Source organism: Galeopterus variegatus, unplaced genomic scaffold, assembly GCF_000696425.1.
Source record: "Galeopterus variegatus unplaced genomic scaffold, G_variegatus-3.0.2 Scaffold1756, whole genome shotgun sequence".
In the NCBI taxonomy this organism is placed as follows: domain Eukaryota; kingdom Metazoa; phylum Chordata; class Mammalia; order Dermoptera; family Cynocephalidae; genus Galeopterus; species Galeopterus variegatus.
Window position 1 is genome coordinate 1 of NW_007727867.1, and position 56,487 is coordinate 56,487.

Here is a 56,487-nt window from a genome sequence, read left to right on the forward strand (position 1 = left end):
AGTTTAAAATGGCTGAGGTACTTTCCCAAAATGGCTGGCGGCCTGGGCGTAGCCCAACATGTCTTGGTTTCTTTTTCTGCATGTTCACTTTTGGAATATAGAAATGCTACTGATTTTTGTGTGTTGATTTTGTATCCTGCAACTTTGCTGAAATCATTTATCAACTCTAAGAGGTTTTTTGTAGAGGCTTTAGGCTGTTCAGTATATAGGATCATATCATATGTAAACAAGGACAGTTTGACTTCGTCTTTTCCAATCTGGATGCCCTTTATTTCCTTCTCTTCTCTGATTGCTCTGGCTAGTACTTCCAACAGTATGTTGAATAGGAGTTGTGAGAGTGGGCATCCTTGTCTAGTTCCTGTTCTTAAAGGAACCCTGTTTAGGATGATATTGGCAGTGGGCTTATCATATATGGCTTTTATTGTGTTGAGATACTTTCCATCTATACCTAACTTGTAGAGTCTTTATCATGAATGAATGTCGAATTTTGTCAAATGCATTTTCAGCATGCATAGAGATGATCATATGGTTTTTGTCTTTGATTTTATTAATGTGGTGTATCACATTTATTGATTTGTGTATGTTGAACCAACCTTGCAGCCCTGGGATGAATCCCACTTGATCATGGTGTATAATTTTGTGTATGTGTTGCTGTATTCTGTTAGCTAGTATTTTACTGAGGATTTTTGCATCTATATTCATCAAGGATATTGGCCCGTAGTTTTCTTTTTGTGTTGTATCTTTGTCTGGTTTGGGTATCAGAGTGATGTTTGCCTCATAGAATGAGTTTGGGAGAATGGCCTCTGTTTCAGTCTTTTAGAATAGTATGTAGGGAATTGGTATCAATTCCTCTTTGGAGGTTTGATAGAACTCTGCAGTGAACCCATCTGGTCCTGCTTTTCTTTGTTGGGAGACTTCTGATAACAGCTTCAATCTCTTTTATTGTTATTGGTCTGTTCAGATTTTCTATATCTTCTTGGATTGGTTTTGGTAGTTTGTATGTGTCCAGAAATTTATCCATTTCCTTCAGATTTTCAAATTTGTTGGCATATAGTTGTTTATAGTAATCTCTAATGAATCCTTGTATTTCTGAGGTATCAGTTGTAATATCACCTTTTCATTTCTAATTTTTGTTGTTTGGGTCTTCTCTCTTCTTTTCTTAATTAGCCTTGCTAAAGATTTGTCAATTTTATGTATCTTTTCAAAAAACCAACTTTTTGTTTCATTGATCTTTTATATCGTTTTTTGGATTTCTATTTCATTTAGTTCTGGCCTGATCTTAATTATTTCTTTCCATCTACTAACTTTGGTTTTGGATTATTCTTGTTTTTCTAGTTCTTTAAGGTGAAGTGTGAGATTGATTGCTTGCCATCTTTCAGTACTTCTGAAGTAAGCATTTAATCTGATAAATTTCCCCCTTAGTACTGCTTTTGCAGTATCCCACAGGTTTTGGTATGATGTGTCATTATTTTCATTAGTTTCAAGAAATTTTTTGATTTCTTGTTTAATTTCTTCTTGGACCCAAATGTCATTTAGTAGAATGTTGTTTAATTTCCATGTGTTTGTATAGTTTCCAGAATTTCATTTGTTATTGATTTCTAATTTTAATCCATTCTGATCTGAAAAAAATGTATGTAATAATTCCAATTTTTTTTTAATTTGTTGAGACTTGACTTGTGACCTAACGTTGTCTATCCTGGAGAATATTGCCTGTGCTGATGAGAAGAATGAATATTCTGAGGTTGTTGGATGGAATGTTTTGTAGATACCTGCCAAGTCCAGTTGGTCCAAAGTGTTGTTTAGGTCTTGTGTTTCTGTATTGATTTTTTGCCTAGATGATCTGTCCAGTGTTGAGAGTTGGGTGTTCTGGTCCACCACTATTATGGTATTAGTGTCTTAATCTTGTTCTTTAGGTCTAATCACGTTTGCTTAATAAATCTCGCTGCTCTGATGTTGGGTGCGTATATATTTACGATTGTTACGTCTTCTTGATGTATAGATCCTTTTATCATTATATAGTGCCCTTCTTTATGTCTTTTTATGGTTTTTAAAGTCTATTTTATCTGATATAAGAACAGCTACTCCAGCTCGTTTTTCATTTCTATTTGCGTGGTATATCTTTTTCCATTCTTTCACTCTTAGTCTGTGTGTCTTTACAGGTAAGGTGAGTCTCTTGAAGGCAGCATATTGTTGTCAGTCTTTTTTTTTTAAGAAGATGACTGGTAAGAGGATCTCAACCCTTGGCTTGGGGTTGTCAGTACCATGCTCAACCAGTGAGCTAACCGGCCATCCCTATATAGGATCTGAACCTGGGGCCTTGGTGTTCTCAGCACTACACTCTCCCAAGTGAGCCACGGGCCAGCCCGCATATTGTTGGGTCCATCTTTTTAATCCAGTCAATCTGTGTCTTTTGAGTGGAGAATTTAATCCTTTTACATTTAGGGTTATTATTGAAAGGTGTTGATTTACTCCTAGCATTTTACTGATTTTTGTTTAGCTGTCTTAAGTATCTTTTGTTCCTTTCTTTCTGATTTTCTGTTTGTCTTCTGTGTTTGTTGGTTTCTTGGAATGGTAGATAAACTATTTTTTTTCTTTATTGTTAGCATTTTTGTTTTACTGGTACATTTTGTTCTTTCTTGAGTATTCATGACAGTGATGGTTGTTTTTCAGGTACCAAACCCAGTACTCCCTTGAGAATTTCTTGTAAGGCTGGTCATGTGGTAGTGAACTCCTGCAGTTTTTGTTTATCTGAGAAATTTACTATTTGTCCTTCATTTCAAAAGGATAGCCTTGCTGGGTAAAGTATTCTTGGCTGGCAATTTTTGTCCTTTAGTATTTTGAATATATCATCCCATTCTTTTCTAGCTTTTAGGGTTTCTGATAAAAAGTCTGATTTTAGTCTGATTGGGGCTTCCTTATTGGTGACTTCACACTTCTCTCTTGCAGCTTTTAAGATTCTTTCTTTGTCTTTGAGTTTTGCCAGTTTGACTATAACATGTCCTTTTTGGGTTGAATATGTTTGGAGATCTTTGGGCCTCCTGATTCTGAAGATCTGTGACTTTCCCTATACCTGGGAAGTTTTCTGCTGTTATTTCGTTGAATATGTTTTCAATGTCATTTCCTTTTTCCTCCCCTTCTGGAATACCCATGATTCAGATATTTGAGTGCTTATGATTGTCTGTTATCTCTCTTAGATATTCTTCAATTTTTAAAAATTCTTTTGTCTTTTTTTTTTTTGGTCAGCCTGTGTTAATTCAAACAGCCCATCTTCAAGATCAGAAATTCTCTCTTCTGCTTGTTCTAGCCTGCTGGTTAGACTCTCTGTTGTGTTTTTTATTTCATTGAATGAATCCTTCAGCTCCACAAGCTCTGCTACATTCTTTTTCAGGGCATTGATTTCTTTGTATGTTCTTATTTCAGGTCCTGTATATTTTCTCATTTCATTGTGTTGTCTAACTGAGTTTTCTTGTATCTCATTTAGTTTCCTTAGAACTGTTGCTCAAAATTCCTTGTCATTATTTCGAGGACTTCCTGTTCTATGGGATCTAGAGCTTGCCAGTTATTATTTTCCTTTGGTGGTGTCATACTTTCTTGATTTTTCATATTTCTGGTATCTTTCCTTTGGTGTTTAGTCATTGTGGCAGGGGGATCATGGTCCACTTGTTCCATCCTGATGTCTGGCCTGGATCCTGAAGGGACTGCCAATTCTGGGTAGCAGGGACTGGCCTGGGCTGGAGGTCCCGCAGCTCCTGCTTGTTCTCACATGGCTGACTCAAGGCATTTGGGCCTGGCGGCTCTCAGGCTTCTCTGGGCAGTGACAACTGGCCTAGACTGGGGTTCCATGGCACCTGCTTGTTCTGGCATGGCTGATTTGGGGTATGTGGGCCCGGCAGCTCTCAGGCCTCCCTGGGCCATGGGGACTGGCTTGAGCTGGGGGTCCTATGGCATGCGGTGCCTTCTTGTTCCAGTATGGCTCTCTCGGGGCATGTGAGCCCAGTAACTCTCAGGCCTCTCTGGGTGGTGAAGACTGGCCTGGGCTGGGGGTCCCGTGGTGTCTGCCTGTTCTGGCATGGCTGACTCAGGGCGTGTGGGCCCAGCGGCTCTCGGACCTCTCTGGGTGGCAGGGACTGGCCTGGGCTGGGGGTCCCGCAGCGCGCAGCTCCTGCCTGTTCTGGCGTGGCTCTCTGTCCTCCTGTTTTTGCTTTTTAAGAGTTGTAAATTGGTTGATTTGTGGGAGAGAGTGACCCTAGGAACCATGTATTCCACAATCTTGACTGGAAGCCCCCTTTCATTGAATTTTAAAGTCTAATGTGGATGGGAAAAAGCAGGTTGATATGATAGAAAGTAACAAATAGGTGGGGCAGTGAGATCTAAGTGGACAGGGTGGTCAGAAAAGGCCTTTTTGAGGAAACGAGATTTAAGCTGAAACTTGAAGAATGGGAAGGACAAACTTTGCAAAGAAGTCCTAAGCAGAGGGACTATCAAGGCAGAAGACCCTAAGGTGAGAAATTTACTGAGAAGTGGCTTAATATGGCTCAAATACAGTGAATGAGGGAAAGTATTCTTGAGATGAGACAGGTTAGGTGAGGTAGGAAAAGACTAAATTTTTCATCATAAGAGTATGAATTTTATTTTAAAATTCTTTGCCTCTAATAGATAAACCCTCCTTTAAATGAGCATTAAATGGGCCAGCCAGTTAGGTCAGCTGGTTAGAGCATGGTGTTATAACACCAAGGTCAAGGGTTTGGATCTCTTTACTGGCCATCTGCCAAAATAAACAAATAAATAAAATAAAAATTAAATGAGCATTGAAAATAGAAGATAGAATGGTGATTACTAGTGGCTCAAGGGCATGGGCGTGGATGGAGGAGATGTTGGTCAATGGATATAAAATTTCAGTTAGGAGGAATAAGTTCAAGAGATCTATTGTATAACGTGGTGACTATAGTTGATAATAATATTGTATACTTGAAATTGCTAAGAGTAGATGTTGTGTTCTCACCACAGAAAAATGATAATTATGTGAGGTAATATATATATTAATAGGTTGAGGTAGCCATCCCAGAATATATACATATTTCAAAACACATGTTGTACACCATAAATATATACAATCTTTATTTGTCAATTTAAAAATAAATAAAATTTTTAAATGAGCATTAAAAAAAGAAAAAAAGCACTGAAATGAAGTGTTTTCAGAAGGTAAAAGAAGTTAACTTCCATATGTACTCAATTACTTACAAACTCATATACATTCTCTCACATGCAAAAACACACATATTCTGAACATAACATTTTTTAAACTTTTTATTTGAAAGTAATTTCAAGCTTACAAAAAGGTGCAAGATAAAAATAATACAAGGAACACTATATACCCTTTACATATAGTGATTTAACTATTGTTAATATTTTACCCCATTTGCTTTATTTTTTTGCTTTTAGGTTGACTCTCTTTCTGTACATATATGTATACACATAAGCAAACACATATATACATAATTTGAATTTAACATTTTAATGAAAACATTTTAAAATATAAAACTAGAAATAGGCATTCACAGCACTGGAGCAACTAGAATTTGCCCTTCTAAAATTTGGGAACATTTTTACATGGGTATTCTATAGGTTCAAATGCCTATATCCAAACCAAACTCTTGTCGTCCTCCTTCCATTTCCTTACTTGCTCCTGCTGTTATGTTCTCTGTCATCTGTCTTATTAAATGTCAAACTCAGAAACCAAGGAATGATGTGGTTCTGCTCTTTATTCCCCTCTTTCCAAACTTCTAGTCCTATCAAGTATACTCCTGATGTATGGAATCTGTCACCTCTTCTTTATTCCCACTGCTACTATCACATTTTCCCTATTTCTAATCTTGGTGTGCTCTACCTCTGCTCTTACTTACTTTTTTTGAAATATGAATATGATTTTTAACACTTTTCTTTTTGAAATTCTTCTGTAGTTTCCCATCACTTTAATGTTTAATTATTCATCTAGCCTCCATGCTCCACTCTTTTGCTTCAGTCTTATAAATCTCCTTGGATTTCCCAAACCCAGCATATTCTTGTTTTACATGAATTGGTCCATCTTCTTGAAGGCAGTTCCCCACTCCTGGAACTAATTTTGTTCAGCTTCTACTTTCTACTTCATCCAGTCTTTCAAAGTCCACGTAATTTGTCAGATTGAACTTCCCGCGGCAGTTTTCCCTAGCCCTCATTCTCCTATCTTTATTTCTGCTTAGATGTCTTTCCTCTGTGTTCTCATAATTTACTATAAATAGTTTTATGAAAGTACTTATAAAACTATACTATAGCTACTTACTTTTTTTGTTTCCCCAATAAGACTGACTGACTTGAATTTAGAAGTGTTTGCCTTTCATATCACAATAGCTTGACATATAGTTGAATGGAATAAAGATTTCTTTATTTAATGTAAAATGATTAGTAAAGTAAGAATAGAAAAATACATCTGATACCATATGTATTTTGTTCTTAAACCACCAACCAACATCATACTTAGTAGTGTAACGCTAGAGTAATTGCCCCTTAAGTCAGAGTAATGTCAAGGATGTCTCCCCTCATCATGATTATTTGACATTTGTCTGGACATTTATAAAAAACATATTCAACATCTGGAATGGCTGAGTGAGCAGGCTAGCAAATTGTCTTCGCAAAAGGCACCAATAAAACTGGACAAAATTATTAAAAGCAATCATTTAAAGATGCTGGAAATTGACCAGAGGAACATAACAAATTGAGAAGTATTTAGGTAAGGGCAATGGGAGTCTGTGATACTTCAGCCTGAGGCAGTTCCCACCCCTTAGGCCCCAGCTTCATGTTACAGAAGTTCCACAAAGGCAAGGCAGGCTGAGAGGACTAGCAATTCTGCTGCTTCTGGGGGCTCACTTCATTTGGAGCAGAGCATAGAAAATTTCATGCATTGGGATGTTGCTGAAAACAATTGCAAACAATCAAGTAATGATAACATCACACAGTTAACCTGAGGTTTTGATACTGTTTGGGGCAAGCAATAGACTAGCAGACCGGGCAGAATTTTAACAGGGATATCCAGGGAATTGAACAAAGAAGGCCTTAGTAAGATCTTACTTAACCCTGGTTCTCTGCAAGATTGTGTACATGTGTAAGGATCCACACATACTCAGGAGAGATTGGTGAGGGCCCTAGGAAGCTACTTGTCTTTGATTGAATGTGAGTCCTTGTGAACACAAAAAGTAAAATCCAGAAAAGATTTGTAAACTGCTTGAACTTTAAATGCATTCCCCAAGCCACAAGCAGATGCATTGGCAAAGGGTAGAAGCCTAACTGGCTTAAAATGTTTTAGCACAACCTTTGATGAATCATTGGCTGAGTACTAAGCTCTGGTGCAACACCTAGGAAACCAGACATAAAAATAAAAACTGAGAACAGATATCAGGGATTGCACTCAGCAGAAAAAGAGACTCCACAAAATTACTTCAGTCAAGTCATTACATAAGCAAAGAATCACAGACGTACCCCTGGGAAAGGGGATGTTCCAACTGCAGATGTTCCAACAAGCAGGTGCCAGTTTTCAACAACAACAAAATCACAAAACATTGAAAAATTAGGGGGAAAAAGCGATGGGAATTGTCTCCGATAGGACCTATCTCTGTTGGAGATAGCCGACAAAAAACTTCAAACCATGTTTAAATAATTACTTAAAAGTATGATGACAATGACTCATCAAATAGAGAAGATTGATGGAGATGGAAATTATAAAAATAATCATGTAAATTCTGGAGTTGATAAGTATAATAATGGGAATTAAAAATTCACTGGAGAGGAGAAACTCAAGAGCAGATTTGAGATAGCAGAAGAAAGAATCAGTGAACTCGAAGATAGATCAATATGCATTATCTCTTCCAAAGGACAGAATTTTGAAAGTGAAGAGAAATAAATATAGCCTGAGAGATCTATGGGACACCATACCAACATATATGTGATGGGAATGCCAGATGGAGAGGAGAAAGGAAGCAAAAAAAGTATTTGAAGAAATAATAGCCACAGACTTCTCAAATTTGATGAAAAACATTAATCGGCACATTAATGAAGAAGCTCAACAGACTCCAAGAAGAATAAACACAAAGAGATTCACAACTAGATATATCATAGTTAAACTGTTGAATATTGAAGGGAAAATCTTGAAAGCAGCAAGAAAAAAACACAATTCCTTGTATATAGAGAATACTCAATAAGATTAACAGCTGGCTTTTCATCAGAAACAGAGGAAACCAGAAATGGAATGCCATTTAAAATGCTGAAAGGAGGGCCGGCCCGGTGGCGCACTGCGCTAGTGCGCCGCTTGGGAAGCGCGATGGCGCTCCCGTCGAGGGTTCGGATCCCACATACAGACCGGTTCCCGCTCACTGGCTGAGCGAGGCGTGGGGGCAACACCGAGGGTTGCGATCCCGTTGCCGGTCCCGGTCCGGTACGGGGGCAACACTGAGGGTTGCGAACCGTTGCCGGACACGGAAAAAGACAAAAAATAAATAAATAAATAAATAAATAAATAAAATAAAATGCTGAAAGGAATATGCTGTCAACCAAGAATTCTGTTTGGAGCAAACTGTTCTTCAGAAGTGAAGGCAAAATAAACATATTGCTAGGTAAACAAAGACAGAGAATTCCTTGCTTGCAGACCTGCCTTACAAAAATGCTAAAGGAAGTTCTTCAGGCTAAAAAAGATGTGATACAAGATGCTAACTTGAATCTGTACGAAGAGTTAAAGAGAACTAATAAACAGCAGTTATGTAAGTAATTATTAAAGGCTATGTAAAATATGTTTCTCTTAACTGATCTAAAAGACAGATAAAACAGTAATAAAAGTGAAGTATTGGGCATATAGCATTTAATAATATATTTGACAATAATATCACAAAAGAGAGGGAAGGAGTGGAGGTATATTGAAGCAAGGAAATGACAAACACCAAATAGTAACTTGAATCCACAGGAAGAAATGAAAAGTACCAGAAATGGTAAATATGTAGGTTATTATGAAAGACTATAAAATAACCTACTTTTTCTCCTTTCTTGTCTTTTTCTCCTTTCTTTCTTTTAAAAAATACATAGGGTTATATAAAACAATAATTATAACATTTATTGGATTTTAACATATATACATCAAATATATGATGGTAATAACAAAGGTTGGAAAGGAGTGGAGCTATATTGGAACAGAGTTTCCACCTTTATTGGAATTAAATAAATTGTGATAAGATACATATTGTAATCCCTAAAGCAATTAATATGAAAATAACTTTTAAAACAAATATTCAAATGGCAAGTCTAAATCCAACCACATCAGTAATAACAACATTAAATATGAGGGCATTAAACACTATTGGTGGTTTTTTTCTCTCAACACTTTTTGCTTGCTCTCTTTTTGCTTGTGTGGTATCTGAGTTAGAAGACTGATGCAATTCTTATCTTTGCTCCTCTATGGGTAAGGTATTCCCCCCCCACCACCATCTTTTTTCACAATTTTTTTTTTAATCTTTAATTTTCTGAAGTTTGAAAATGATATGCCTAAGTATAATTTGGGGGGCATTTATCTTGCTTGGTGTTTTCCGAGCTCCCTGAATTTGTGGTTTGTCATTTTACTTTAGGAAATTCTCAATCATTGTTTCAAATATTTCTTCTGTTCCTTTCTGTCTTTATTCTCCTTGTTTTCCAATTGCACTTATGTTACACCTTTTGTAGTTGTCCCACAGTTCTTGGATATTCTGTTCTCTTTTTTATTTGTTTGGGGGGTTGTTTTTTCCCCCATCTTTTTTCTTTGTTTTTGTGCTTTGGAAACTTCTATTGACATGTCTTCAAGCTCAGAGATTCTTTCCTCAGCAGTGTTCAGTCTGTTAATAAGCCCACCAAAGGCATTCTTCATTTCTGTTAACAGTGTGTTTGGTCTCTAGCATTTCTTCTTTGTTCTTTCTTAGAATTTCCTTCTCTCTGCTTATGTTGCCCATTGGCTTTTTGCATGTTGTCGGCTTTTATCCATTAGAGCCTTTAGAATATTAGTCATAGTTGTTTAAAATTCTCTGTCTTATAATTCCAACATCCCTGCCATGTCTGAGTCTGGTTCTAATGCTTGCTCTGTCTCTCAAACTGTGTTTTGCCTTTAAGTATGTCTTTCAATTTTTCTCTTGATAGCTGGATATGATGTACTGGGTAAAAGGAACTGCAGTAAATAGGTCTTTGGTAATGTGGCGGTTAAGATGTGGGAGAGGGAAAGCATTCTATGGTCTTGTGATTAGGCCTCAGTCTTTTTAGTGAGCCTGTGCCTCTGAACTGTTAACTTCACAATTGCTTTTCTGTTTTTTCCTTCCCTTAGGTGGGATAGGATGGCTAGAGTGGGCTGGAGTTGGGTAATTCCCTTCTCCCACATGCACAGCTAAAGCTTGTTGGCATTGGCTATACCCAGGTCAGTTAGTCTCTGATGCAAACCCCAATAGATTAGGCTTATAAAATTGTTTATCTTGAGGACAAGCTTTATTGAGAAAGACAGAGTGCTCTGGCAGATTTCAAAATGTTTAGTTTTCCCCTCCCCCTGCCAGAAGCCTGAGGTGATTATTCTCAGATCTTCACTGTGAGAACTTGATAGAGCTACTGAAGTAAAACTCACTGAAATGTGGTGGCCCTGTATGACTGATGCCCTAGAAATTTTATCTGTTAGACTTTTCTGCACTGAGCTCCCAGCAATTCTGCACTTATAGTCAGGTTTTCCTATCCCAGTACTGGTTCCCATGGAGGTTTCTACACAGGGGTTTCTGCTCCAGTAAATTGTCATTCTCTATTTTCATCTGTTTCCAATTTTGAGGGTAACAGTTTATTTACCCTGTGACCTCACTTCTCTGATGGATTTAAGAATTGTTGATTTTCAATTTGTTCAGCTTTTTACTTGTTGTTAGGATGGAGTGATGAATTCTAAGTTTTTTATGTGCCAAACCAGAAACTAGAAGTCCCCCTTTTCTTTTTGCCCCACATCTTGACAAGCTTATAAGAAAGTCTAGGTGCTGTCTTTATTGCACCAGCAGGAGGTTTAAACCATGCATGTTCTGGCCTGCATGAGGGATCCTCATTCTAATCCCACCTTCTAGCCATCATAAAACGTCAACCCTAGTCACCCTTCCAGCTTTCTCAAGCCATTTTTGGACATCCTTGAGATCTTGCTCTCCCCAGAAAGCTTCCTTATGTCTGTAATAAACCTTTTCATATTCTCTCAGTGCAAGTTTGGCATCTCGATATCTGATTCAGATTGTGGGTGGGGGGTTTATTCTGTCTTTGTGAGGTGACCACAACATCCTGTATGTAGAAAATCCTAATGAATCAAGAAAACCATTGAAGCTAATAAATAAGTTCAACAGGGTCTTACAATATACAAAGTTAACTGTATTTCTGTATATTAGCAAAGAACAATCTGGAGATGGCATTAAGAAAATTCTATACCCAATAGCATAAAAGAGAATAAAGTTACTAGGAATAGATTCAACAAAAGAAATGCAGGATTTGTATACTGAAAGTCACAAAACTGTTGAAATGAGAAAGAAATTAAAGAAGATCAAAATAAATGGAAAGTCAGTCCGTGTTCATGGATATGAAGATTCAAAATTAAAACGCAATTTTCCCAAATTGATCTATAGACCAATCCCTATAAAATCCCAGCAGGCTTTTATTTATTTATTTATTTTTGCGGAAATTAACAAGCTGATTCTATAATTTATTTGGAGAGGCAAAGGACACAGCATAGCCAAAACAATTTTGAAAAATAAAGTTGCAGGACTTATGTGAGTCTTCAAAAAGTTCATGGAAGGATTTGTCTTATTTTTCAATTCTGTTTTTCCTTGAATTTTTTGAAGTCGTTCCCAATTTCAAAACTTACAGTAAAACTATAATAATTAAGGCACAGTGGTATTGGCCTAAGGAAAGACATATATATGAGTGAAACAGAATGGAGAATTGAAAAATCTGCCTTTATATTTATGTTCAGTTGGTTTTCCACAAAGTTGCCAAGGCAATTCAATGAGGGGTCAGGGAGAAGATAGTCTTCTTATTGAATGATGCCAGGACAATTGGATATCCACTTGCAAAAGAGGGGAATTTTGACCATTACTTCATAGCATACACAAAAATTAACTAAAAGTGGATCAAAGACCTCAATTTAAGAGCTAAAACTATAAAACCAGAAAAAAAATACAGAAGTAAATCTGTCTGACTTTTGGTTAGGTAAAGATTTATTAAATATGACAACTGGAACACGGTTCTTTAAGAAAAGGTCATTAGATTGGACTACATCAAAATTTTTTAATTTTACATTTCAAAAGAAATGCATTATTAAGAAAATAGAAGGGCTGGCTGGTTAGCTTAGCTGGTTAGGGATCAGTGTTATAACATCGGGGTCAGGGTCGGATCCCTGTACCGGCCAGCCACCAAAAAGAAAAAGAAAAATAGACAAGCCAAAGGCTGCGATAAAGTATTTGTGCATCATATATCTGATTAAGGGCTTGTATCCAAAATATAGAAAGAGGGCCGGCCCCGTGGCGCACTCAGGAGATTGCGGCGCTGGGAGCGCAGCGACGCTCCCGCCACGGGTTCGGATCCTATATAGGACTGGCCAGTGCGCTCACTGGCTGAGTGTGGTGTGGGCGACACCACACCAAGGGTTGTGATCCCCTTACCAGTCACGAAAAAAAAAAAAAAAAAAAAAAAAAAAAATAGAAAGAACTTCAACCCAGTAACAGGAAGATAACCCAATTAAAGATTGGCGAAAGATTTCAATAGACATTTCACCAAAGAAGATGTACAAATAGCTATTAAGTAAATAAAAAGATGTTTCGGCATTATTAGCCATTAGGGAAATTAAATTAGAACCTCATTGAGATACCATTTCATACTAGAATGGCTGTACTAAAAAAAACAATAAGTGTTGACAAAAATGTTTCAAAATCAAATCCCTCCTACATTGTTGGTGGGAATGTAATTGGTACAACCACCCTGGAATAGTTTAGTAGTTTCTTTAAAACTTAAATATAATTTACCATGCAACTCAGCAATTCCACCCTTAAAATCTGCCCAAAAGAAACGGAAAACATGTCCACACAAAGATTTATATATGAATTTTTATAGCAGCATTATTCCTAACAGCCCCAAACTGGAAACAACCCATATGTTCATCAGCTAGTGAATGGGTAAACAAAATATGGTATGTCAATTCAGTGGAATATTTTCAGCCATAAAAAAAGAACAAAGTACTGTTATGTGCTACAGCATGAATAACCCTCAAAAACATTGTAGAAAGAATCCAGACGCAAAAGATTTCATATTGTATGATTCCATTCATGTGAAGTGTCCAAAGTAGGTAAATCTGTACAGCTAGAAAATAAATTAGTGATTGCTGAGATGTGGTTAGGAATAGGGAGTAATTGATAATGGGCATGAGAGATCTTTTTGTGATGATGAAAATGTTCTAGATGGTGGAAATGGTTGCACTACTAAATGACAACTAAATTTTTTTACTAAAAATAATTGTATATTTAGGTGAATTTCATGGTATTGTAAATTATACTTCAATAAAATGTTAAAAATACATTAACACAGAAGGGGATAAAGCAGTGCTTTTAGATAGGAGGAAACAAAAGTGTCTGTCTTTGCAGATAATATTTAAAAGGATTGCTTGAAAATATTAATCAGTAAAATATAAATATATAAATAGCCATTTTATATCCAAATAATAATTTGAAAAATAAAATTTTTTCTTTTATAATAGTGACAAGAATATAATAATAAGGGGCCGGCCCGGTGGCGCACTGGATAGTGCGCCGCTTGGGAAGCGCGGCGGTGCTCCCGCCCGAGGGTTCGGATCCCACATACAGACCGGTTCCCGCTCACTGGCTGAGCGAGGCGCGGGAGCAACGCCGAGGGTTGCGATCCCGTTGCCGGTCCCCGGTCCGGTACGGGGGCAACACTGAGGGTTGTGATCCATTGCCGGACACGGAAAAAGACAAAAAGACAAAAAAAAAAAAAAATATAATAATAAGGAATAATTTTAATAAGTGTACAACGTTGTGAAGAAAATTACAAATTGTAGAAGAGTAATAGAAATCAGGAAACAGTTTACATTTAACCCAGTGTTGTTCTACTTAATATATAAACTCATAGCAATTCAAATAAAAAATCACAGATTTAAAAGAAAAAAGATACATTATCTAAAGCACAGCTAAAATGCTAATTCTATGAGCGTAGCAAAAACATTTTCAAGAAAGAATAATGAGGGAATCTTGTAACTGTCAGAAATTAAAATGTGTATAAAATTACAATAAATGGAACAGTGGGGTATTGACAGATCTATGGAACAGAATTCACGGATCAGGAATAAAGCCAAGCACACACAAATATCTAAAGTAGAATATAGGTGATATTTCAGATTCATGAGGAAAAAATAGGCAATTCATGGGCTGGAACAGTTATTAACTATTTAGAAAGAAATTAAATTGTAGCTTTATTTATTACAACAAGATAAATTAAGATTCATTGATGCAGTGTATGTTTAAAAAATGCACAAGAGATTAAGATATATAAATAAATATATATCCGATTTCTGGGTGGGAAGATATATAAATGTGTGTGTGTGTGTATATATTTTATATATTTTTTTAAGCATAAAAATTAAGCTATATAGGAAATGATTTAATAGGCTTGACTGCATAAAATTTTTAAACTTACTTGTATCATAAATACTAAGAAGACATTAGATGTAAACAGCCCAAAAACAATGTGTGCAGGTAATACATAAAAGCCCTGATACATCAAAAAGAAAGTATACCAGAATAAATTTCTAATTCACAGAGGTGACACACATAATTTGTCAACCTGAGGAAAAACAACCACCTTTCTCTACTAACCAGAGAAATGCAACTTAAAATTAGATACCGTTTTTGGCCTATCGAATTGGAAGAGGAACTAAAAGAATGCAGAAGCACAGTGCACTTGCATACTCTTAATGGGAAGTAAATTTGTGCAAGGCTTTAAAATAGCAGTTTAGTAGTTTAAGTCAAAACCCTTAAAAATGTTCATACCCTTGGACCCAGAAATTTCATTTCTGTGAGTTCATCCTTAAGGAAACAGTCAAATGTATAGCAAGATTATTCATGCAAGGATTATCATCACACCTTTATTCAAAATATACATAAATAGAAAACCTCAGTGTTGAACAAAAATTTGTGCTACATCGTGGAATGGGATTATGTGGGAGAAAACTTAGTGATACAGAATTTGCTATGTTCAGTAAAAATAAAAAATTCAGTATGTATATAGCATGGCCCCAATTTGTTTTTTAAAAATATTTTGTTTGGAAGACTAGAAAAAAAGACCCACTCATTACTGTCTCTGGATAATGGGATTAAATTTTTTAAGTGAATATATAGCACTTAAATAAAAATATAAAATCTCAAATGTTATTCTTTTATTTTTTGTCCTTTTTGAGACCGGCCATACCGTGCTCAGCTGGTGAGCGCACCGGCTATCCCTATATAGGATCCGAACCCGCGGTGGGAGCGCTAGTGCGCTCCCAGCGCCGCACTCTCCCGAGTGCGCCACGGGCTCGGTCCCTAAATGTTATTCTTTTAAAAATGCCACCACCTTAGATGGCATTGGTTGCATTGTGCATAGTGAAAGAGGAAATTGAATGAGCACCATAGATGTACAATCCCAGTGGGAAGGAAAGGCCTCCATGCAGTGGCCACCAGGTGGCATTGTAGGCCAAATAGTGCCTGCTTGCAGCCCTGTCTGAGAGGTGCCGTGTGGCAGTACAGAAAGGGTCAGGCTAGGGGAAGGCATAAGCTGCAGGGACTAGTGAAGGCTTTTTTATTATTATTATTATTATTTTGGGAAAGCTTGAAGAAGGAAGAAATGAAAAAGGTAGAAGGGAAGAATGTTTTAGGGAAGACTAGTAAAAATGAAGTAGAATAAGAGATTGGATCCATAGAACAGACTGGGGATTTATCTTTGTAAAAGGGAACCATTTCTTCCTCTGAATCTGCTGAATAGATAGGAAGTTACCTGTATTGGCATTTTAGATTCAGGAAATCTAGGTTATAGTGGTATATTAATGTAAGGTTCACAAAGCTTACTTTTGTGTTTATATTCTTTTCATAGAAGGGAGATTTAAAAGTGGAATTCTAATATTTAAGGATGATTTTATTAATATTGCCTTTTTTGTTTTTAAACAGCTGTCACAGGAAGTCTTTTCAGAATAAACTTAGGCCTGCGTGGCCTGGTGGCTGGTGGTATAATTGGAGCCTTGCTGGGGTAAGCATTAACATGGTTTGATTCTAAATTGGCAGAACTTTCATTAATGCCTTACATATTAAAATCTCATTCATTTCTAAAGAACAAATTTATTCCTTAGAGCCTGTAAAAGATCTCTAGTGTTGTGTTGGCACTAACTTTGTCTAATTCTAATTCTATCCCAATTGATTATTTTACTTACAGTGTTTACTTATAGCTTATTTTACTTATAGTTACCACATAAATAATTTGACATTAACTTAATACAATAGGCATACCTGGTTTTATTGCACTTCTTGTTATTGTGCTTATTTACAAGTACTGTGTTTTTTACAAATTGAAGGTTGGTGGCAGCCCTGTGTCAAATCAGTCAGCACCATTTTTCCGACAGCATGTGCTTACTTCGTGTCTTTGTGTCGTGTTTTGGTAATTCTCACAATATTCCAAACTTTTTCATTATTATTTTATCTGTTATGGTGATCTGTAATCAGTGATCTTTGAAGAAACTATTGTAATTGTTTGGGGGGACCACAAATATAAGAAGGCAAACTTAGTCAATAAATGTGTTCTTATTGCTCCACCGACTGGCCATTCCACCGTCTCTCTTCCTCTCCTCAGGCCTCCCTATTCCTTGAGATACAACAATATTGAAATTAGGCTAATAACTCTACAATGACCTTTAAGTGTTCAAGTGAAAGGAAGAGTAGCACATTTCTCACTTTAAATCAAAAGCTAGAAATGATTAGGCTTAGCAAGGTAGGCATGTCAAAAGCTGACACAGGCTGAAAGCTAGGACTCTTTCGCAAAACAGTTTAGCCAAGTTGTGAATGCAAAGGAGAGGTTCTTGAAGAAAATTAAAAGTGCTGTGAAACAGCCTTATTGCTGATATGGAGAAAGTTTTAGTGGTCTAAATAGAAGATCAATCCAGCCATAACATTCCCTTAAGCCAAAGTCTTATCTAGAGCAAGGCTCTCTCTTCAATTCTCTGAAGGCTGAGAGAGGTGAGGAAGCTGCAGAAGTAAACTTGAAGGTAGTGGGGGTTGGTTCATGAGGTTTAAGGAAAGAGGCTATCTGCATAACATAAAAGCGTAAGGGGAGGCAGCAAGTGCTGGTAAAAGCTGCAGCAAGTTATCCCGAAGATCTAGCTAAGATCATCAATGAAGGTGGCTACACTTAACAGATTTTTAATGTAGATGAAACAGGCTTACACTGGAAGAAGGTACCATCTAGGCTTTTCATACCTAGAGAGAAGTCAGTGCTTGGCTTCATAGCTTCAAAGGACAGATTGACTCTTGTTAGGGGCTAATATAGCTGGTGACTTTAAGTTGAGGCCGGTGTTCGTTTACTATTCCAAAAATCCTAGGGCCCTTAAGAATTATGCTAGATCTACTGTATCTGTGCTCTGTAAATGGCACAAAGCCTGGTTGACAGCTCATCCGTTTACTGCATGGTTGTCTGAGTATTTTAAGCCCACTGTTGAGACCCACTGTTCAGAAAAAAAGATTTCTTTCAACATATTACTGCACATTGACAATGCACCTGGTCACCCAAGAGTGCTGATGAAGATGTTCAAGGAGATTAATGTTGTTTTCATGCCTGCTAACACAACACCCATTCTGCAGCCTGTGGATCAAGGAGCAATTTCAACTTTCAAGTCTTATTTTTTAAGCAATACATTTTATAAGGCTATAGGTGCCATAGATAGTGATTCCTCTGATGCATCTGGGTAAAGTAAATTGAAGACCTTCCAGGAAAGATTCACCATTCTAGATACCATTAAGAACATTCGTGATTCATGGGAGGAGGTCAAAATATCAACATTACCAGGAGTTTGGAAGAAGTTGATTCCAACCTTTATGAGTGACTTTGAAAGGTTCAAGACTTCAGTGGAGGAAGGAACTACAGATGTGGCAAAAACAGCAAGAGAACTAGAATTTGAAGTGGAGCCTGAAGATGTGATTGAATTGCTGCAATCTCATTATAATACCTTAACAGATGAGGAGTTACTTCTTATGGATGAGCAAAGAAAGTGGTTTCTTTAGATGGAATCTGTTCCTGTTCTTTAGATGGAATCTGTTGCTATAATGACAACAAAGGAATTAGAGTATTCCATAAACTTAGTTGATAAAGCAGCAGCAGGGTTTGAGTAGATTTGACTCCAGTTTTGAAAGAAGTTCTACTGTGGGTAAAATACTATCTAATAGCATCACATGCTACAAAGAAATCTTTGATAAAAGGAAGAGTCAGTAGATGCAGCAAACTTTATTGTCTTATTTTAGAAAATTGCCACATCCTCCCTAGCCTTCAGCAACCACCACCCTGATCAGTCAGCAGCAATTAACATCAAGGCAAGACCCTCTACCAGCAAAAAGATTACAATTCACTGAAGGCTCAGATGATTGTTAGCAATTTTTAGCAATAAAAGTATTTTTTTTTTTTGTCTTTTTCCGTGTCCGGCAACAGATCGCAACCCTCAGTGTCACCCCTGTACCGGACCGGCAACGGGATCGCAACCCTCGGTGTTGCCCCCGCGCCTCGCTCAGCCAGTGAGCGGGAACCGGTCTGTATGCGGGATCCGAACCCTCGGCGGGAGCGCAGCCGCGCTTCCCAAGAGGCGCACTAGCGCAGTGCGCCACCGGGCCGGCCCAAAAGTATTTTTTAATTAAGGTACATACATTGTTTTTTTTTAGACATTTTGCTGTTGCGCACTTGAGAGACTTCAGTATAGTGTAAATATAACTTTTATGTGTCCCAGGAAACCAAATAATTTGTGTCACTCACTTTAATATTCATTTTATTATGGTGGTCTGGAACCAAACCTGCAATATCCATAAGGTATGCCTGTATCTAAGATAGGGTCCCTACTCAAAATCTTTTATCACTGGGTAAAAACTGTTTAAGTATCACTAACACCTGAAACTATTTGTAGTTTGATATTTATAAACAGCAAGAAAAAAAATTAGAAACAGTTAACCAGCACATTCTATAGAAATTTTCAGTGAGGTTTCATTTGTTTAGCTTAATAAATTTTTAAAAATTGTTCTTCCCCAACTTTTTACTTAGAACAATATCAAACCTACAGAAAAGTTGAATGAAGTAGTACATTGAAACCCCATGTGCCCTTCACCACGATTCAACAATTGTTAACATTTTGCCGTATTTGTTTTCTATATCTCTATATATGTGGGGTATTTTTTTTTTCCTTTCCTTCCTTTTTTTTTTCTTTTTGTCTAAATCATGTGAGACCTCATGACACTTAACCCCTAAATACAGCAGCATAATTCTCCCAGGATGAAGAACATTCTCCAATGAAATCGTAATACAATTATCACAATAAACATTGTTTCAGTACAACTGTTTAAGATAGGGGTCATGTTCAAAATTCCTCAGTTATCACAATTATACCTAGAATATTTCTCAATTTTGTTTGATTATCCTCATGATTAGATTTAGGTTAAATGTTTTTGTCAGAAATAAAATGCAGTTGAAGTTGTATTGTCAGTATATCACATCAGTAGACGTATGTCACCCAATTATAAGTAATACTAACTTTAATTACTTCATGTTTTGGTTTTCTTTTGCTGTATAAGAAATTACCACAAACTTAGCAGCTTAAAACAACCATTTATTGTCTTACAGCTCTGCAGATCAGAAGTCTGGATGGGCTTGGATGGATTCTCTGCTCAGGGTTTCACAAGGCCAAAATCAAGGTGTTGGCCAGGCTGGGTTCTTATCTGGAGGTTCTTAGGAAGAATCTGCTTGCAGCATCATTCCAGTTTTTGACCAATCTAGTTCCTTATGGCTTGAGGTCTGAGTTCCCTGTTTTCCTTGCTATCTGTCAGCCAGACCCTGCCCTCTGTTCCAAGAGGCCACCCACATTCCTTTTCACAGGCCCGCTGTGTGTTCAAACTAGCAACGGCACATTGAACCCTTTTCATACGTATCTTCAACTTCCACCGTGCCACCAGCCAGAGAAATCTCTGCTTTTAAGGATTCATTCAGATAATCCTTTTTTTTTTATTAATTCAAATCCAACCGATTAGTGACCTTACATTGATTTTACATCTATAAAACCCATTTTGCCAAGTAACATAATTTAGTCATGGGCATAATATCTCATCATATTCACAGCTGAGGGCAGGAAATTTGGAGGGGACCATTTTAGAATTCTGCCTACCACACTTGGTTAAGGAGGCATCTGCTAAATTTCTCTGTTCAAAGGTGTCTTTTTCCTATTGTGATTAATAAGTAATCTATTGGGTGAGACTGTGAATGTCCTACTATCCAGCTTTTTTTCATCTAGTGGTTTTAATGATCCATTGATGATCCATACTGTTATCAGTTATTAGAAAGGGTTGCAAGATGCTGATATGCTCATTTTGTCAGCCCTTCTGTTTATTAGTTGGCATTCATCTGAATAGAAGAGTTCTCTCTTCCCCTTTACCTATCCAATCCCTTTTCCACCTCCTTTTTGGGAGGGGGTAACACTGTAGATCTCATGATGCTTTTTTTTATTTTGAATTTTTTTGTTGTTGTTTTTTGTGACCGGTAAGGGGATGCAACCCTTGGCTTGGTGTCGCCCGCACCACGCTCAGCCAGTGAGCGCACCGGCCATCCTTATATAGGATCCAAACCCGCGGTGGGAACGCCTCTGCGCTCCCAAGCGCTGCACTCTCCCGAGTGCACCACGGGGCCATCCCTTTATTTTGAATTTTTTTGTTGTTGTTTTTTGTGACCGGTAAGGGGATGCAACCCTTGGCTTGGTGTCGCCCGCACCACGCTCAGCCAGTGAGCGCACCGGCCATCCTTATATAGGATCCAAACCCGCGGTGGGAACGCCTCTGCGCTCCCAAGCGCTGCACTCTCCCGAGTGCACCACGGGGCCAGCCCTTTATTTTGAATTTTTAAAAAAATTCATCATGTCATAATACATTTGCTGACATTATTTTTGTTGTAGTGTTAGTATTAATATGCCAGCTTGGTTTGAAGGGAAAAGTTGAAGTTAGCAGCAAAAATAATTCTTTTTTATTGTAGTAAAAAACACATTTACCATCTCAATCATTTTTAAGTGTACAATTTAGTAGTGAAATATATTCACATTGTTGTGCAACAGATTTCTAGGACTTTTCCTCTTGCAAAATGAAATTCTGTACTCATTAAACACAAATTTCCCCTGCCCATTCCTCCCCCAGCTCACAGCAATCATCTTTGTATGTTTTGATTACCTTAGATGCTTCATATGAGTAAAATTATACAGTATTTGTCTTTTTGTGACTTTTTCACTTAATGTCCTCGAGGTTTATCTATGTTATAGCATGTGACAGGATTTCCTTTTTTAAGGCTGCATAATATTCCATTGTATGCATGTACCATATTTTCTTTATCCATTCATCTGTTGATGAACATTTGGATTGCTTCCACTTAGCAAAAATAAGTTTTTAAAATGAGGTTACTTAATTGTAGCCAGAGGGAATTTAAGTTATATCAAAGTCAAAAACTTTTTCTTTGAGAACAGAAGAACCAAACTGTCTTCATCACTATAATAATTGTTATCTAAATCAGTTTCTCAATGGGTAACTGTTGGCATTGCAGGTGAGACAATTGTGTCAGACTCTTGAATTTTAGGATGTTTTGGTGGCTCCACCCCAAAAGCCAGTAGCATCCCTCCCCTAACCAAAAATGTCCTCCACATTTCCTGTCCCCTAGGGGAGCTGGTATCATTCTGAACTAGTAATTTTATTTCTGAGAAACCTTCAGTATGGAGCTACTTACTAGAACTTGTCATAAATATACATATTTTCTGTCTTTGTCTTGGCTTATATCTCATTCATGATAAAAAAACAGAACCAATTCGTAGATCTGTTAACTTTAGTTAACTTTAGCACATTGCAGTGATTGTTTTTCTCTGCTTGCAGACCATGAAGAAAATTGCGGCAATATTTTTTTCTTTATCCAACAAGGATGCTTTTGTTGTCAAATGTTCCTATACTTGATAGTGAAAAAGTGGCTCAGTAGTATGGCTCATGCATTAGCAGATACACTCATATGGTGCATGGTCTAATGGCTCTTTTTTCCTAAGCTTTCTCTCTGCTTTTCCTTTAGCACTCCCATAGGAAGCCTGTTGATGGCACTCCAGAAGTACTGTGGTGAGACTGTTCAGGAGAGAAAACAGAAGGATCGAAAGGTGCTCCATGAGCTGAAAATGGAAGAGTGGTAAGGAGCATGCTGAGATGAGGGAATCTGACTTTCCTAGCCACAGGCCTCATATAGTGGTGCTTGTTAACCCAAGTATGCTAAACTGCCACTCCATTCAAAGAAGAGTTGATTTTTACTGAGTCCTTCAACTCGTACCCTATGTGGTCCTTTAATCTATTTAATTGAGGAGAGTGGTAAAATAAAAGACACTAATTTGATTTTTAATCTGCTGAGGATCTTTCTTTAGATATTTTTTTTTAAGTTAAAATGTTCTAAATCTCATTCAGTTGCACAGTTTTTCTTTTCCTATGTTCTTGACTGCCTAGGAAATTACCTAAAGGGAATGCACGTTCCATTTAAAGGAGTGAGCTTTACTTGGCTTATTTAAAAGGTGCTATCCTCTTTTATACATGCATCTATAAACAATACAGAGCATGTTAAATCTTCATATTCAAAAATACTACTTCTTGCTGTAGACACAGAGGAATTAGGTGGGCACAGAGGCTGTCATGGAGTGGATGCCACTGAGGAGCATGAAGACTTTGGCCTGTTTCATCTAGTCATTTCCTAGGGTACAGTAATCTCCATTCTGTGATACAGTTATCAGACTGTAACAGACTTTGTGCAAATTCTGTGTACGATCAACATATAACAGGCTGCCATCTAGTGCTCCTGAGTACAAATGAGTCTCACAGTTCTGTTTCCTGGGTACCTAAGATGACATCTACTCCTGCTGCTGCTGTTTGGATAGATGAGAAATCATTTTTTCCAGTGTTTTTCTTGAGACCTTCATTTGTGCTAAACACACACATATACACATGGAAATTCTTCATATCTGTGGGTCTGTTGTCCAAGGACTTAAGTGCTATAGGAGAAAAAGTATTGATCGTGGAGCCAATGGAACAAAAACTGAATTCCAGATGGACTATGAATCAATTCTGTGACCTTAGATATTTTCCTTAACTTCAAACCCTCAGTTTTTTCAGCTGTTCTAGGTGCAAAATCATACCACAGAGCTCACTGTACGTTTGTTTTGCTCCTTCTTCTTCATGGTAAGAGGGCAGGCGGGGCATGCAGTTAACTAGGTTCTACGATGAAATCCAGAATGCCAACAAAATTTGAAATTATGGAGTATCAAAAGCATGAAAGCATTAGCTTATTTCTAGTTTTCTAGGTGTCTTTCGTAAGGGAGTTTTTTAAAAAACAAGTTTTAAGAAAGAGGTTAGAAAGATAAGGAAATTATATTGGCTATTTGACTGTGATATAAGATGTTATAGAAGAATTAACATTTGGAAAAATATGAACAAATAACTATTTCAATAAAAAAGGAAATGGGGGGAAAACTTAAGATGGAAAACCTTAAGAATGGCTAAAAACAATAAGTTGAATTATAGTGTTGAAAGAATACTTTGCCAGAAGGAAACAGTGTTGAAAACGTATAGCTTTTATATATACGTATATGTGTTTATATATGTCTGTGTGTGTGTGTGATATTTCTAAGGAGAGTTAATTCAATAAAAGTTTAAGTACCTTCTATGTGTCTGCTTCTTTGCTTGAAAATAATGCAGGGAAATTTAACAAGAGTCTTAAAAAATTGCCTTAATGAGCAGCAAATGTAGAAAACTGGCTGTAAAGATATGGAAGACAAAATGCTCAAATCCGGTTGTGAAAAGTTGTAAAGAAAATTATAGATGATCCTGATAATCACTTAAAGGAAGACACTAATAGTTAATTTAGAAAAAGAACTGGTCTATTATTTACATCTATCGTGTTGTCCTATCTGACTTTTCTGTAGCTTGATTACCATTGTTCTACCCTTTGTCAAGTTCCTACAAGGTCTGGCAACAGAGTTTTAGAGTGGCAGGGTGCTCACTTTTCCCCAGCCCGAAGAGCAAGAGGACAGCCAGGCTTTGTGACTCACACCTTTAGAGTGCAGGGTGTTTGAGTTCCCGCACATCATCCCTGTCAGAACTCCAGGACCTGGCATCCAGGAATATCATATGGATCAGAGCTGCTGCTACAACAGTGTCTGTTTTGGTAATGTGGGAGTCATAGTTGGCTTGTGAGTGGAACAGGTTAAGAGAGAGAAGAAAGCTGTTGTATTTGAAGTGCAAGAAGTAGTGTTGGCTCATAAGTTGTGACGCCGGAGCAGGGAGAGTAAGACAAATCCTATCCTTGATACATCCTTTTTATTCTTTGATTACAGGAAAGCCAGACTACAAATTACTGAGATCTTCCCTGAAGAAATTGAAAGTAGCTTACAGAAAAATCAATATGAGGATGATGTGAAGAAAATTGAAGCACTGCTGGATCTTCCTAGAAACGCTTCAACAAGGGATACACAAGACAAAGACTGAAAATGCTCTGGACTCAACACTCACTGGAGAGTTGATAGGAGCCATGTTGCCATGTCTATTGAATGCCAGCAGTCAGGCCACTCTTTTGTCAGCCTGCTGACAAATGTAAGCACTGGTACCTGTGGTGGCAGTCATTTGCTCTTTTTTTTTTTTTAAACCAAGAAAGGGACTATTGTACTGTCACTTTACTTATCCTTAAATTTAAAAAACACCCTTATATACGTATTAATCTATCAATCTACATATATGAGGGTACTTCAAAAAGTTCATGGAAAAATAGAATTTAAAGATAATACAGTTCTTTCCATGAACTTTTTGAAGTGCACTCATGTATGTGTGTGTGTGTATGTGTAGATAGCGATATAAATATATTTCTTTTCCCCTGGATTTTACAGTAGTAAATAAAACATTTTCCAAAAGATTAAAGTCAAATTCTACAGGTATTATATTTATTCATGTAGTACTTTTTGTTTGTTTGTTTTTGTTTTTTATTTTTATTTTTTAAAAAGATGACTGGTAAGGGGATCTTAGCCCTTGACTTGGTGTTGTCAGCACCATGCTCTCCCAAGTGAGCCAACCGGCCATCCCTATATGGAATCTGAACCCGGGGCCTTGGTGTTATCAGCACCACACTCTCCCGAGTGAGCCACGGGCCGGCCCATTCATGTAGTACTTTAAAAGGATGCTTTAGGAGAAGAGGAAATAACCAGATAAGGCAAATGGTCTGTGAAACCCTTGTGCCCTTGGATCCTGGAAGCAGTATGGGCCTAAATGTGTAATAGTGTTTCATTTTTTTAAAATAAAAATCAAAGATGATTCTTGTGCAATTTGAAATAAAATATAAATTTAACAAAAAGGAAGTAGATGAGCATTATTTTTTTTTTTTTCCTTTTTTGTCTTTTTTACTGACCGGTAACGGGATCGCAACCCTCGGCGTTGCGCCCGCCCGGCGCTCAGCCAGTGAGTGGGAACCGGTCTCCACATGGGATCCGAACCCTTGGCGGGAGCGCCGCCGCGCTCCCAAGCAGCGCCACCGGGCCGGCCCGAACATTATTAAAGAAACAGTCCAACTTTGTTTTTCTCTCTTAGAATTGCTGACAAACTATCTGTGCTGTCGTATGCAGAAGTTACTTAGAGTAGATCCGTAGTCCCTGTACTGCAGGAGCTTGCTGCCTGAGAAGGAAGCTGTCCTGCAGATTTTAACTGTTAGTAAATGAGAAGGAAACAAATGACAAGTGTATTGAGGGGAAAAAACTACTAGTATTTTATTTTGATGTTAGACTTGTTTATACGTGGAGAATACTGTTTCCACAGGAATAAGTTTGTGAAGAGCATAGTGTCGTACTTAAAACCATGGGCTGTTGAGGGAGACCACTGGCTCTGAATCCTAACCATGTGGCCTAGCAGCCATGTGACCCAAAGCAAAGCCTCTCACTTGGCAAAAGAAATACTATCTATGAGGGTACTTCACAAAGCTCATGGAAAGATTGTGTTATCTTTTAATTCTACTTTTCCATGAAATTTTTGAAGTACCCTTGTACCTCAAAGTGTGTTGGGGCGTTGAGGCCACACACCTCCTCCCGAGGCAGAGAACTAGCCACAACCCCACCCACATACGCGTATGTCATCTGTTGAAAACATTCGCCTGGACAGGAGAGATAAAGATGCATCTGACGGAAGCCGCCGGGGAGTGGCCAAGGAAAGACATAGTTTAAAATTATTGGATAAAAGATATTTCTGCGCTCGTGCTCACCGCGTGATTGCAATAGCAAAGCATTAGAGCAAGATGCATGTTCACATGACCTTTAAGATGATAGGTTGAAGTTAGGAAATCCCCTTGCCATATGCTTATAAAAGCAGGTGCTTGAGTGAAAATAAATGGAACTGCTTGACGGAACCCCTGCCGTGTCTGAGTGTCTCTCTGTGGGTTGAAGAGCCAGGCGGCAGACTCACCTTCTTCCCGGGCTCTCCTGGCCACTAGGGTGGCAGGAATAATCCTACCGGTTCCCTCTCTTGCTCATCCCCTGGTGGGGGGATAAAAGGGGCTACTGGGAGGTTCGGGGCCCGCCGCCCCTGAGCCCCCACAAAAGTGGGTATTAAGTGAAATGATGTATGTAAAACATCTAGCACAATGCCGTCACACAAGGCATTACATAACAAGGGCACTGCAGAAAGTTTGTGGCCAAATAGAATTAAGAGATAATATGAATCTTTCCATGAACTTTTTGAAGTATGCTCATAATAATAAATAATGGTAGTTACAAGAATAAGGGAACCTCTGTACCATACTGGTACCATGATTTACATATTACTGCCACACTCCATAGTTTTTCTTAATTATCCCATTCATAAATTGCTGACACATTGGCAATTAGTCAAACTGTTTATTGTTTTACTCACACCCACATATAGGTGAAAACTTTCAACTAGAAGTTATAAGACTAGATAGTTGCTTTTAAAAATAATTTTATTCATATCACAGTATAGAATAATAAAAGTATAACTTTGAAAAAATAATACATCAGTTGTAATAAGCAATAATTTAATATACTTTATTTGAAAGGTAATGGCTTTCTCTAAGCCTTGTCCTATTTTGTGCGTAATTACTTCTTGAGGTCTCCTTTTGATCATGTCTAAGGATTATGAATCTTAACTAAATGCAGCAATTCATGTTTTTTTTGTTGTTTGTTCCTTTGCTCTAAATTTTTATCAGCCCACTACCTTTATTTTCTAAAGTGATTCAGTTCTAAGAGCACCATCTAAAAGTATATTTGTGTTTCTTAGGCTGTATACCAGAATCTAGACCCTTTATTGTTACCAACATTAAACATTTAAAATCAAGCCACATTTGAGAAATGTCATATCTTGATGTTCAGCTGCAGATTTTTCGGATGAGACGGTCTGATTGCCCCGGCTTAAGTTGGGCCCACAAGTGTGAAGGGCAGTTTCAGAGAAAGAGGAGTCATGAGTGACATAAGAACAGCAGTTGGGTACTTCTTCCTTTCAGTCCTCTGGGGATGATCCAGAAATACCAAGGAGGAAAAGCTGCTTTAGGGATCTAAGGAGACCTTATGAAACACTTCTGTCACCTTAGTCATTTGAGCATAGCTTACTGCTAAGTACATTCACAGTAAAGTACTACCTCATTTTAAATGAGAACTTTCTCGTACATATTTTACAAATGAGGTCAGAATAGTATAAAGCCATTTAAAGGGGCTATCAGTCCAATATGAACCAGTACATTGTGAATCGTTAAACTAGACTATCCCTCTCAAACCTGACTACTGTTTTTAGCTACATGAATTGTTCATCACATGTCAGAGGAAATTAGTTTTGGATAGTTCTACTTTCTGCACCTGATGGGAAAGTGGGAAAGCAGCAAAAGAGGACACACACAAAAATAAAATATTAGCTAAACACCAATATTTTCATTATCCTCTGATAGGTGCACATACCAACATACTTCTCACATTGGGCTCTTTAAAACAGTAATATGACATCCTTCTCCCATATTGCATTAGAAAATGAGATCAAGTCTCTGAAATTGACCTGACTTTGGACAAATTCTATTTCCAGAAGCACTTTGACTAACGTGTATGTATACACCAGTTAACAGCTCATAGTCAAACGTGAAGGAAAAGAGCACCAGGGCAGGAAATCTGGATTCTGGTGCTGGCCTTTATAATTAGGATCATCTCCCTGAGCCTCAGTGTCTTGTCATTGAGACTAGTATTCTCTAAAGTCTCCCAAGCCTAAAGAATTCTGTGCTTTACAGCCCTTGATCAAGGTCACCAGGGCTACTTTCATGCCCACCATATTTCTCTAGACACTTCCTGCACTGAAGTGAAGAGCCTGTTAGAGAACAGGTACATGAAGGTGATCCTGGCCATCTGAAGAAGTTCCCAGAGTAGGTCAATCACAAGTGGAGGTGGGACCTGAGGAAACAAATAAATCAGTACTTCAAATCCTAAATTAGCAAGGAGGAAAATATTTTTAAATTTTATATTTTTTATCTCAAGGTCAAGGGTATTGCCAACTTGAGATATAACATTGTAGATATTAATCTCAATAGCTAAAGAATATAAAGGAAGACCTAAATTATGAGAGAACTTAGAACTAGTCTGACAATTTTTATGATGTGAAATATCAGGCAAATGTTTATTAAGCACCAGTTATCACCAAACAACCGAATGCTTTTGATAAAAGCACTGTTCTATGTGTGGGGCAAATAAAGATGTATCAGGCATGGTGTCAATCTGGTAAAGGATATAAGATGTGGCAAATGAAAATAAACCCAAGGTGGTACGTGATGTGCTATCCAGAAGTTCAGAGGTAAAACTGCGTGAACTGGACAAGATGAAGATGGACACAGGAGGCTTCTTTTAGAAGACTGGATTCAGGGCTTCATTATGAAGTATCAGCAGACTGAGCAGAAGACTTTGAAGATAGAGGAGAAATCAGGGAAATTCTAGATAATTGCCAAAGTGAGGGGGAGAAGTATCCTGGAAAGGGTATCCTGAAAACAAGATAGGAAGTTGGGAGACAGCTTGAGGGAAAATATGTGCAGACTGCCATGGTGTGGTGAATGGAGCCCAAGCCCAATTTTCTTCCTTACCTGAATGACCTTAGTCAAATCACTCAACCTCTGGGAGCCTCAGGTTTCTCTCCCATAAAATGGACATAGAAAGATCTTGCTCATAGACATTTTTATAAGACTAAGATAAAATTGTGCTTTTGCAAAACGTAACCTATTATGTAGGTCTCATGTCATTTTTCGTTTCCTTGATTTTTAAAGGCAGCTCTTTAGATTCTCATTTCTTATGCTGGTGTTACCCTAACCTCCACAAGTCAAAGCTGAACTGTTTATGTAGGCTATAACTACCCTGGACCTGATATCAGTCTCTTGGGTTCCAATGCTCCATTATTTCTCTCACATGAAAAGACCTGGAGATTTTAGAACACAAAGTAAGATATAAGTTAACAGTGTGACTGTCACTAAAGCTAACGCTCTGTTAGGTTCCCTAAACACAGAGAACATTCCAGACCCCAGATAATAATTATCCCATTGTCAGTAGAGTCAGTGAGACCAAATCTAAAGTCTTGGGCTACATTTACTGACAGCTACACTTACTGACAGGTAGCTTCATGTTCACATGAAGTGTCTGGAAACTATGCAATGTGAAGAACCATTGAAAAAACTGGGAATGTTTAGACTGAAGAGATCAGCTGGCATGCAGAAAGTTAAAAGACTTAAAGCTTTTCCTGTAGGCATTGGGGTTTTTCTGAGTTTTTGAGTGGGAAACTGACATGTCAGAGTAATTCTTTATGAAATTTGGCTCCGCGATTGGTCAGTAGGATGAGTCTGTCTGTAAAAGGCAGAGAAACCAAATAAGGATGTTACTGTGTAAGAAGTGACCCCAATCTGTGTCCATCAGTACTGAGAGATACAGGGAAAATGAATGATTAGAATAAGAAGTTACCCCAGGAATATTACTTCAAGATGAGCTGTAGTGTTTTATAAATAATGAAAGATACTGAACTGGCTGACAAGGGGAACATTTCCAGATGGCAGAATTGCACTGGAAAGGAAGACGTGGTAATAAGCAAATTGTGTTGGGGGAGAAAAGAGAGGGATGCCCAGGATGCTGCGTCTGTTTAGAGTAACCTGAATGGCTTTTGTGAAGGTGAGGTAGTAGGTAAAAGAGCTTAAATTTGGTACTGAGAAGACTGTGCCTCATGACCTGCATGACCCCTGTACCCCTTGCTGGTAGAGAGGAGCTGACGGGAGCCACCTTTACACGTTCTGTTCAGCCCGATGCTTCTGCAGGTCCATTAGAGACCGGGGATGTCCTTTCCATGTCCACTCTCTCCTCGTTCCTTCGTCTCTCTCTCCTTTGGGCTGGAGAAAAGCACAGACAAAAAATAGGTGTATCCCTTAAATTGTGCCCATATATTTCAGAAAGGCTTCAACCTGTCTTACAACTAGAGCAGTGAATCTCAAACCAGGAATGCTTCACACCCCTCTCCCACTTCCTCCCACCAGGGGACATTTGGTGATGATTGGAGCTATTTTGGGGTGTCACAACTGGGGCAAGGAGTGCCACTCGCATATAGTGAGTAGAGGCAAGGGAAGCTGCTAGAACATCCTACAATGCACAGAACAGGACTCTAAAGCAAAGATTTATCTGGCCCCAAATGTCAGTAGTGCTGAGGATGAGGAATCCTGAACTAGAGGGGTCAGGCCAGACAGTCGTATTAGAAACATCCTCAAGCTCACCAGACCTTGTTACCCTATCCATGGGGTAAGTTGTTCACAGCTCAGACTCTCAATGACTTCACTGAGCTTTGGCAGCTTTTGTGCTGAAGGTTGGGAAATCAGCAGATGCTGGCCATCCGGTGTTCTTTGCTCAGTTACACGATTTCTACTCCAAGAAAGTTGATACTCTTTCATGGTGATTATGGCCATAGCTCTGACCTAGCATTGCAATTCCTCTTCATTTAATCACAGAGATTAAGGACAGCATATAACATTTAATTCATAGGGTCAAATATCCTAGACATCTCTTTCATCAACCACTCCTGATCTTCTATCCAAAGATATATTCTGAAGAACTGAGAATTAGTAAAGTCACCTATGGCCATGTAGTTTCTCAACTTTATTAGTGCATCTGGCCCTCCTTCAAGAAAGTTATTCTTGCCCCTCCCCAATCTTGTCATTCTGCCTTTCCTACAACTTCAAATCAAAGATTAGAATATCGTTTAGCATCAGAAATGTCTTCAAATTAGTTATCAAGCCTCAGTGTCTCCAAGAAAATATAAACTCGGGGAAAAATAAAAAGATTAAAGTAGAATCTATCTTGGAGGCAGTGACTTCTTGTCTTTGCAACTCTAGTGCCCGGTAGAAAGCCAGGCACATACAGGTGTCCGAGAAATATTTGTCCGGTGAATGAACAGAAGAACTTGCTGAGACAAGTAAAGGAGACACTAAAGTTTCCGTAGACTTGCTGGAGACATTGGAAGAGAATAGGTAAAACCTCAGAGAGAAGCTGAAGCACACCGAAAGAGTTTGGGCCTCCGGGAATTGAGATCATGACGACAGTATGACAGTACTTACTGCATTTCCAGCAGGATATTACTGCAGCGACCCCAAGAATCCCACATACACATACTACTGGGGCTATTACTGAGATAGTGACCCAGGACAGAGGTGATTTATCAAAATTCTCTTGATTGGCTGTGGAGGGAAAAGAATAATGTCAGTTCTAATGCGTTTCCTTCTGCCTGGTACCCATCCTATGCCTTGTCTATTGATGCACCTGTGGGGCATTTCTCACTTCTTTGCCCGATCAGCTCTCCAATACGTAGCTGCTAGCATTGTTGTTGCATAATTCTTCAACTGGACACATACTTGTGGGCAACTAACATTCGACATCAGATATGGAATGTGAAAAAGACAATTTGAACTTTCACATTTACTGAATTAAGTAGGCATAAGAAAAAATTCTAAGGAGATACTTCAAAAGCCATCTTATCTTCATATCTCATTTTTATAGCTGATATTACCATGTATTACTACCAATAATTAGTGGATGTTGTGTTCTAGACATACCTTATTTTTCCTTCTCTAGCTCTGCCGGGCTTTCTCTGTTTCTCTTAGCATGTTCTCATCACACACACTTACACACACACCCCTCACAGTAGCTGTCTAAAGCTACAAGAGTCACTATGCATTCACTTTCAGATACGCGGTTTTCACCATCCAGCTTAGAGGTTCTGGAAAGATAGAAGAGGCCCAGCAAAGAACTAAGAGTGGATGTGGCTTGGTATCAGGTGGGACCAGCCTGGAAGATAGCTCTGCAGGCTAGCTGTCAGCTGTGGTTCCAGTCCCGCAGAGAACACAAGACAGACATAAAGAAGGATGTGTTGGGTCCAAGAAAGGTGCTAGTGGATGTGGTACTGCTGTTCATCCCTCCTGATCAGAGGCAGCAGTCACACCACTTATTTTTCAACCCCTATGAGGAACAGTTAGCAACAACCTCTGGATGGAGAAAGGGAGGGGACACAAATTGAAAAAAATATTAGCACCTCATCCTCTTCTGGTTTCTCTGGAATGGCTTGCAAATAATTATTAAACATTTACTAACATTGTTTTTTATGTATCTGATTACCAGTCAATTCTGGTCTTTAGCTCACTGCACTTCTCATCAGCATTTGGCCCAGTAGAGACATTCTCCTCCTTGGGTGTCTACGACACCACATCCTTCCATTTCTGCTTGTTGCACTCAATTTTCTTTGTAGGCTCTTCGTCCTGTCCTTTAAATATTGTTGTTCCCATGCTTCTGTCAGTGGTCGCATTCTCTTCTCACTGGCTCCTTCTGGGTGATATCATCCACAACTGAGCCTTGAGCTGCCATCTGATTTCTAAACCTGTATATCGTATTTCTGATTTCATTCTGGCCTCCAGATTTGTAGTCCCAGCTGCTGATTAGACAGCTGGATGCCAGCATCTCCACCTGATTAAAACTGAACTCAGTATTTTCTTTCCAAAGCACATCTACCACCTGTATTCTCCCATTTCAGTGAGTGGCAATACCATTTAGTTACCTAAATAAGAGTGAGGTATTTTCTTTGAGCTCACTTCCCAGAAGGCTTCCATGAACTTTTTTTTTTTTTTTTTAACTTTCTATTCTATATTCAGAATCTCTCTCAAATTCACCATTTTTTCGCAGATTTCTTTTAGCAACTGCCTTAGTTCAGGTTTTTCTAATCCCCCACCTGGTAGCCTCCAGATGGACTCTTGGCCTCAGATTTCCTGGGCTCTGATGATTCCCACATGCTGCTGGCACAGAAATCAGTCTACTCATAAAATGCATATTTGATCATAATGTGCCTATCACTTAAAGACTAGGGGAAATTGTTTTTTCATTTTTCTCTAAAACACTACATTGCATGAAGACATCACGTGATTACCAGGGTTGGTCTCTAGAGGCCAGAATGACACACAAAATAACAAAGAAGCCCTTGCTATTATCCTGGGAGTCTAGAAGTTTCACAGGCTTCGGCTCACTCCTGGCTTCCTCTCAGCCGCCACTCCACACCTATTCATGATCCTCATCCAGCCTAGAGAGAGTATGCGCGCATGAGGGAAAGAAGGAGAAACCTGTAGCAGCAAACTGGCTCTGTTGTGATGCCTGTTAGAAATCTGGTACCACACCACCGGGCAGAACCAGAATCCAAAGGAGAGTTATGTGAGGGCATCTGCACATGTAGCTGATTAGACAGCATCAGGGGGACTCCCCGATTTACCTCCTTCCAGTTTATCCAGGGTTAACAAACTAGGCAGGCCTAGGCTAAAAGAACCGTGTACCCAATCTGTTTAATTAATAAGTTTTGTTTGTTTGTTCGTTTTCCAGATCAGGTGTTTATATGGTAAAGCTTTACTCACACTGAACTGTAACATTTCTATGAACTATATACCTAATGTATGTATATTTATGCAGTCAGCCCAAACAAATGCATTATTTGTTTTTGAGTCATATTCTAAAGGATCAATTAATGCAGCTCAATGAATGAGATTTTAAGTATTTATACACTAAAGCTCTTCAACCACAAAGAGAAAACCTGTAGTTTGGCAAACTACAGTGCACAGACCAAACCTGGCCTACCGCTTGTTTTTTCAGATAAAATTTTGTTGGAACACAGCCATGTCAATCATTTATGTCCTGTCTGTGGGTGCATTTGTGCTACAACAGTGGGACTGAGTTGCTGCAATAGGGACTGTATGACTACAAAGCCTAAAATATTTACTGTCTGGCTTTTTTCAGAAAAATTTTGCCAACCCCTATCCTAGAAAGTCACATATACCCATATGCCAAATATACCTAATGTCCAAACTAAAATATGATTCAAGCTACTATTACTGATTTATCTCTGTACTACTACCCACCTTTAGTCAGAATAGTCTAAAATTGGTTAAATTATTAAATAATGAAGTGAATCAATAAAGTAAAAATAAACTCCCTTACTATATAATTCAACTTCATTTTAATGACTTTTTTAGATTACATAAAAGATGATTGAGAGAGATGAATTTAAAGTACCAATAAGATCATGTCAAAATTTGCTTTATGTTTGAACTAATTTTCCCAGGAAATTTTATCTTATTATCCATTGAGGAAGATAATTTAAAATCCACCTCAAGACTAAAAGATTTAAAGTAAACCATACACAGAAATACACTACTAGACCATCTAAAAGGTCCTCTCAACTGCAAGTAAGGACAAGAGGAAGACATAAGACATACTATGTATTATATGTTATACTATATACTCAGGTACCACTGTACATGAAACTCGTTGTATTGTGTCTTACTATGCAGTCACACAGCCTATCTTTGGGAGTGGGGCTGGGGTTTGAGGGGGAGGCCTGATGGTCATCTGTTTGGTCAACCATACATGTTAGAAAAGTATTTCCAAGTACCTGAGTCTTCCTGTAATAACCTTATTATGGATTTAACATGCATATACTTACATAAACACAAGTTTTTCATTTTATGTTTTCAAATGACTTTATCTCTTGGAAAAGAGAATTCTATAAGTTTACTACCTGTAGGGTAGAATATTTGTTCAAAAATGACCTCTTTTTACAGGCATTGTCCTCAAGGAGTTTCTCACTCACCTTCTTTATCAGACTTGGTTCTGAATGAACTGGTAGTTCTTAAAAAACACATTCACGCACAAAAGACAATGATCTGACACCATGGGACCATTGGGTTGGGTGCCCTACAAGAAAGTGTCAAAGCCCTGAGGGCAATTCCAAGGAATGACAAATTTTAGTGCTTTCAATAACAATATTGTTACAATAACTTCCTAATATGACTATTTGATAGATAGTAGTTACTAGGATGTATAAATTTTATAACGGGTATTAAAAGAAAATAAAATTGGTCTAGTAACATTATCATCACACTTGCACAGTAACTTCAATAAGTCACAATAGCACATTTCATTTGCATCTAAAAATACTATTAAAAATACTATCAACATCGATATGCACCATTTAAAAACGCCTGCCTATTTTCTCTTTAGATTCTAAACAGTAGAAACTCCCTAGAACAATGTCACTTACGTGTTTGCCAGCTGAAGATCTGTGATGCTGTAAGGTCTCCATACTTGATGAGACACACGAAGGTGTGGTTGTCTGTCACATTGAAATCCAGTTCACTGCTAATATCATAGAGCTCAGTTTCAGGATCTTGGGAAACTGTTGTGTTAATGGCATTTAATTCTTTTCCATTTTCTAACCAAGAGAGGTGAGGCTCTGGAAAACCTCCAGCACTTGAACAAGTTATCCTTCTAATGTTAGAAGATGGAGTTCCAAAGTCAGTTATACTAGGGATAGGGAAGTCAGCTAAAGAAAAAAGAAGGACATAATTACATATAGTTACATATCTGGGTGTGTATGGGTTTTTATTTTTAATAAATTATCTAGCTTTAATAAGAATGATAAAATGAGATATAATTTGCAATGTCCCGTAAGTCATTAATAGTCATGAATAATCCAAATATTAACTTTGATTTGAATTGGTTATATCAATCCTTCACCACTTTTTTTTTTTTTCCTTTTTGTCTTTTTTACTGACCGGTAACGGGATCGCAACCCTCGGTGCTGCACCCGCACCGCGCTCAGCCAGTGAGCCGGAACCAGTCTCCACATGGGATCCGAACCCTCGGCAGGAGCGCCGCCGCGCTCCCAAGCAGCGCACTCTCCAGCGCGCCACTGGGCCGGCCCCTTCACCACTTTTGATGGAATAGGAAGGCACTTAGTAGAGAAAGGAGAAGAAGCAGGTACATGGTTTTGAGTATTTTTTTTTTTTTTTTTTTTGGTGGCTGGCCAGTACAGGGACCCGAATCCGTAAGCTTGGTGTTATAAGGCTGTGCTCTAACCAACTGCGCTAACCGACCAGCAGAGGCAGGTACATGTAAGTGTCAACATAGTACTTGTGATTGTAGGAGGTGAAGAGAAAAACAACAGACAATATTTATTGAGCTTTTGTTTGTTAGGTCTGGACATGACCTCATTTTGTCTTTATGTCAACCCTAGGAAGTAGGTTGTAGATAAAAAAAAGGTCAAACATCACTAATTTCATAAGACTTAACCTAATATAGTTTCCATTTTATAAGTAATCAAATTGAGATCTAGAGAAATCATAACCAGCAAGTGGCAGAACTAGGATTTGAATTCAAGTCTTTCTCACACCACCAGATCCTGTCCTGTCTTTCCTTTCCCTTCCCTTCCCTTCTTTCTGATACTTGAGATTTACAAGTGGCTCTTTTCCATTTTACCTATCTATTTATTTATCTTTTTATTTATTAAACTATAATGAACACCTGTGAATGCACCATCCAACTTGCGAACCAGAACACTCATGGAAATCTGCTCTTACGGTCTCACCTATCCTGCCCTCTGTTTCTCTATACCTGAGGTAACCACTACCATAAATTTGTGTTTAGCATTTCTTTGCTTTTTTGAAAGTACAATATTGAGACTGTAATCTCAACCACTGCATTTTATTGATCCCCTTGCTATATGCCTTAAAAGAACAGAGGTCTTCCTAGCAGTTCTCCTAAACACCCGAGGCACTCTTTCATTTGTATAATTGAACCCCAATAAGATATTAAAGTACACGGCATGCAAAGTATAGGGAAATGACTGCAGAAAGCATAGGAGAAAGCTCCCCTAACCTCTTCCTCACTTATTCTTACACATAAAGAATTTAACTTCTCAGTATGAATGTGGGAATTCAACCTCTCCATGCTTCATTCCATATAATCAGCTTTCTTTACAGAATTCTGAGTAACACAAAGATCATCAAGAACAGGTTTTAAAACCAGTTTTGCCTTGTGACCCTGGGCCAATTATTTAATTTGCTTATCTACAAGATGGGGATAATGATACCTGCCTTTCAGGATTATAAGAATTAAATGACATAATTAATGTAAATCACACAGAGCCTGACACACAGGAAGTTAGGCAATAGATTGATTTAAGTGGGTCCTAAATTCATCCTCTCAGGTGGATGATCCCATCATTTAAATCAGGTTGCCAGGTGAAAGCTTCCAGGACTGCATAGTGGCACCTGGAATAATGAGGGAAAGAAGTCATAGTAAGTGATTATAATCTCCAGAAGGAAAAACTCAGATTTGGTTGGAGATGAAGTCACCTTTTTTTTTTTTAATAAGCCCTGTTCCTAAATGAATTTTGACATGTTCCTGAGCCATTTTTAGACAGCGTTATTATTTCTACTCGTTAATTTATCCTGTAAGACTAAATCATTACACTGGCAGCCAACACCAAGGGAATATTCCCTTTGTTTCTTATAATATCAATATGTTATGTGTTATATCATAGAATAACGAATCCAATTAATTCACCTCCCAGGATTATGATTTATTTTTGTTTCTTCAATCTGTTTTACTGAGAAATAGTTAAACTAGAAGACTACCACTAATACCAGGGATTGTATTCAAAATTATCTTTTCAAGGTCTGACAGTTAGATGAGAGCTTCAACTTGTCTCCTGTCCTTTCTATACGGTGATCTGTTTGGGGTAACTTCATGTAAGACTGAACCATCAAAGGCCTTGCAAGATTGTGTCCTTTTTATCTCATTTTCATCAGTTAATCCAAGTTTTTACCACTCAATGGGGAAGGGTAAAAATATCTTAGGAGGAAAGGAAGAGAAAGGTAATATTTTAGAAAGGTAAAAATCTGTTAACCTAGTTCATCTTTTAACTACTATAGCTAGTTCTCAAATGTGTTGGTTAATGGAGGTTTTCATGTACTGCTATGCTGATATTATATTATTATTTTGCAATCTTAGACAAAAATAGAATAACCAACTTCTAGTTTGCCTGAGATCTTCATAGTTTTAGCATTGCAAATCTTGCATCCCAAGGAAACCCTCAGTCCTGGGCAAAAGAAAATAGTTGGTCACTCTAGCCAAACAAGAGCTTGTGTAATTCTCTCTGTCTCAGATTGCAGTCCTTAGCAGCAGCACAGGCATCACCCGAGAGCTTGTTAGAAATGCAGAATCTCATATCCAAACCCCAGACCTACTGAATTTGAATCTGCATTTTAGCAAGATCTCCAAGTGATTCATGGGCATATCAATATTTGAGAAGCCCTGCTTTACTTGACTCAACTGGAAAATTCACAATGTTTCTGGGTATAATTAAGCAGGTGAGTTCTCCCTTTTTGTCTTTCTTTACCTGATTTTGTGCCCTGCCCCCCTTGGAGGCCCCCCAACAATCTCATGTTGCTCCTTAATGTCCTCAGTCTCCTTCTATAATTTGCTATTAAGGCCTGACTTTCCTGAAATGGATTTTCTTCTATATCTTTCTATCAAAGTTTGCCAGTCCTGAGTCTACTTCTCTCTGGGTAATTTTTTAGAGGACTATTTATCTAATGTAATTAACTAATACAGGCTAATATGTTTGTGTGCCACCTCCCCCAGGCTACACATTTTTATTTTTAAGAGAGATCTTCTAGGGGTAAAATGCTGAAATTAGCAGGAATGGCTATAATGATGAGAATTTCAGAAATCAATGCAGGTAAAAATTTTGGATTAGGTGGGCTTCTTAGTACCCTTTAAATCATATCACCATATAATCATTTGCTCTATCCATGAGTAGGAAATGCACAGAGTGGGGTTTAAAATAGTTTCTAACTTTGGCTTACCCTCTGAGCTTTAGGTGTGATCTGGGTGTTAAGATAAAGACTGACAGAAGCTAATGACCAAATCAAGGAAGTATAGTGAGAAATCCACTAAGGATCTGCTGATGTTATCTATTATCAAGATTAAGCATTATGTTTTATTAAGCAAGAGATTTGCTTGTCACTAAAGGCTCAAGTGCCCAGGAAGAAAAAGAAATGGGTTTGAATTTCAAGTGTGAGAGAATGGCCCTTGGCCCTGTAATTTCTCAACAAGGGCTCAGCTCCATCAGGATCCTCTAGTACTATTACCTGTGATTAAGGCAAGGCCTCCCCCTTGCTATCCTTGCTATCCTTGCTATCCGAGATGAGAAATGCTCGCCCTTCACAGTAGGTGGATAAACAGGGATTTGATTCATGAGTTAGTTTTTTCCACTGTGGCAGGCATAAATTATGCATCCAATTCTCTAACATCTAATTTTGCAGGAGTGACTGTTAGATGAGAGCTTCAAATATGCAATAAGTAAATTATAATTTTCAAAATATTATAATATAATAGTAAAATAGCCATAGTAATAGACATTCGAATATCACTCAAAAATACTTATGCTTACATTGCTCTTTTACCTTTTCAACATACTTGCATAGGCATGCATTGCTGAGTCAAGTGCAGTTCATAGCACAGCTACATCAAACAAAAGATGCCCCTTTGTGATTCGAAGGCACTTCAGGTCATTATCATACCCCAGGATGACTGTCGTGAACTTGGATTGTCAAAGTACAAGAAATGCACATCAGTAGGTATTTCCAGGGCATTTCGAGAAATCAGTTAGGTTTATTGTATAACTAGAGACTCAACCCTAAGAGATGAAGTGAGATGCATCCCTCTTTGGTAAATTTCCACCTAAGTCAATAGGCATGCATCTTTAATGGCATTAAGCAGCTCCAGCTTAGAGTAAATCAGAAAATCCCACCAACCTCTGACTGATAACATCACTGAAGTCAGGTGTTTCCGTGTGTAAGAATTTTTTTCAAGTTTCTGAACGACACACGTGTATGTGCCCTTGTCTGACAGGCGCAGAGTACTGATCATGATGGAGAGGTTATTAGTGATGTCAAAGAAGGTCCGGTTCTTGTACTTTGGCCACACTTTCCTTTCCCCAGATATGAAGCTCAGCACCATTTCGTTATCCTTTTGCCAGTAGATACGCACTCTTGTCAGTTCAGCAGCAGAAACGTTGTAATCACAGGACAGCACTGCCATTTCTTTCACTGCCTTGGTCACCTGTCTAACTCCTAAGGAGAAGCAAACAGAGCAAGATTTTATATTTATTAAATATAGATTCCAGGATCTAGAGTTGGCAGCAACAGAACTCAAGGTATTGAATCTAGAGACTAAGCATGATCAGAGAATCCAGTTTGTTTTTGTTTTTGTTTTTTTGGTCCCCAAAGTATTTTTCTATTTTTTTATTATGATAAAAGAAAGCACATAACATAAAATTTACCATCTTAACCATTTCAAGTGTACAGTTCAGTAGTGTTAAGTATATTCACATTATTGTGAAACAGATCTCCAGAACATTTTACCTTGTAAATCTGAAACTCTATGCCCATTAACGCTCCTTTTTCCCCTTCCCTCAGCCCCTGGTAACTGCCATTCACTGTTTGTTTCTATGAATTTGACTACTTTAGATACTTTGAAAAAGTGAAACCATATATATTTGCTTTTTTGTGACTGGCTTATTTCACTTAGCGTAATGCCCTCAAGGTTCGTCCGTGTTGTAGCATATGATAGGATTTCCTTCCTTTTAAGGAACGATAATGCTATGATAATAATGATAATGAACAATATTCCATTGTATATTTACACTTTGTCCATTTATCTATCAATGGACATTTGAGTTGCTTCCACGTCTTGGCTATTGTGAATAATGCTGCTACGAACATGGGTGTGCACATATCTCTTCAAGACCCTGCTTTCGATTCCTTAGATATATACCCAAAGTGGAATTTTTGGATCATATGGTAGTTCTATTTTTAAATTTTTAAGGAACCTCCATACCATTTTCTATAGCAGTTGCACCTTCAATTCTTTGTAAAGGGTTTAGAAGTCACTGTTTAGAAAACTAAATATGATTGCATAAAAAACAAATTTGGCTTCTAAAATAATTGGGACATATCTCTAAAATCAGACTCATGGATCAATCATAATATAACACGTCCTCTTCCTTTTTCTTGAGGATTTTCCAATGGCATGCAGGAAACAGGACCAGTATGAGTCTTCTTTTAGACTAAGCAATTTTAGTCCCACGGCTTCTTATTTGCTTTACCTAACATAATGCCAACCCCAAGAGAAGTCAGCCCTGACCACGATACTGGGGAGAGTGATAGCAGATGCCCTGTGCTGAATCACTCTTCATACTGCCCATCATCCTCTTCTTTTTTGGTTGCTCTGTGGAGGGGAACAAATGCTATTTCATTTAATCCCCCTAAGATCTGTACAAGATACATATTATCCTCATTTTACCGATGAGGCAATTGAAGCTTTGAGAAGTCCAGGAAACCTAGGACAGGGCAGGGAGGCCTAAGACTCCATGTGCCTACGATTCTGCAGTCATGAGGAGGAAGAGGGGAGGGAGATGGGGTGAAGCAAAAAGGAAAAAGAAGTTCATATTTAAACAGGTAATATAATCGATCCTCACTAATCATAGATTCTATATTTGCAAATTGGCCTACAGTCTGCAATGTATTTGTAACTCCCAAATCAATACTTGAGACCCTTCGGCGGTCATTTGCAGACATGCACAGAGGGGCAAAAAATTTGAGTCACCTGACACACCTGTCCCCAGCTACGATAGAAAAAGGCTCTGCCTTCTTGATTCAGCTCTCATACTGTAAACAGGTGTCCTTTCCCAGTCTATTTAGTGCCACACTTTTCACATTTTTTACTTTTTTTGGTGACTTTGCTATTTAAATGGCCCCCAAACATAGTGCCGAAGTGCCCTCTGGTATCCCCAGGAAGGCCGCGCTGTGCCTCACAGAGAAAACAGGATGGTCAGATGAGCTTCCCGCAGGCTTGAGTCACAGCGCTGCTGGCCGCGAGTTCAATGTCAACAACTCGACAATACCTACTGAATAGAGTGGCTTTCAACAGGAATACATATAAAAGTTATGCACCGATCAGTTGACAACTATGTTGTTACTGGAGGCTCACAGAAGCTAACCCTGAATTTTCCCTAGGAGCAATGGTTCAGTGTTCACTAATTCAGTGGTCGCGGTAGCTTTATAGGACATAACTACCTTGAATAATGAGAATCTACTCTTCTTGCCTTACCTATTTAAAATATAATCTCTTGATGGCCAAAGTAACATACCTTTTTAGAATAAGTGACATCCCTTTTCTTTAGAAATTCTTGTACTACAGATATAAAACAGACACCCCAGGAGTCCCACTTACAGACAGCATCCTTCCTGGCTCTGTTCCCTGGTCACCTGCTTAGGTGATTTTCAGCTACCACTGCCCTGAGAAGCAAGGAAGATTTTCACTATAAAGACCTAGCCCCTGGGGCTCACTGCCCTTTCCTTTCATTTGTACAGCATGTGGTGCAGTAGTGCACACACATATTTGCACACATACACACATTCATGTAAAATGCAGAACTGCTTTTGGCCATGGGAGAATCTAAGGATAGATTTTTTTTTTTTTTTTTTTTAAAGATGACCGGTAAGGGGATCTCAACCCTTGGCCTGGTGTTGTCAGCACCACGCTCAGCCAGTGAGCTAACCGGCCATCCCTATATAGGATCTGAACCCGGGGCCTTGGTGTTATCAGCACCGCACTCTCCCGAGTGAGCCACGGGCCGGCCCTTAAGGATAGATTTTATACATAGATTTTTTTATACATAGATTTTATTCTATGTCTTTAGATGAGCTAAAGACAGTCACAGGTGACTTCACTGGCTTGGCACAGGAATAAAGCCTTCATCCTTTACACACCTTTACACATGCCCTGATTCCTCCTCTTGTCATGTGACTGACAGGATTTAAAGCTCTCAGGATTGGATTAGAGCTTAAAGACAATCATAAGTGACCCCTACTAACATCTCTGCCTGGAAGGCTCTTGGTATGTTGACAGGGAAAGAACGTGGGCTTCCTGGTGTTCAGTAAACACCACAATAGCTGTGTGGTCTTAGGCAGTTTATGTAACTTCTCTGAACCTCAATCTTCTCCTTGGTTACTGTGAAGATTAAATGAGATGATTTATTGCAAGCATGTAATTCAGTCCCTAGGTACTGAATATGAACCCCATTCTCCTCTCTCCAAGAGAGGGAAAATATATTACCTTCGAAGGCTGTTCATTTCATCTTTGGGCAGTTTGACTTAGGAAGCACTTCTTTGCTTTAAGGTGAAGTCTGTTTCCCTCTAGCTTCTACATGACTTACAAAACACATCTTGTTCTTACATAACAAGACCTGTAGATATTTGAGGACAGTTACTTCCTCTCTCAGACAGTTCTCCTGCAGGTTCCTCCACCTGTCCCTTACTGAGAGGGACACTCACTTTAAGTACGCTCACTTTCCTTGTCACACAGTTTGGTTTGCGTGTATTCCTTTGAGAGAGCAAAGTCCACTAAATCTAACGTTCCATTCCAGGCATCCATTGTGTTACTGACTGTAATCTAACTCAGCGTAAAGCTCCTTTATCTAAATCTTCTATTTAGGTAGCCTACAGTTGTGTTCAGTACTTCAGCAGCCACCTTACATCTTTGATACCTCTTGACTATATTGACAAGTAAATTCCTTATTTTTCTACCCATACATACCACTGAGCCCTGCTCCCACATGCAACACCCCACCAAACGGGTGAATCTCTTCCAGCGATGTTACCTATAAAGAGTTATCCAGAATCTTTCCCTGTCCTGCATCTTCATATGATGACACATCTTGAGCATTGAGAAATATGGACAGCCACCTGGTCATCTTATATATATAGCCAGACACCTGTGGGCCGGGAGCCGAGAACAGCGGCAGGGACACCCAGTGAATGAGAAAGTCCACTGGTCCCACAAGAAGGCAGACTTCAGGTTGAACAATGTACTCAGAAGGAGACCTGGATAGAAGTGCCGACTTCAGGTTGAACAATGTACTCAGCTCTGAGGAGACATGGAAGTCATAGCTAAGGAATGTGAGCTCTGGAAAGGACTTCTGTGGTCATTCATTCTGGTGGCCTTATTTTACAGATGAGGAAACTAAGCTAAGGAAAGGAAACTGCCCCAGTTTTACACTTTTTTCTTTCTGACCCAGGCTTTTAGAGCCACTCTCATTGTTTACTGATTTCCCCAGTTTTAGGCCCTAGTTCCAGGATAAGTAAGCCAACATTACCCCCACCCCATCCAGGACCACCCCCCACCGCTACCCCCACCCCCACAATGAGCTCTTGCTTTGAAAACAGAGCTCTTTTCTTTCCAGGCCTGTATTGGCCCCATGGCTTCAGGCTAAACTGACTCCCCTCACCTCTACCAGATGAGGCCATTGTTACACCTCTGGACTATTTCTACCCTCTTTGACTACCTTAAATGGATCCTATATCCTGTCTTTATCTCTCCATGCATATAGTTGCCCTACAGCCTGGCTTTACTAAAAGGGTTCACATTTTAAATATTCTTTCCATTTCCCCATCAGTATATCCTAGAAATACCAACATTTCAGTGTCCAAACTCCAACTCCTTGTTAGCTCTTAGCACTCATCAATAGCACCATAATTCCTTATCAGACTATATTTTCTGATTTGTGGTTTGGAAGGCATGGCCATTCTTCCTATGCTGTGCAGGACCTAAAGGCAGCGTCCCCCTAAGGCCCATGTTCTTTCACAATCAGCCACACCCCCTGCCTATCATGCTATGTCTCATTGTCCCTTATCCCCCAGAGCCACACCAATCCTCTAGGGGAGGTCCATGTCTGGGTACCTCATTTCCAGGTCCTCTCTTTTCCTGGACAGCAGGATCGTGGGGCACTAGCACCATCCCATCTTACCAACTGTTCTCAGGCTTCATCCTCAGACTGGATATGACCCCACTGAGCTTTTAGGAAGAGGGCTTTGTGATGGTGGTTATTTGCATAGCAATGTGAGGTAACTCAGAACAATCAAAGGCACCCCTTTTTGACAATTGTGCTGAATGTTGCCATTTCCTGCCTTAGGGAATAGAACTGAAAGGGAAAGAAATGAAAAGATATGAGGGGAGCATATTTTGAAGCGAAGCTATCACAGCTAAAGATCAAGCTGCAACCTGGACATTCTTAGGGATACAAGGAAAGCAAGATGATATGTGAAAGGACAACAGACTGTGCATTCCCACTGACTTCAATCCTATTCCCAGTCCAGCCACTTGCCAGTAATCTGTTTTCTCATCTGTGAAATGGGTATGATACCTACCCCTCAGGATCACTGTAAAATTAGATGCAATTTGTGGAATATACTAAAAAGCATATGTACTTCACAGGGCCTGGTTTTCCAAAGCCTTGCAATTTCAAATATTGACCTTGCGGAGGACTGGAAATTTTCCTCAGGCTAGTGAATCTCTGTTGCAAGATAAGAACTGTGGCACAGCAAGGTTGCTGGCTCAAAGACAGATTAGTTACTGATTGATATCTAAATTGCTGTAAGAAGGCATGTTTGCAAAGATCAAGCTTTTGTTGATAGCCTTACTGGAATGTCATCTGGCTTGTTTCACTTAAAGTTACCAGCCTATACTGCTAAACTATAACCCCACCTATGTCTCTTCCTGTAACTTCCTGGTCTGGAAAATAAATGCAGGAAGAGAACCTCAATTCGGTGTTAATTTCCTGAGGAAGGGTTGCCTCTTGCTGGAGGGTCCCAGGGAAGTTAATCACTTTGGAGCTTCTCACTGCTCAGAAGAGATGGGCTTTGAGTAATCCTTTGCGTCTCCGTCACCCAGGGGAAGAGGGGTGACAAATCTGCAGGGGGCGAAGCAACACAAAGCAACAGCAATTAAATGATATAAATAGAAAAGTCCCAAGGACACAGCAAGTCTTCACTATGAGTTTTCTTTTTTCTCTCTCCCTCCTTTCAATCCCAACTACCCCTCCTGGTTCCTTTCATCTCACTCCGAGGTTATGTCAGATACACAGGACTCTGATCTTGCTATGGGCCAGACAGACACCATGACAGGAAGAAGCTCACTCATCTGGGGCCCCAAATAATAGGGTCTTTCCCCACCAAACTGTTTGTTTTCACCCCAAATAATCCAGTATTTCTAACTATTTTTGACATGTGATGACATTAGCAAAAGAGAAATCATAACTGAAAGAGAAGCTATCTAATTTCAATAATGATTCCCATGGAGTTTCTGTCCAACTATCTGACGAGAAGCGTGGGTGTCCCTCTAAAGGTCAGGCACACCATCCATGAACTGCACAATGTTCTAGTCGGAGGTCCTTTTCTCACCAGACGCTAGTGCTGAGGAAGAACCAGACTAGAAAGAGGAACCCAAACTCTTCTGTGCAATTTCGAAATTCCCACAGGGACTGGGCTTCCATACTCAGGGACTCCACTATCTGCCTCAGTGACTCTGGAGGGGCGAGTCAGGTTCCGGAAACCTCGGCATTACTGCCTAAAATCTGGTTGAATTTCTGAGCTTGTTTTGCCATTTTACAAATGGGCATTGCAACACCTCCCCAACAAAGCAAGTGTGAGAATTCAAATGAGATACTGCATGTCAAGCTCCCCCACAGCTCCTGGGACATTAGGGGGTCAGTGTCTTCCCCAGTCTCATTTCACTCAGGTCTGCTCCCTGGCCCCTTGTTGGAGAGCCTTCCCTGACTCTCCCTAAGCAGCACCATCCTTCCTGAGCCTATCCTGCCTGCCACTCTTAAGTCTCTTGCCCTGATTCATTTCTCTACAAGCTTGTCTCCAGCTGATATATATTTACATGTGTGACATACATTTACATGTATATATATATGTGTGTGTTATACAATTACTCCTGGGACCACAAGAGAAGGGGCTTTGTCTGTTTAGCTCAATGCCATATCTGCAGTGTCTGGAAGAGGACCTGGCCCATAGTAGGTGCTCAATAAAAACTTGCTGAATGCACAGCTAGGCATTAGGAGATGAGATCTGGCTCCATCTACTGAGTATTAGCATTATGAACTTGAACTAGTTGGTTAACCTCTCTGGGTCTCAGGTGCCTTTTCTGCAAAATGAGCATAATGCTATTACTATGGTTTGAATGTGTCCTCCAAAGTTTACGTGTTGGAAACTTAATGTCCAATGCAACAGTGTTGAGAGATGGGACCTTTAAGAGATGATAAGGTCAGGAAGGCTCTGCCCTCATGAATTGATTAATACTATTATTGTGGGAGTGGTGTCCTCACAAAGGATGAATTCGGCCCCCTTTCCCTCTCTTGCATGTGCTCTCTCACCTTTCTACTTTCAGTCATGGGATGATGCAGCAAGAAGCCTTCACCAGAGCCCCTTGACCTTGGACTTCCCAGCCTCCAAAACTGTAAGAAATAAATCTCTGTTCTTTATAAATTGCCCAGTCTAGGGTGTTCTGGGGGTTTTTTTTGTTTGTTTGTTTGTTTGTTTTGTTTTGTTTAATATGACATAATTTTTATTGCAACAGGGCCATTTTTGTGAGGGTGGGGAGTTTAATCTCAAAACAATGTTCCATTTAAGGCTGTTTTATGCAGAAATTGCCATCATGACTGATATTCAAAATATCTTTAGTGTTGCAAGATTCACAAGGTAAACATAAAACTCCTGCACTTATTCAGCAGAGTACACTCAATGGGATACAAAAAGGCATTAATAACAGCTATTTCTTTTAAGAAGATATGCAGGTAACAGAACACTGAGGTACTAGGATAAGTTGATGACACAGTTAACAAAACTTAATTGGCATTCCTTTTGGGGGATTAAACTCATGACAAAAAAGTGCTTTTAATACATAGTGTTACATCTGTGCTGCCATGTCACAAAAATAGGCTTTCCAAGGCAGGTGAAGTGTATGAATTTCAAGCCTCACAGAACTGCAATCAAGTGCAACTACGGATAATACTGAAAAAGTTTAACATCTGACCAGTGAATAATACTTTCAAGGCATCCAATTAGCTTACCCTTTGCTGTATCCTAAGCTAGTCACATTGACAATCACATTCATTGAATGCTTGCTGCAAGGGAGAAATATAACCAGTAGTTTTGGCTAAAATATGATGGGAAGGCATTACTTGGGTTCTACATAAAAGTAACAGTCTTCAGCAGTCTAATAATGGCAATCACTGATAGGCTTCTTTTTTTTTTTCCTTTTTGTCTTTTTTAATGACCGGTAACGGGATTGCAACCCTCGGCATTGCGCCCGCACCACGCTCAGCCAGTGAGCAGGAACCGGTCTCCACATGGGATCCGAACCCTCGGCGGGAGCGCCGCCGCACTCCCAAGCAGCGCACTCTCCAGTGCGCCACCAGGCTGGCCCACTGATAGGCTTCTTTAATGAATGATATCCTTCATCGATTGTGTTAGAAGGGCCCAATAGAAAAGGAAAAAAACAACAACAAAAAACACCACAACAAAACCTGATACTATTCCAATGCACTGAGCTGTAGAAACAGAAGCTCTTTAATATCCAGATGGTACTTGACCATCATTTTATAACCGTTTTCCTTCAAGTTAAATTACTACATTGCTTCCCAATTTCTCTCAAGTGTCAAATGGTCCTTAATATCGTCCAAGTAACTTACTTGCCACTCATGTTTAATATCTGTAAATTTCTTTTTAGCAGCATCTTTAGAGCTAGCATAAATTATCTTGCTTTTTAAAAGTGCACTTTCAGGAGCCCAGAATATAAATACTAAGTCTTCTTTCGTAGACTCTTTTGTATGTGTCATCGTACAAAGCATATGAACAATCATTCAGAGGTAGTAACTTCACAAAAGATGTGTAAGGGTCCTCTGCAGTATCACCAATGTCACCCACCAAGATCTGCTTTGCTTCCTCTACAATTATTTGTTTTTTGTTATCACTTAAACAGAAGAGAACTGCTTTCTTTCTTTTTTTGATCTCCTCTTGTGTGGAAGATTTCCTTACTTTCATATTACCAAAAACTTCGGTGACTTCATCATTCACTGTAACTCCAGAAGCCACAGTGCCCATGGCTATGGCTGTGGTGGTGGCTTGGGTCAGATATTCTGTTAGAGCAGCACAAAACAGACTAAGACAGCTATCTTCCCGACTTTACATAATTATCACCGTGATCATATGACACCACATGTACAGTGCTTTGTTAACTGTAAAATGCTACACGGATTTTTAATGGGGCCGTTCTTCCCATGCATAACAGTCTGATTTGTTGAACCACAACAAGGAGGAGACCAGCATCACCTTTTAACTGGCTGTGCTGACTCTGGGACTGAGTCAAGTGCCCCCAACTGGCTTGGGTGCCCATTATGCCTCCTCTATCCGGCAGCATCAGAAAGGGACAGACGCCATGAGAGGAACAGACCAAGGCAACTCTGCTCACCTCTCCCAGTGAAGGTGTGTAAACTGCACCTGGCGGACACTCTGGGGTCACTTGGCAGTGCTAGCCCCTTGCCCCTGCCTTTCCTGGCCCCTTTGCCAGAGGAACAGACCAAGGCAACTCTGCTCACCTCTCCCAGTGAAGGTGTGTAAACTGCACCTGGTGGACACTCTGGGGTCACTTGGCAGTGCTAGCCCCTTGCCCCTGCCTTTCCTGGCCCCTTTGCCGCCTTCCTGCCCTGACTGCTTCCACTCCTGACTGCCAACCCCCCAGGAGAGGAAGCGATTTGCCAACACGTGTGGAGACCACTAGTTTTAGACAAATAGTGCACCTCTCAAAAACTCAATCTACAATAGAATATTATTCAGCCATAAAATGAATGAAGTGCTGACACACTACAACACGGATGGGCCTTAAAGACATAATGCTAAGTGACAGAAGCCAGACACAAAACTCCACATATTGTATGATTCTGTTCATAAGAAATGTCCAGACTAGGCAAACTCATAGAGACAGAAAGCAGATTAGTGGTTAGCAGGAGTGGGGGTTATGAGGAGTGGCTACTAATGGGTAGAGGGTTTCTTTGGGGGATGACAGAAATGTTCTGAATACACTAAAAGCCATTGAATTGTACACTTTAAAATACTGACTGTTATATCATTGCAAAAAAATAAATGAAAGGAAAATGGGGAGATATAAGAATAAAAATTATAAAATTTAATGTATAGCTTCAAAAAAAAGAGCACCCAGTCTAAAGAGACATGAGTCTTCCCCACCCACTCCATACAGGATTGAGGCACTGTGGATGCAGCCACCACGGTGGCCACAATTCCCCTTCCAGGAAATTTAACCACAGCAGTGGCCAGAGAGGCTGCCCTGGCAGCCAGGCTCCCGGGTAGAGGTCTGGGCGCTGTGTCATCTCTTCCCCTAATGGAAGAAGCAGCAGTGGGCACAGCATCTTAAAATTCACCAAGTGATGCACATGCACACCTCTCTGAGAACCTAAGTGTGCTTCCTTTTTTCACTTTTTTTAATATCTGCCCTCTGCCAATAGAGTACCACTTCATTTGAAAGACACCAAGATTTTGGCAGTACAGTAATTCTTAATTCCACAAAGTAAAGTGACATTTTTACAGTGGAGGGCCTCCCTCACATGCGTGGAGCTTCCATTTGACAGCTACGGAGATGGGTGGGAGAGGCTGGCGGTGGAGCCTAGGCTCCCTGACAGGTGGGAGCGTCATTCATGTACAACCTTTACTAAGTGTGCTTTTTAAATAAGTATTTTCCCTGACTATAAAAGAAACACACATTAAGTTTACAAAGAATGAAAAACACAGAAAAGCATGAAAGACACCTATCGTCCCACCCTTCCAATGGAAGTGAACTTTTGGACACTTCTAAGATTTTGATTAAGTGAAACAGCACTGGCAGGGCTGGTGTTGGCCCTGGGCTGGGTGCTGGCAACACAAGGAAGAAAAGGCACGTCTGCTCTCCAGCAGCTGGCAGATTTAAGACTTGTCACATGATTTTTTTTTTTGCTCCTGACTTTCTATCCCTTTTACACCCAGTTCATATACTCTGTATAAATCTAATCTTTACTTCTCTCTCTCTCTAAGCAATATTTATATACATAAATGCTCGGGGATTTGAACAGCTGTTATCAGGATAAGGATGGCAAAAGTCATCGCTCATGGGATCTCCTTGGGCTGGCAGCATTCTAACAACAACGTGGAGGGCAAGCAGCGGGTTCTGTTAGTGGTGGCACTTTGGGGCATTCTTTTTTTTCCCCAGCTCAGTGTTCCTCAGGCCATAGACCTATAGGCTATTGCTTTTCCTGTATCCCTGGCTTACTCCTGTGGGAGGCCTTTCCCCTCCCTTTTGGACCCGAGCTCTGAAGGAAAAGCTGCCCACATTGGCCCCTCCGAGAGCTGCCCTGTTAGACCCTCTGCCTTATAGCCACCTGTTTCTGCCTCCCCAGGCAGTGCCTACCAATCTAGAAGTGGAAAGGAGCCTGGCTGGTCCCACCCTGTGCAGGAAAGAGGGGTCACCTGCCCTGGGCCTCAGAGGCTGGGGAGGGGTAGAGGGGGAAGCTTCCTGCCTTGGTGTGGCTTCCTGACCCAGGGCAGGAGAGGAGGGCCCAGTGTGGCAAACCCCCTGGCCTGAAATGAAGCCCTGCACCCTCCATTCTATTCACTCAATCTAGCCTCCCACAGACTCTGCACAACTCACATCTACACTCCAGTCTGACAAATCCTCACCAATTTTCCATCGTACACACTCTCCGATTCTTCCATGTCCCTCTGTCTCCGTTCTTTTCATTAAAGCCATCATCGTGTGCTATAAGCTACTAAAATAGCCTCCTGGTAGGTTTTGCACAATCACTGTGGCTCCCCTACAGCTCATTCTTTACGCTTCGGCAGCACCAGTTTTTGCAGATGTCTCTAGGAGCTTTACTACTCAAACTGAAGGTTTATGGTCCAGCAGCATTGGAATCACCCGGGTGATTGTAAGAAATGCAGAATCTCAGGCCCCATCTCAGACCCACTTAAGCAGAAACGGCATCTTTCTTTAATATATAGACTTGATTTTTAGAGCAGTTTTAGTTTCACAGCAAAATTCAGTGGCAAGTACAGTTCCTGTATACTCCCTCCGCGCATGCGCACAGCCTCCCCCACCAGAGCAGCGCGTTTGCTATAATCAATAAACCGACATGGACACATCATTATCACCCAAAGTCCGTAGTTTACATTAGAGTTCACTCTTGGTGTTGTATGTTCCATGGACTTTGACATATTTATAATGACATAAATTCACCATTATTGTATTATGCAAAATAGTTTCACATCTCTAAAAAATCCCGTGCTAGAAATTGCATTTTTACAAAACCCCAGCCAATTCATATTTATAATTAAAGTGGATAGACCACTTCCCTGCTTCAAACCTTTCCGTGGCTTCGCAGTGCTCTCTGGCTCCTGACGGGGGCCTGGTCTCTGCTCCTTCCCAGGCTCACCTGCTCCTCCACGGAGTGGGTCCTTGCTCACTCTGTGGCTCCTTCCCCTCCGCCCCCAGCTCACTCCCTGTCTCCCGCTGGCAGGAGAAGACAGAACCTCCTCCAAGCTACAGTGCCTGTACCTTGCCTCCAAAGCACTTGTCTCTGTTTGTCGGTCCCATATGCCAGTGATTATTGATTACTTTTCTTCTTACTCTCAATGACCATAAATTCTATGAAGGCAAGAGCCATGTCCATTTTGCTCACAATTTGTCCCCATGATCACAGAGTGTCTTGTACATTAGGAGATGTCAATGTTCAAATTAACAAATGATTAAACAAAAGAACAAATACTTGTGCCTTTGTCCAGACCGTTGCCCTGTCCAGAATTCTCTCTCCATCACCCTTCCACCTCCACAGAGCCTGCCCCAGCTGCTCCAGCCCAATCAGGGCCCTCCTTTCCCAGATTTTGGGCTTTTACAGCCAGGACCAAGCACTTCGTTGCTCTTTGCTTGTTTTATGTGGGTTAGTTTTGGCTTCTACAACAACATATGCAGATGTTTTTAAGGGCAGGTATCCCAGGTTCAACTTTTATGGTCCACCTGGTGCATAGTAGGTGTTCAGACATAAGACACTCGTGGATTGGTTTGCTGATTCAGTAACAGCAATTATAAAATCTGGATGTAGCTGTAGAACAAGGTGCCTTCCTAAACATGTTTCATTAGCTCAAAGATCTCCTTCCACTTACCTCGGACTCTAATCTTCCTGATACAATTGCTAAGGTCTTGATTTTAGTTTTCCATTTGTTTTTTCCTCTGTCTCTTTTTACTGTTCTCCCCCCCCCCCCTTTCTCTCATTTCTTGGAAGCCCATATAAATTTCCTTCTAAATATTTTGAACTCATTTAGACTCCCATTTAGAAGACTCTAGTTTGGGAGTGCTTCCTCAGCTTCCCAGAAGAAAATTATAACTGTTGGATATGCAATATAACCGTCAAATAGACACACAATCTGATGTGTAAATTGTTAACCTAAGCCATGGTTCTCTTGGTTCTGCAACAGTGTAAAAGAGTCAATTTTACAACTCAGGACAGAAAAATTTAAAACCACCACCATTGTAGTCAACTGATCTGTATGCCCCAACTCTTCTTCCCTTCCCTTTGGCCCCTCTCCCACACCTCAGGCATTCCAGGCAATGCTTGAAGTAAGCAGCTTTTAAGACAGGCACCTATGATAGTCAAGTCTTTGTGGACCGGAAAACAATGCTGGAGCCCAAGCCTCTTCTTTATTTTTGGAAAAGTAGGAGGTATGCTGCCCTGTAGAAAGCAGATCTTTTGCTTTCCGATTAAAAAAAAAAAAAAGTCAGAACCGTCCTGCCCGTAGAACGAGCCCCACCCTTCTTGACAGTCTCCCAAGTCCAGCACCCATGTAGGAGGTATGCTGCCCTGTAGAAAGCAGATCTTTTGCTTTCCGATTAAAAAAAAAAAAAAAGTCAGAACCGTCCTGCCCGTAGAACGAGCCCCACCCTTCTTGACAGTCTCCCAAGTCCAGCACCCACAAGAACACCTCAGCTGGAACAAAAGCCCCTGGGAGTCAAAATATTCTTTGCAGGACACTAATGAAATACCTATGTAGGAAAATAGAAATAAGTAAAAATATAATTTTGTGCTAAATTTGATACCACTTAATGTCAGATGCCAGTGTTGACAAAAGGTATCAGTACCCAAAGCATAAAAATAACTACTAAGAGGAAAGTTAAACATTAAAAAGATTATGTTCCTCAACTCCCCACCTCGACCCCCATTCAAATTGGAAAGAAGATCATCGTTGTCTATTTTAGAGGCAGAACACTTTAGCTGAGTTGTGTCATGGAAATACAGTTTGGGAACCAGGCCCCTCGGCCAACACCTCGGCAGATCACAAAATGTAAATGAGTTATCTAGTGTTCACAGAAGAGGCCACAACTCTAAGCTGTCCTGAGTTGGCTTTATGGTTTTATTAAAATAACACTGTCCACGCTTCTTCAACGTTTGGGTTCTTAAGTTAATTTGGCTGTTCACTTACTGTGTGAGCATAGGCAGGTCCTTTAACCTCTTTGTACCAGTTTTCTCATCCCTAAAATGTGCTGGAAATACCCTGAAGGTCCCTTCCTGCTCATAGGTGACAGAAGGGGACAGCACGGAGAACACTACCTCCTCTTTCTTATGCTTGTAGCAGTAGACTCAGTTACGTTCCTGAAAGTCGCTTACCTGAACAGAAGTGGAAAAGACCAGCCAGCACCAAGAGCTGAGAGAGCTTGAGGTGTAGACACTTGGGTGTGTGACCCATGTCTTCAGATGCTCAGGATGGAAAGTGAAAGCCACCGATACAGAGTCAAGAAAGACCTGGCACCTCCCAGGTATGTACCAGGCAGAGGCAGAAGACAATTCAGTTGCTCCAGATAGAGAGTTCTCCAATGATGTTTATGGAACACACTCACTGAGAGATTGGATAGTATTTCTAGGTCTCCAAGGGTTGTGGATTTATTTTTACAACCTAAAAAAGAAAAAGATAAAAGTCACTCCAAAAGGAATGTCTGCCTACCATGAGTTGTAAAACTCCCTAGTTGCCTTCCTGAAATGAGTTGGGGATCTTAGCCTGAGCAACCTCTAAGACAGGGCGTGACCATGAAGGAAAAATGAAGGTGGGGGGATCTCTGCGGGGAAGTGGCCTTGCCTGGTGCATGTTCCCAGAACCAGCCACAGCTCCTCCACAAAATGGCTCTCTGCTTGATAGGTGTGGTTAAGACATTGTTAGAAACACAGACAACTACAAGGCCCCTTGGCATCAGTGAGCCAGCCCATGAAAGTTCAGTGACTCATCTGGACATACCAAGAAACACAGAGTAACCAGAGAGAGCATATTTTGTCCAAGGCAGTACTTAAGTTACACAACAACTTCTTTCTGGACATACTAACATAGGAAAACATGCATCTCAGTTCTTAAACACCTCTACTCAAATAAAATGTCATAGAGGGGTAGAGGGTCTCAAGCAACAGAAAAGTCTATTGGTAAAAAAGGAGGGGAAAAAGACATGCTGCAAACATTACTTATTTGTGTACTGTCATGTGAAAAGCCTGGGGTTCTTTTTCCAGTAAATATATCAAAACTGAAAAATACAAATGAATGCTGATCTCCACCATCACCACTCTGGCTGCCATCCCCAGAAGATGCTTGGGTCTCCTCTTTGGGGACCACCCTCGAGCTACTGTTCCAGCCACACCAGATTGTTTTATTAGCAACGGCCCATTTTAACCAGAATTAGCTTGGAGAGACTTATTCACCAGAATTTCACTGGCTCAAAAAACTCAAATTCGGTCTATAAAAATGTTTGCTACCATCTAGGAAATT

The 56,487-nt window shown here is 39.6% G+C and overlaps 2 protein-coding genes and 1 pseudogene across 2 annotated transcripts; 1 reads left to right on the top strand and 2 right to left on the bottom strand.

Annotated features, from left to right (window-relative positions):
• Nucleotides 1–8,689: 8,689 nt before the first annotated feature.
• On the top strand, nucleotides 8,690–25,083 carry LOC103595394 (complex I assembly factor TIMMDC1, mitochondrial-like). Its single transcript, XM_008578784.1, has 4 exons — nucleotides 8,690–8,786; nucleotides 16,257–16,335; nucleotides 22,417–22,527; nucleotides 24,716–25,083. Exons 1-4 carry the CDS (start codon nucleotides 8,690–8,692, stop codon nucleotides 24,864–24,866), a joined length of 438 nt encoding a protein of 145 aa, XP_008577006.1. The 3' UTR covers nucleotides 24,867–25,083.
• Nucleotides 25,084–33,915: 8,832 nt separating this feature from the next.
• On the bottom strand, nucleotides 33,916–43,935 carry CD80 (CD80 molecule). The gene is made up of 4 exons (XM_008578785.1): nucleotides 43,919–43,935; nucleotides 40,555–40,928; nucleotides 35,994–36,275; nucleotides 33,916–33,986 (listed from the first exon to the last, which is right to left on the bottom strand). The coding sequence occupies exons 1-4, from the start codon at nucleotides 43,933–43,935 to the stop codon at nucleotides 33,916–33,918; spliced, it is 744 nt and encodes a 247-aa protein (XP_008577007.1).
• Nucleotides 43,936–49,242: 5,307 nt separating this feature from the next.
• LOC103595396 lies at nucleotides 49,243–49,731 on the bottom strand (annotated as a pseudogene).
• Between the last annotated feature and the right edge of the window lie 6,756 nt (nucleotides 49,732–56,487).

Coding starts and splice junctions, on each gene's coding strand:
- LOC103595394 (XM_008578784.1), top strand. CDS start 8,690: ATGCTAAAGGAAGTTCTTCAGGCTAAAAAAGATGTGATACAAGATGCT. Junction 8,787..16,256: donor AACTAATAAACAGCAGTTAT/GTAAGTAATTAT, acceptor GTTTTTAAACAG/CTGTCACAGGAAGTCTTTTC. Junction 22,528..24,715: donor GAGCTGAAAATGGAAGAGTG/GTAAGGAGCATG, acceptor CTTTGATTACAG/GAAAGCCAGACTACAAATTA.
- CD80 (XM_008578785.1), bottom strand. Junction 36,276..40,554: donor AGTGATGTTATCAGTCAGAG/GTTGGTGGGATT, acceptor TTTTTTCTTTAG/CTGACTTCCCTATCCCTAGT. Junction 33,987..35,993: donor GATCTTCAGCTGGCAAACAC/GTAAGTGACATT, acceptor TACTCTCTCTAG/GCTGGATGAGGATCATGAAT.